This window comes from Marmota monax, unplaced genomic scaffold, assembly GCF_021218885.2.
Source record: "Marmota monax isolate L192 unplaced genomic scaffold, Marmota_monax_Labrador192_F-V1.1 WCK01_AAM20220418_F8-fsc00160, whole genome shotgun sequence".
In the NCBI taxonomy this organism is placed as follows: domain Eukaryota; kingdom Metazoa; phylum Chordata; class Mammalia; order Rodentia; family Sciuridae; genus Marmota; species Marmota monax.
This window is the reverse complement of record NW_026694183.1, coordinates 3,732,637-3,790,968: the sequence shown is the minus strand read 5'-3', so window position 1 is coordinate 3,790,968 and position 58,332 is coordinate 3,732,637. Positions and strand designations below refer to the sequence as shown.

At 52.3% G+C, this 58,332-nt stretch overlaps 2 protein-coding genes and 1 pseudogene across 5 annotated transcripts; 1 reads left to right on the top strand and 2 right to left on the bottom strand.

Annotated features, from left to right (window-relative positions):
* Positions 1 to 7,382: 7,382 nt before the first annotated feature.
* LOC124107817 (epididymal sperm-binding protein 1-like) lies at positions 7,383 to 10,817 on the top strand (annotated as a pseudogene).
* A 6,541-nt stretch (positions 10,818 to 17,358) lies between these two features.
* Cabp5 (calcium binding protein 5) lies at positions 17,359 to 23,775 on the bottom strand. Of its 2 annotated transcripts, none has more exons than XM_046466333.2 (6): positions 23,573 to 23,775; positions 22,242 to 22,272; positions 21,628 to 21,771; positions 19,547 to 19,656; positions 17,924 to 18,071; positions 17,359 to 17,384 (listed from the first exon to the last, which is right to left on the bottom strand). In XM_046466333.2, exons 1-6 carry the CDS (start codon positions 23,633 to 23,635, stop codon positions 17,359 to 17,361), a joined length of 522 nt encoding a protein of 173 aa, XP_046322289.1. In that variant the 5' UTR covers positions 23,636 to 23,775. The 2 variants fall into 2 exon arrangements, with proteins under 2 accessions (XP_046322289.1, XP_058442025.1); XM_058586042.1 differs by having other exon boundaries at positions 22,242 to 22,269.
* A 2,628-nt stretch (positions 23,776 to 26,403) lies between these two features.
* Positions 26,404 to 57,657, bottom strand: Pla2g4c (phospholipase A2 group IVC). 3 transcript variants are annotated; one of them, XM_046465904.2, is made up of 18 exons: positions 57,332 to 57,657; positions 53,705 to 53,896; positions 52,142 to 52,253; positions 51,804 to 51,940; positions 47,826 to 48,018; positions 44,923 to 45,043; positions 43,752 to 43,892; positions 42,144 to 42,197; positions 40,845 to 40,898; positions 39,438 to 39,572; positions 38,240 to 38,389; positions 37,595 to 37,690; positions 36,253 to 36,407; positions 32,849 to 33,020; positions 31,993 to 32,143; positions 28,631 to 28,777; positions 28,286 to 28,417; positions 26,404 to 26,976 (listed from the first exon to the last, which is right to left on the bottom strand). In XM_046465904.2, the coding sequence occupies exons 2-18, from the start codon at positions 53,749 to 53,751 to the stop codon at positions 26,556 to 26,558; spliced, it is 2,418 nt and encodes an 805-aa protein (XP_046321860.1). In that variant the 5' UTR covers positions 53,752 to 53,896; positions 57,332 to 57,657; the 3' UTR covers positions 26,404 to 26,555. The 3 variants fall into 3 exon arrangements, 2 of the variants coding, with proteins under 2 accessions (XP_046321860.1, XP_046321859.1); XM_046465903.2 differs by lacking the exon at positions 57,332 to 57,657 and adding an exon at positions 54,917 to 55,283; XR_006856525.2 differs by lacking the exon at positions 57,332 to 57,657 and adding an exon at positions 54,917 to 55,285 and having other exon boundaries at positions 26,839 to 26,976; positions 28,286 to 28,479.
* Positions 57,658 to 58,332: the final 675 nt, after the last annotated feature.

Sequence of the window (58,332 nt, the reverse complement as noted above, 5' to 3'; positions counted from 1 at the left end):
CTCTGAGGCTTCTTTGCTCTTAACTAGGCAGTAAAGTTCAAGGGAGTCAAGGTTCTTGGAGGAGACGTATTTTTGTTGTTGTCTTTGTTTTCTGGCCAGGCTAGGGAGTGATTGTGGTGAGCCGCTTCTGCCGTTTCTGCAGATTATGGTCGCCATTACAAGATGACGCTGGCTCCGCTGTGGTCTGTGACAAACAACTCCTTATCTGGGAGAGTTGGCACATGATTTTTCACCACCCTGTACATCACCCTGTGAGAAAGCTCCACGCGGCAGCTTTGCATTGGGGCTTGGGATGCTTTATTAAGGCTGGGAGGGGCATCCGAGGAGAGAAGAAGAAATATCAAGGGCCTGAATAAACTGTTGAAAGAAGATTCCCGAGTTGCGTCTTCCTTGCGGGCAAGGGGTCGCGACAAGTGGTGCCGAAACCCGGGAACCAGAACTTTCAGCAGTCAGGGGTGGTGCACCGGTTAGTCCCAGGTAAGTGGGATCCGCGATCAAAGCGGGGTTAGTCCCTGGTAAGTGGGATCCGCGACCAAAGCGGGGCAGCTCCTCTGTAAAGAAAGAGAGAGCCTTACATTTTATTGCAGCTGCACTGTGTACTTTCGCTTTTGTTTTCTGTGTTTCTTTTGTTGTTGTGATGACAGGGACGCTCCCCTGTAAAAGGAAGAGAGCGGGGAATTCATAGAACAGAACGCTCCCCTGTAAAAGGAAGAGAGCGGGGACTTTTGTACTTTCACTTTCTTTATAGCTCTAAAAACATTATGGGCGTTGCTTCTTCAAGCCCAATTTTGTTGGCCCTAGATGGGTTGTTACATTCAAAAGGACTTAAGATAAAGCAGAGTACTTTGCAGATGTTTTTAAGAGAAGCTGATATAGCGGCTCCTTGGTTTGCTTTTTCAGGGAGTCTTACAGTTCCCAGCTGGGACAAATTAGGGAAAGATCTAGATTTCGCTCATGAGCAAGGTACCTTGCAGGGTGGCATTATACCACTTTGGAAGTTAGTTAGAGGATGTATAACAGATGGTAAATGCCAGGAAGCTGTGAGTGAGGGTCAAGCTATTCTTGAGCAACTGCATGAGGAAAAATCTGAAGGATCATGTAGTGAAGTGGCAGAGAGTATTAAAAGTAACAGTAGTGAGAAGGCAAAAGAGCCTGAAGATAAAAACAGGAGAAGGCTCTACCCAGACTTGACCGAATTAAAAACGCCTGAGAACACAAGCGACTCAGAGAGTTCTGAGGACCTTGATATATTGTTACAATAACTACATAAGATAAAAATGAAAAAGAAGAAAAAGGAGACACAGGGCACGCAGGCCTACTGTAAGAAGGGGAAGGGAGTTAACATAGGTCAACAAAACTCTGAGGAGGAGGAGGTAGAATATCTAGAAGAAGATATGGTGCCGATTGCCCCACCTCCGTATGTGGGGGGGGAGCCAAGGTTCCAGGAGATCTTTTCATGCACAAGTTTGGAGGACAGTTAATACAGATATGGGACTTGCATACCCTGTATTTCAGGACAATAACAGGGGAAGATATCATGAGCCTTCAGACTTTAAGATAATTAAAACCTTGGCAGAATCTGTCCGCACTTATGGCATAGATGCCGCTTTCACTCTCACTCAGGTGGAGGGACTTACTAGATTTTGCATGACTCCCTCAGATTGGGCTAGTCTAGTCCGCGCTTGTGTTTCCCCAGGGAAATATTAGGAGTCCAAAGTTGGCTGTTTAATGTTTCTGGCAGTACCCAAGACTCGGAGAGAGGTAGGAGGCTTAAAATTTCTGCAAATAATTCACAATTATCTAATGCTACATTACCCTCCGCAGCAGTCTGTCTCCAATCTCCGTTCCTGTTTCTTTTGGCTAATGTTACATCACAGGGGATGCTTAATTGCTCTAATATTACCTGTTATTTGTCTGAGTGTTGGAATGGATCCTGGCCTATGGCAATGGTTATGAAAATTCCAACTTTTGTCCCAATCCCGGTTACTGCAGATCCAGAGTCTTTTCCTATTGTTGAACTGATTAGAGCCCGTAGAGATTTTGGAATTACGGCAGCTATAGTGACAGCTGTGGCAGTGTCTGCTGCTGCAGCAGTTGCGGCCGGAGTGGCCATGGCCAGTCAAGTACAAACTGCTGCCACCATTAATCAAGTTGTTCAACAAACTTCCACCATACTTGAGTCCCAAAATACAATTAATCAACATATTTTGTCAGGGATTTTAGCTGCCAACCAAAGAATAGATTTACTCCAAGCTCAGGTAGAAGAATTGGCAGACTTGGTGCTTTGGGGTTGTGTTGACCAACATGCACATTTATGTATAACCTCTGTCAGATTTTATGATTCCAGAAATGCCTCCCACATCATCGGGGAGTATCCATCCGGAACCTGGTCCATGGAAGCAGAAAACATGATCCAGTCTCAACTAACCCAGATAGCTGTCTTGAACAGTACCCGTGTCGATCCTGTGACTTTGGGTCAATTCACCGATTGGATATCTTCTGCTTTTTCCTTCTTCAAAGAGTGGGTGGGGGTAGGCATTTTTGGTGCAATGTGTTGCTTCGGTATGTTCCTCTGTTTGTGGTTTCTCTGTTGCCTTAAGGCCCACAGTGCTCACGATAAGGCTTTGATCATACAAGCTCTTGCAGCTTTAGAAAATGGCAACTCACCTCAAGTCTGGCTTGCGCATCTTAAGCAGTAAACCTTTGTCATGGTTGTTACACCCCAAGTTATTATAACATTGCACTGGGATCGACATGACTTTCCTTGTTATTCTCTTAGTGTTGGAAAGCCCTTGCACTCTGCCGGTCTTACTGCCATTGCACGCAGATGGGTTTCCACACTAGTACTTTTCTATCGCCTTGAAGTTCGTGCCTTTCTTTCAGGGTGCTGTCAACTTGTTTGTCCTTATAAACAGCCACAGTTCAGCCTCAGCTATCCCCCTTCGTCCACCATCGTCACGATACAGGATGCGAGGCAAGGCACTGCACTTGAGTGATCCTTGACGTGGACCTCAAGGAGAGCATGTCCTATTGCATGCGGGTTAGACGCGTTCACGCCCCGCCCCACGAAAAAAGGCGTCGGCTGATATGGCTTCAGATCTGGGGAAGGCGCCTCCTTAGGACTGAGTCATACTATGCAGCCACTTCTGCACAGTGGGATAGGACCTCTACTCTCGCCTGTATTGTTTTAAGAAAACAGAAAAGGGGGAACTGTGGTGAGCCGCTTCTGCCGTTTCTGCAGATTATGGTCGCCATTACAAGATGACGCTGGCTCCTCTGTGGTCTGTGACAAACAACTCCTTATCTGGGAGAGTTGGCACATGATTTTTCACCACCCTGTACATCACCCTGTGAGAAAGCTCCACGCGGCAGCTTTGCATTGGGGCTTGGGATGCTTTATTAAGGCTGGGAGGGGCATCCGAGGAGAGAAGAAGAAATATCAAGGGCCTGAATAAACTGTTGAAAGAAGATTCCCGAGTTGCGTCTTCCTTGCGGGCAAGGGGTCGCGACAAGTGATGTCCATTATTTCCTCTCACTTCTGCTGGCCAGAAGCATGTGTTGTTCAGGTCCAAGCAACTCTGGGAAATACACTCTAGTAGGGCATTTGACAAGAAAATGAAATTTATTTTGGTGAACTCAGAGCTTCCCAAGCATAAGAGCATGTGAGTATTTCCTCTGTTCTCAAAAGAATAAAATCCCCAAGAGGTTAAGAACCCACGTTCCTGGGGGGAAGTTCTGCATCCCCTAGTTGCTTCTGCACATATTGACAGACAAGTTTATTCAGTCCACATTTATTAAGTGACCCCTAAGTCCCAGGCACCCTGTCAGAGACCAGGACTCCAACTACAAATCACATGGGGGCATCTGCTCAGAGAGCTCCAGGGAGTGGGGAGGCAGGACACAGAGAGCTGCTTGGAGAGTGAGTGCAAGGACTGAGCTTGGCTCTGAGGGCTGCAGCCTGTGGAGGAGTCTTGGCTCTGAGGGCACCAGGTCCTCAGGGCTGGGGACAGGGAGTGAGGCCAGCAGGAGAGGAAGGGCCTGGGGTGGGGGAGGGCCCTCAGGGTGGGGGAGGGCCCTCAGGGGTGGGGAGGGAACAGTGCATGGGGTGAGGACTCAGAGATGTTAATCAGGGAGTGAGAACAGGCTGGTCCAGAGGCTGGATTATGGAGGATTGAAACCCAGCTAAGAAGGCCAGGCCATCTGCGGGCTTTCTCTGCAGAGGGCTAATAGTATTCATTATGGTGAGTCTTACTCACAGCTCCCAGGGATGACCTTAATTCCCCACCCAGGGGCCTCTGCCCTGCCCCTCGCCACAGTGTCCATGTACCCAGGGGAGCACAGGATTGTGGAAAAGCCCCGGTGATGACAAGGATGATCCTGACCATGACGATGACAGGGTCGTCGGGGGTGACAGCTACCACTTACTAATCCACAGGCACGCGCCAGGTACTCTCTAAGCACTGTCCAGATTTGCACTGGCTCACGCTTCACTAAGATGAGACCCACACCCACGTGTTTGGAGGCAGGAAAGGCAGTGTTGCTGAGGACCTGAAGTCACCCGCCCATCCCCCATCCACCTGGAGGGGCTGCAGGGTGGAAGTCCACCCCCTGACCCTCTGCCAGCCCCAGGCTCATCCCCAGCATGGCCAGCATCAGCTTCTGCAGGGGAAGAATCTGACCAGAACAGGGGATGGGCCCTGGATTGGGGGCCTGGAGGCAGAGACTGTCCTGTCCCTCTGTGTGGCAGAGGCTAACTGCCTAACAACCACGCACCACGTTGGTGGCTTAACAGACAGAGGTTTGTGTCAGCCCTTCTAACCCTCCACGTGAACCATCAGCGGGAAACCTCATTTTGCTGGGAGCAGAGAGCAGGCCCTTCTGCTCTGTGTGTCCCCACACATCCCCCAGGACCTCAGAGCTCCCTGTCACCTTGAGCAACACCTCTGTCCTCTGCCTGGTAGACTCCAGAGATGGGGCCACCAGCCTTGTCCACAGCAGTGCCACCAAAGGCATCTTCAGGCATTTCTGACACCCCCGGGGGGTCGTGATGCCTCCTTCTCTCCTGAGAACCAGGCTTCATATTCAGGGGCAGAAGAAGGATCAAATAGCACAGAGGAGGCCTGGGCTGTAGCTCAGTGGGTAGGGTGCTAGCCTGGCACACACAAGGCCCTGGGTTCAGTCCCAGCACCACACACACACACACACACACACACATAGACACACATACATATACACACAGGTACTCACACACACAGACACACACAGATATACACAGATACTTACACACAGACACACAGAGGGATGCGTTGCTTGGGACTTGTTTTGAGCCAAGAGTGGTCAACACCATTTCCACAGGCACAAATCTCTTATTGGGGATCCTACTCATGAAGAGCCCTGGGTGTCTTTGAGGGAGAGAGAAAGGGGGAGAATAAAGGGGATGAGGGGAGAAGGAAGCTGAGGTCCTGGGCGGGCGGAACAGAAGCTGGGACCTTGCTCCTCTCCAGGAAAGGTCTCCCTTCATCTTATGGGGGTGGGTCTCCTTGGAATGAGGACTTGGGCCAGAAGAGCATTTCTTTTTTCTTTTTTTTCTTTTTTTTTTTTTTTTTTGGTACCAGGGTTTGAACCCAGGCGCTTTACCACTGAGCCACATCCCCAGCCCTTTTTATTTTTTATTTTGACAGAGTCTCACTCAGTTGCTTAGGGACTCACTAAGTTACTGAGGTTGGCCTCAAACTTGCCATCCTCCTGCCTCAGTCTCCCAAGCCTCTGGGAGGTAGGGCTGAGCTCCCAGCTGTGGAACAGCGTTTCTTAATATGTGTTTCTGGATCACTGATCTCAGGTGTGACTGAGTGGTGGGAAAATAGGAGAACTTTATTCCTCATGTCCTTCATTGCTCATTCAGATAGTAGCTGATCCCTGAGTCTGTCATTAAAGAAACCCATTTATCTTCACTTCAGGGGTCATTTATCCAACTTATTTTATTATTTTTATTCCTGTCAGGTTTTTCTCGAGCTTCTACTATGAGCAGGTCCCATTCTAGAATCTGCGGATCCACCAATGAAAACACAGAGCTCTTGCTTCCACACAGAAGGATGAGGAGCTCAAAGGTGATGTCCCAAGCTTTATTCACCCGAGTGTACCATGTCACCAATGCTATTTCTCAACATTTTTCTTTAAATTCACCCCCTTTTTTCATGTTATTAAATTCACTTTAAAAGAACAGTTAACATCAGTTTTGCAATATAAAAAAGCAGTACTATTGTAAGGGTAAAAGAAATTGAAGTTATAGTGTAAAAGTTAAAGGGTAAAAGACCGGGCATTGTAAAGTTTCTAAGCTGCAAAGCCTGAGTTAAAATGTAAAGGACCAGGCATTGTAAACCTGCTTGTAAACTGCAAAGCATGGGTTAAATTCCTGAGGCAGTTAAGACAATGGCCTACTGGCCATTTAGTTGATTTATAGCATTCAAGATCCTGTGCAGCTTGTCATGTAGGCATTCAAGGCCCAAACCAATCAGTTTGAATGTAACCCCCTCCTTAGAAAGGACCTATCACTCCAGCCTGACCTGTTCCCGCCAATGTATGTACTAATCAAGTCTAAGAATTGTTGTTTGACTTTCCCGTGGTGTATGATGATTTGTTAAAGGAGACTGTGATGTATGTAAAGTCCTGCCCTCTCCAAAAAGTGTACTTAAGCATTGCACAACCCCTGCTCTGGGCTCTGGGCTGCTTTCCCTTCTCGAGTGGGCACGGAGCCCCAGCATGCTGGTTCAATAAATCCCCTTCTGCCAATTGTATGAGTGGTCACTTGGTGGTCTCTTTCTCCGACATTCGCCGGACCCTTACACTATCTGCCTTGCATAGGAAATACCCATAAAAGTAAATACTGTAGAAAAAATCCATTATTAAATTCCACTAGATACTACTATCCTAGGGGTTTGAGGCTGAGTCCTGCACTCTTTTTTGACTAAAAAGGGAAATTATTAATATTAGAGATGTGGTAGAGAAATACCAGCATTAAATTGAAGCCTTCTCTTTTGTGAAATCAGAAACATTGGAAAAGGATTTTTTTCTCTCTGTTTTAAAATTCCCTAATGTGTGTTCCTGTGTGACCTAAGTAGACCTTGTGACCCACGGAGACATAGCCTGTATAACATTGGTGGCGCCCATTCCACGGTCAGGGAGGCAATGGCCTGAAGGAATGACACCTCCGGGTCCCCTCCTTGTGTGTGAAAGCCTCCCCTGTCTCCATCCAAATGGAAAGAGGTGTGGCCTTTAGCCCTCCAGGCCAAGGCTCAGTCTGCGTGGGCAGCTATAACACAACGCCACAGGCCGGGTGGCTTATGAAGAATAGAAATGTCTTTCTCAAAGTTCAGGAGTCTGAGATGTCCAAGGCCAAGTCTCTGGCAGGTTCAGTGTCTGAGGAGGACCCTCCTTCCTGTTTCTTAGGGGGCACCTCCTCCCTGTGGTCTGCCATGGTGGAAGGGGTGAGCTAGCCAGCCCTCTGGGGTTCTCTTTTGTAAGGGCTGTAGTCCCTGTCCCCTCACCATCTGGTCACCTCCCAAAGCAGCCACCCCCTGCTGCCATCCCCAAGGGGGTTACAGTGTCAGCCTCTGAATCTGGGAGTCAGAATCCTTCAGATCAAAGCGAGAACCAAACCAAGATGCATCCTGCCTCCTGCATCGTGATCAGGAGCGGATTTTGAGGCAGATGGAAGTACTGCAGCCCGGAAGGTGAGAGGTGGGATTCGACAGCCTGGGGAGGCTGGGACGTAGATTTCTCAGTTATGTCCCTCTGTGACTGGCTTCAGAACAGGGTGGGCAACAGAAATTCATGCATGGGTATGACATGACTTGTGTTTTTGCAGACAAATGATAATATGATCTGTGCATGGAAAATGCCCCCGGGAGGCCAGACATGAGGTGCTAATACCAGGTGAGTGTCCTTCATCCAAAATGCTTGGGATCAGTACTTTGGATTTGGTGTGTTTTGCTTTAAGATTTATTTGCATATACATAATGAGGTATCTTGGGAAGGGGACCCAAGTCCAAGCATGAAACTCATTTGTGTTTTCTATACACCTTATTTGCATCCGTTAAAGGTAATTTTGTACAATGTTTTTGGAGTGCCCATGTTTTGCCTGTGACCCCAGGACATGAGGTCAGGGGTGGACTTCCTACTGGTGGTGCTTTGTTGGCACTAGAAACATTTTGTGGACCTCAGAACATTTCAGATTTTCAAATTTTGGATTTTGGATGAGGGATGCTCAGGCTGAAGTAGGTTATGACATTAATATTGATAGTGTCGGAACTGGTTGTCCTTGGCCTCCTGTTCAGTGAAAGAAGCCAGACTCAGAAAAACCAGGGGCCTGTGGTTTTCTCCCACATGTGGAAGTTAGAGGGGGAAAGGGATGTCAGAAAGGTACGAGGGCGACTTGGGGGAGGAGCCTTGGCGGAGGGGGAGGAGCCAAGGGAGAAGGAGGCCGGGTGTGAACCGGTCACTTGTCTTACGTGTAATTGACGCCCCCTGGAACAGGCAGGCTCCTCTCCTTGTGGTCAGTGTGCACCTGTGAGCCTCAGGTCTGAGCCGCGGACTGTGCACATCTGTGTGGGAATTCGGATTGTTCATGCAAACGGCAAGAAGGCACCAGCCTTCAGATGAGAATTGTATTTTACTTCCCTGACGTTTTATTTTTAATAACCTCAACAGTTTGGGGTAGATCAGGATCTTGACTTCATCTGTTGGTCGTAAACCATCAGGATTCTTGGTCTTATGCTGTCCCGTGGGTCTGGGTGGGCTCCTCTCTGTGCAGACTACCCGTCTTCCCCTCGTCTCTCCCGGAGTCCCTGCGGTAGCTGCCGCACAGATGGAAGCTTTGGAGGCGGGATGTGGGGCTCCGTCACCTCCAACTTTGATGGGATGCAGCAGTGGAAATACTGCAGATGAATGGCAAGCCCTGGAAACCGGGCGGGCTGGGCCATGCAGGGGTGGGGGGATAGCCGCGGTCCTCGAGGGGGGATGCTGGCAACCAAGGGAAGTGCTTCTAGGAATCTAGGTCCTTCAATAGAGGACATTCTGACAACACCAGAGACTGGGATGTGCCAGGGCCAAGTTCCCCAAGCCCCAGTGCCAGCCCAAAGGTATCCCGACTGAAAAGATGGCCCTGATGTGGGTTTTCGAGTTCTTCTGTTTCTAGCATTGGCAATAACCTGATTCACCTGCTGATGGATCCTGCCTGTATTTCAGTGCAGCTCAGCACTGAATCTTGGTTTCACACCTGAGGCTCATGGGCAAGGTTTCTTTGGTGCCATCTGTACCAGTCTCTGGTCTGGGCTTTGTGTACAACATTTACTGAATCTTTCATGGCAGCTCTAGAAGACGCTATCTCCCACCCCAGCGGATGAATCAGTGGTCCTCATAAAATTAAGATCTCCCCAGGGTCCTACTCACAGGCCATGCTGCAGTTAGAACTAGAATCAAGTCCAAATGGTTCCAAAGTCCATGCTTTGTCATTAAGTGTATGCGAGGCACCTGAGGCACCTGCCCATGGGCACACTCATTTTTGCATGAAAATCTTAACCAGGTTCTTCCCTCAGGGCTCGTGCTAATCCCATATAAAACCTTCCTTTCCCCCCCCACCTGGCTATGCATCACTGTGTCCAGGATTCTCCTCCAGCCTTATCCTTAAATCCCACCATAACTCTTCCTAAAGCTGAATCTGACTCCTCGCCCACACTCAATCCTGTTGTTGTGACCACGAGGGTGTACCCAGAGGACAGTAGGCTAAGCTAGGTGAAATAAGCCACATCCAATGTCTGGTAGTTCTTCATGATGTTCTGTAAGTGTCCAGCGAAGCGTCGGAGGAAGAGACCACCAAGAGACTGACTCATGCAATTGCAGAAGGGGATTTATTTATTGAGGATCCAATCCAGCGCGCTGGGGCTCCGTGCTCACTCAAGAAAGGAGAGCAGCCCAGAGCCCAGAGCAGGGGCTGAGCACTGCTTAAGTACACTTCTTGGGGAGGGCGGGGACTTTACATACATCACAGTCTCCTCTAACAAATCATCATACACCGCAGGAAAGTCAAACAACAATTCCTAAACCTGATTAGCACATTCATTGGCGGGAACAGGTCGGGAAGGGGTGATTGGTCAGTTCTAAAGCAGGGTACACATTCAAACTGATTGGTTTAGGCCCTGCGATGCCTATGTGCCAGGCCACACAGGGTCCTGGGTTATTAAACAACCAGGCGGTCAGGGGGAATGTTTACTGGGCAGTTCGAGTATTGTCTTAACAGCTACAGGAATTTCAGGTTTTGCGTGTAGCATAGGAACTTAACAATACCTGGTCCTTTACATTTTAACTCAGGCCTTGCAGCTTAGAAACTTTACAATGCCCGGTCTTTTACACTTTAACTTCAATTTCTTTTACCCTTACATTTCTTGGAATGAACAATCAAGCTATTTGCATCTTTTAGTTTCCCAGCAAGAATTTCCTAGGTTAATAGCATCATGTGGCTGCAGACCAGGGGGAGCAGTCAAGTCCTGTGACCGCGGACAGTGGGTTTGCAGGTGTGGATGGCTGTAGCCCTTGCTTACCCACAGGCTGGTAATGACATCCCAAGAAGGTCCTTGTCCCTGGGGCGCCATATTACTTTCCATGAGATGAACATCTGTGATCACCAGAAGCCCGTTCACCCCCTCTTCTTGACCAGTCGCCTTTCTGTGACGGTTTTCAGGGTATGGGGGCAGTTCCTTCAGCAAGCCCTGCCCCTTCCCTCCGTCTGCAGAAATAACGTGGTCTCGATGCCTGGAGGATGAGAACAGGCGCTCTGGTGCCCAACCACGGGGGACCTGGACAAGGACGGGAGGTGGGGCCTCTGTGTGGACAGCAGTCACCTGGGGAAGGGCCAGGGTGGCCGGGGTGGGTCCTGCATTCACCACCTCAGCAGACCCCTGGGAAAGCCCGGTGCACACCAGGCTCTGAGCTGGGCCTGGGGAAAGGAGATTGGTGAGTGAGAAGGATGGAGTCCTGCCCTCCTGGTGGTGAACACCTGGCCCAGCAGTGCGACTGCAGCAGGCTCTGGGATCTGGGATGTTAAAGGCCTCTCTCCCATCAAACATGGGGGGTGGGGGGGAGAGGGCTGGCTGCGCAGCTGCTCAGTTAGACACAAACCCATGAACATCAAAAGGGCAGTCAAGCTCTCGAGAGCACCTCACACACCAAGTGGAAATTATTCACATCTATTGCATAGAAGTCATTCACGACCTGGGAATCTTCTACCAGTCACACCCAGTTGTCGCTGGGCCTGGGCTTCCAATCAGTAGCACAGAGTCACTTACAGTTGTATTCCCAGGGCAGCGTCCACTACCCCCATCCTATCTGTGAGCAAGCTGGACTAAGGCCTATTTGTGCAGCCCCCAGGCGGAGAGAAATTTTTAACATTTTTGTAAGGTTGGGAAGAAAAATCAAAAGGCAAATATTTGTAACAGGTGGGATGATCTGGAATTCCATTTCCAGGGTCCATGTGCAAAGTTTTCCTGGAACACAGCCCACCCACTCTCTGATGGACTGAGGCTGCTTTCCAGTTCGTACAGAGACGGCATGCTGCAGGAATCCCAGAACTTCTAGAAAAAGCTTGCCCACTATGAGCTAGACTATCAGATGACCCCCAGGGGCTTGTTGGACAATGTCCCAGGCTGCCATTCAAAGACCATGTGGCAATATTTTGGCCTTATTTCAAGTTTTGAATTACTTTTTTTAAAAATTTTTTTAATAATGAAAGAGCCAACCTGAACTTGATGAGGTGATCAGGAAAAAAAACCAAGAATAAGAAACCTGATGACGCGTCTACACCACTCTGTTTTGGTCATGGTCCTCCGGTTCCTCTGGGGTAGCAGGTTGTTTATCAACAACGCTCTCTCCCTTTATACCTCCATGTCTTGATAAGTTATCCAAGTCTCCTAGCCCTGTCCAGGGCCTTGCATGGTGAGTGGACGGTGGCCCTCTGGTGGTGAGTCGCCTAGAAGTGAGAGTGGTTCGCAGGGCTGAGTCTCTTTATTCACTGTGGTCATGTTGTATAGTCACCACGAACACTGAATTAGCAAATACCGAATCACAGCTCCCAGCGGACACCAGAGGGTCAGATTCCTGAAGGCCTCTGGTTACAACACTTTTTAAACCAATTAGTGCATCACCTTGGTTTCTGTGTATGTCTGGTGGAATATACCTTATTTAGTATATGTATCGTTCACATTGAAGTCACAACAAACAGCACTGTAATTCATGCTTGAAAGATGCTTATTTCTTCCTAAGTTTTAAAATCAATGCAATCCCAGCAGCTCAGGAGGCTGAGGCAGGAGGACCTTGAGTTCAAAGCCAGCGTCAGCCACTCAGCAGGGCCCTAAACAATTCAGTGAGACCCTGTCTCAAAATATAAAAAAGTGTTGGGGATATGGCTCAGTGGTTAACCACCCTGGATTCCATCCCTGGTAACCCCACCCCTTAAAAACATCAGTGCAAAGTCATTTTTTATTGATGACCTACTTCTGAAATGCATACTTATCCCTTGAACTTGGTCCTTTGATTCCATTTTTTGGAAATATTTATGTTTAGTTTTAGTGGAGACAGTATCTTTATTTTTATGTAGTGCTGAGAGTCAAACCCAGTGCCTTGGGCATGCCAGGGGAGTACTCTACCACTGAGCCACAACTCCATATAGCTCAGTTGGTAGAGTGCTTGTCTTGCATGCACAAGACCCTGGGTTAAATCCCCAGCATCACCACAAAAATAAATAAATTAATTAATTAATTAATTAAAAGGAAAGCTTTGATTTCATTTTTAAGCAGACGAAAAGCATCTGCAGAAGCAGACTCCACACTGAGCTGGAACCTGCTTCATTTTTTCCCCACTGCATGTTTCAAACCTAGATAATCACCCTTAGCAACAGCCTCTTCATTATCCTGCTAAATCACATGCTCCTCACGAAGAACAGAGGAAAAATGTGGCCTAGCCCACCCACAAGGGGGCCTGAATCTCCCTGGGGACTCCCTTTCCTGATTTCTCAAGGAGAGAATTTGATGGAAGGAAAAGTTGATGGTGAGGTTGGTGGGGGAATCAGATCCTCTGTCCAGGGACCCTTAAAAGTACCTGTGGCCTTCTCCCCCTTTCTGAGAAATCACAGATTTAGGCAGAGCATCTGTAGGCACTTATTAAATAATTAATAAATAAGTTATTAAACAAAGGGAAGGAATTTTTTCTTATTGATTTACATGTATATATATGAATGACAGCGGAATGCATTGCAATTTATATCACACATATAGAGCACATTTTTTCATATCTCTGCTTGTATTAAAGTATATTCACACCAATTTGTGTCTTCATACATGTGCTTTGGATAATGATGTTCACCACATTCCACCATCATTTCTAACCCCTACCCCCTCGTTTCCCCTCCCACCCCTCTGCCCTGTTCCTCTATTCCTCCCGTGCTCCCCCTCCCTACCCGACTATGACTCAGTCTCATAGGGAAGGAATTTCATTGCAGATGCCTCTAATATTCCTTCCCCATGCCCATGGCAGACATCAATAATTGATTGCAGGGCTGGGGTTGTGGATCAGCGGTAGAGCAATGAAAGGGTAAAGTTTCTAAGCTGCAAAGCCTGAGTTAAAATGTAAAGGGCCGGGCATTGTAAACCTGCTTCAAACTGCAAAGCATGGGTTAAATTCCCGAGGCAGTTAAGACAATGCCCTACTGGCCATTTAGTTGATTTATGGCCTAAGATCCTGTGCAGTCCAGCACGTACACACCTCAGGGCCTAAACCAATCAGTTTAAATGTAACCCCCACCTTAAGAATGACCTATCACTCCAGCCAGCCCTGTTCCCACCAATGTATGTACTAATCAAGTCTAAGAATTGTTGTTTAACTTTCCCGCGGTGTATGGTGATTTGTTAAAGGAGACTGTGATGTATGTAAAGTCCCTGCCCTCCCCCAAAAAAGTGTACTTAAGCATTGTTCAACCCCGGCTCTGGGCTCTGGGCTGTTTTCCCTTCCTGAGTGAGCCTAGAGCCTCAGCGCGCTGAATTGGATCCTCAATAAAAATCCCTGTCTGCTTATTGCATGAAGCCAGTCTCTTGTGGTCTCTTCCTCTGACGTTTCGCCGGTCCCTTACAGCGCTTGCCTAGCATGTGTGAGGGCCTGGGTTGGCTCCTTAGCACCACATATAAATAAATAAAATGAACGTATTATGTCCAACTACAACTAAAAAATAAATTAAAAAAAAATAGATTGCAGAATCCAGATGAATCCCTCTAGGCCCAGAAGCAAATGGATATTTTTGTTCTTCTCTTTCTCCTTCCTCTCCTTCTTTCTTCCCGGCCTTCTAAACAGAGTACCCTGAGCAACTGCTGCCACTACCCCCCTCTGTACCTGGGCATCAGAGATAGATTTTTGCTGTTCAGTCCCTTTTCTATGGATTTGATTTCAGATAACAGTGGTTTTGCATGGACACACAAGAAGCCTGCAGATTGAAGGGTAGATCTGTTTCTCTTTAGCTCAAGAGCAAGCAGAGGGCAAGTCTTCACCAACCACACAAGGAATACCTTAGTAAGCGCTCTTCTCCTGTTCCTGGTTCCACACGGCCCTCCCTTAAGTCCTTCCCTCCCTCCTTCCTGCCTCTGTTCCTGGACACACCAAACTCACCCGGCCTCTGGACCTTTGCACGTGCTGGACTGCTCTGCCCTGGTTTTCTGCAGCCCCCGCCCTGCTGCCTCCAGTCCTGGTTTCAACCTCTCTGTGATGGGGAAGGAGGTGGGTGGACCATGTCCCTCTTAAGAGAGGACCTCTGCCCAGCCCCGGGGAGTGCAGACTTGATGTCAGTTCAAATCAGGTGTCCTGAGCTTCTAAGTGACCCCCCGCATCCAGGGACATGCCGTTCCCTGGGCAGTCCATAGCCTGGCTGAGGCCAGGGGTGAAGACGTGGCAGAGCTGTGTCCAGAGCTCCCGTGGCTCCCCCGAGCTGAGGACCTGCAGGAAGCTCAGCTGTCCACCCCGAGCACCTGCCCTTCCCTTCCCAGTACTGATCCCCAGGAGACCCCTAAGGGAGCTTCAGCTGACCCACCCTCAGTCAGAGAGAGAGAGCCCCGGAAACCATCTAGAAACACCTCGTCTCCAAGACGTGACCTTCTGGCCATGCTGAGCCACTCTTTCCCTTCCCCAAACTCTCCTTATATCTGATCCCCCCATCTTCCTGGAAGGGTTCATCCGGGCACGAGCTTCTCTTAAGTGATTTAATTTTTTCTTTTCCCCACAAACTGGAATGTCACTCCCCAAGAAAGCAAAGCTCTTGTCCTTGGGTCTTTCCGGGACCTAAGAATAATGCTGGCTAACTGCGTGAATCTGAGCCGTCCAGTGACTAGCCACTAGCCACGGGGGCTACTTAGATTAAAATTAATAAGGTCAATTATTTATTAATGAAATTGCATTTACTTAATAAAATAAATCTGAAATGAAACTCAGTTCTTCAGTCTCATGCCCCACACTTAATCCTCAGTGTCCACACATGGCTAGTGGCCACCATGACGGACGGGGCAGGTCTGGAGCATGGCCATCATGGCAGAAGCCCCTGTTGCACTGCACACCTCTAGGGTATAAGCCCCTGGGGTCAAAGCCCTGTCATTGTTCCGATCCTATCACCAGGGACAATGTGGCCACAGAGGGACTCAGCAAACCTTTCTAGAACAGGCGAAAGGTGAGTGGATGTATCAATGGAAGTCGGAGGAGCTGAGGAAGGAGGTGAGCAGGGTCCTGTCACTCCAGATCCTTACAGCGGTCTCCAGGGCCACCCTTGCATGACTTAACCCTGACACTCCGACCCCTTCCTGCCCACCCCTGCGGTCACCCTCATCTCCTTGCTGTTCCTCGACACTCCAGTGTGTTCCCACCTCGGGCCTTTGCCTGTGCCACACGCTCTGTCTTCAACACTCTTCCCTCAGACATGTCCCTTATGCTCAGCGAATGCCTCAAGGTCCCCAAAGAAAATGGTGTCCCTCTGGGAAGGGACACAGCTCCTCTGCGTGGCCATTTCCTCCCATCATGAGGCGAGCTCTGGGGGGTGGCAATGTGTCTGGTTTATCGACGGCTCTAGCCACCAGCCTGGCCGGGCAGCCTGCACACAGCAAGCACTGACGACACTGCTGTCCAAGTGAAGGACAGGGGGAAGGAAAGGAGGAGGGTGGGCAGGGGAAGGACGGTGAGAGGTGAAGGCTTCACAGTCACGTGGCCCAGGAGGGTGAGCAGGGCACAGGTAAGGGGCAGGGAGCAGCACCCGCCTCTGCTTTCTCCTTAATGGGGCCAGTGGAGGCCTGTGAACAGCCCATTCTATGCATCTGCTCAACAGACCACAAAGAGAGAAAATCCTGGAGGTGACATTTTATTTTGAGGACCTCTGTGCTGCTGAGGCGTGCTGTCCCCGGGGGAGGTGAAGGAACCACATTCTCAGTGTCACAGACAGATGGATGTTGGGTTTGCAGGACGGAGCACAACACCCACCCACCAGGGAGATTCTCCGGAAGCAGCCTGGGCCAAACGGCGTGGAGGCAGGGGGCTTCCAGGGATGGCTTTGCAGTCACCTGATGAGCTGGGGATTTCTGGGATCCTCTCTCTCTCTCTCTCGATATTTGGTGGGGGATTAATTCCCCAGGGATCAGCTTGCCTAAACCCGATAATCCCGATTTGTGATTTAATTCAGTTCCCCTGAGTATCTTACACCAGGAGAGGGACGCGGGCGATCAGAGGGGAAAACACAGGCTGGGCTTCCAGGAAATCAGGAATTCACCCCCCATGGCTCCTCACGGGTGGCGCCCACGCCCAGCCTCATCTAGGAGCAGTTTCTAGCCCCGTGATGGGGTTGGCGCGTCTCCCTCTCACAGAACCAGGGTGTCTGGGATTGAAATCGGAAGGGTGGGAGGGAGGGGAGGGTGGACGGGGTGGGACTTTGTGACAATCTATCAGGAGAGAAGACTGTTAGCTGGGGAAGAGATTTTGGCAGGTCGCAGGGGTTTAGGACTATGTGTAAGAAAAAGATGTCATTAACCTCTGGAATTTCTGGAATGGCAACTGGATCTTAGTCCCACTCCCATTTCCACACCTCCTGAATCTCATTCCTTAGGCACCCCACTCCATCCCCATCTGGCAAAGCTGCTGCCTTCAGTCTAACCTCAATCCATGCAGCTGCAAAGCCATTGATTACCCTCCTTCCCCCCACTCCATCCTTCAAGGGGTCATGGGGATTGGGTCCTCAGCAAGCAAGGGATCCATGTTGACCAGGTGGGGAGCATCTGGGCCCCCAGGACATCCTCAGCGAGACATCATCTTCACAAACTCTGCAAAAAGAAGCCCCGGTGAGGTGCCTCATTATAAAAACCACGGTAGTTTTTTGAGTACTTCCTATGTTGACCTTGGAGAAATTACCTAACCCTCTATGCTCCGTGTTTTCATCTCTAAGACGGCAGTCGGGAGTCGTAGGCTCACTCTTTCCCCTGTGTTTTTAAGATGGTTAAATGACACAAGGCTTGTGGGACACAGTGTTCCATCAATGGCCATTGTTAGGGTCTGATGTCACCCTCTCCACCGTCTCAGGGGGATTCCTCTTCACAGGTCAGGAGTCTGGGCCGTGAAGGTAGCCCCTGAGCCTGAGTCAGCTGGACAGTGACTGGTGAACCCTGGACAGGACACCCTTTGTACCCGACCTCGCTGTGACTCTACACCAGAACTTGCCAGCCCCGCCCTGCTTTGAGGTCCCCCGTCCTCTGGCCTGGGGTTGGCCTGCAGATCTGCTTCCCACCCTCGCCCTCCACCTGTCCAGGAAGGCCACACGGGGAGTGGGAAACGGATCCCTGCCGAGCCCACCCCTGTACATCACCTTCAAAGTCAACGGTGCCATCTCCATTGACATCGGCCTCGTGGACAACCTCGGAGATCTCCCGGGGAGTGAGCCTCTCTCCCAGAAGCCTCTGCATGGCCTGCTGCAGCTCCGCCAGTGTGATCTCCCCGTCTCCATTGGTGTCGAACTGATGAACAGAAGCAGAGGGGGCTGGCTGAGCAGCACCGACCTTGAGAGCAACGGTGACAGGGTGACAGTGTCCATGGTTCACTAGAGCCAGGCCAAGGGCTTCAGGCACATCTTACTGGAGAATATCAGCACCTGGAGGTCAAGGGTTCCTCCCAGGTTTGCACACATCTCTCCCTCTGTTTAGACAGCATTATTGGGATATAATTGATGTGCAGATAGCTAAGCAGGCTTAACCCGTGCCCTCTGATGAGTTGGACAGAGGCATGCCCTCATGAAACCACATTAATCAGCACAGTATGTGTCACCTTGCCTCCAAGACATTCCCTGTCCCCTTAGGTTTCTGTTTGTTGGATGCGGAACATGAGATCAGCTCTTTTAAGTTTTTGATGCCCAATACAGACTGTTAGTCTGTAGGTGAGTGGAACTCAGTCATCTCCATAACTGAAACTTTGAGACCCATGAAAGGACAGCCCACCTGCCCCTCTGCCCAGGTCCTGGCAGCCAGCTTGCTTCAGTCTGTGCCTATGAGTTTTTTTGGAGGCCTTCTGTACATGGACTCCTGTGCACCTCTCCTGTGTGCTGCAGACCTACGGTGGAATGTGGTTCTGCCTTAAGAAGGAAATCCTGAAATGCAGTATCGTGGATGAACCCAGAGGACGTCATGCTGGTGAAATAGTCCAGGCACACAAGGACAAGCATTTTCACAGGCCAGGCCCTTGATACATGTTTCCCAATTAATCAGAGACCTCCAGAACTTCTCCCTGCTCCTTAACCACCTCCCAGAAAGCCTGCTATGCCCTCTCCTCAGCGCACACAGAGGGGCCAGGGATGGTCCTCAGCTCGGCTGACCTGGCTCCAACCACGGCCCCTCTGGCCTGCACTCCCCAGGCAGCCTGCAGGGGTCCCTGGCTGCCGTCTTGCTCCTGCCAGGGTCTCCCCTCTGCATGTCAGGCTCCGTGTTCACAGTCACATAGGGGACAAGTCAGATCCTGTCACTCCCCCTGGTGGCTTCCTGTCCAGTCCATGACATGTGGATGGGCCCTGCCCTCCACAACTCTGAGGTCTCCACCACATCCGTCCCCTGCTATGTTCTTTCCAGCTCCCTGTCACCCTTTGTCACCCTTCCTCAGACACAGCGTCCTGCCTCCTGGTGTGTGTAGTGTCCTCTCCTGGGATGGGACTTTCCTGGAGCAGTTCTGTCCAGGGGGAAGTGCATCAGGAGCCTCTCAGGGATTCTAAGTTTCCTAGTAGCTACATTAAAGAAAAAGTGAAGGGCTGGGGGGCAGCTCATGGTGGAGGCCTAGCGAGCAGGAGGCCCTGGCCCATGTCAAGTGTCATCCCCTTCCCTATCCATCCCACTAGGGCTGGGCCAAAACGAGGAGGGCAGGGGGTGGCCCTCTGGTGGGCTCTGTCCATGGTGCTGACGTGAACAGTCCCTAGACCACCCCCAGCACCATGGACCCCTTCACTGACCTCCTTGAAGGCGTCTCGCATCTCCTGGACACCAATCATCCCAGCCGTTTCTGCAAGCAACTTGGGGGTCATCAGCTCCACGAAGTCATCAAAGTCCACACGGCCCCCCACTGAGGCAGAAAGGGAGGGGTTAGTGGGACTCCACACCCTGACCTTCCAATCCCTCTCTTCTCCCTTCCAGTCAGTTCCAGAAAGAGAGCGGCTCCCAGGTCCCCGCCATGCACGGGTTTCCTGTTCTGCACTTTTATTAGTGCATGGCAGCCTCACACACTAGCGGGTTAGTTTCGACATGCTCATGCCTGGACTGTAGTTTGCTCCTTTTCGGTCCCCAGTGCTTCCTCTCTACCTCCCCTCCTTCCTCCTCCGGGTCCCTTCCTCTCCTGGATCCTTCTGCTTATTGACTTTTAGGTGGGTGCTCTATGGGTGCACATAAAGGTGGAGCTCAGAGTGGGATGTGCACATACGCATCATCTGGTCATTTCATTCCTCGGTTCTTCCCTGTTCCTGTCCCTCTTCCCTCCCTCAACCCCCTACCCCACTGATGTCCCCTCTGTTTCATGGGATCCCCTCCCCACACATTCCCCTGTGAGAGAACACGTTCTCCCCTGGCCTTCCGAGTCTGGCTTATGTCACTGAGCGCGGTGTTCCCCAGTTCATCCATTTACCAGCAGATGCTTGAGTCTCATTCTTCTTTGTGGCTGGGTGAACCCCCCTTATCTTTCACTCACTCAGCTCAAGCCCTGTGTCCCTCTAACCTGAACCTGGTGGACAAGGCATGTATGGGGACGTGACTGACTGCACAACCTTGAGCATGGTCAGGACCCCTGTTCCCTCGTCTGTGGATCTGTAAAGAGGGAGTGTGAGTTACATGTGCACCTGAGGCTTTTCCAGATACGAATACAGTCATGCCTTGGCATCCACTGGGGGAGTGGTTCCAGGAACCCCCATGGATACCAAAATCTGCAGACGGTCAAGTCCCATCTCCAAAATGTCAAGGTATTTGCATGTAACCTACGCAAACCTCTCATATGCTGTACCTCATCTCTAAGCTCCGAGCTGTTCACTGAGAGCCCCTGATCCTCAGGGTTGGTGGAGAGTCCTCAGAACCCCAGGAGAAGGACCAACAGCTTTGGCTCCTGTCTCACTCCCAGGTTTCTGAGACGTGGGCGGGACATGTCTCAGAGGCCCCGACACAGTGGAAATGCTCTCTGAGTTTATGCTGTGTTGTTCAGGGCACAATGACAAGAAAAAAAAATAGCCTGAACATGTTTAGTACATACACAATTATTTCCCAAATGTTTTCCATCTGCACTTGCTTGAATCTGCAGATACACAGAGGGCTGAGCACACCATTATCACCTTGAATTCCACCTTAACTCAGTTACATGCCCAGAAGCAAACCAGTAGCAATTCAGTTTCAGTCTCAAAGTCACCTCTGGTCTCCATTTAAAAATCGATCCTTTTCAACTCGGGAAGCTGAGGCAGGAGGATGGGTGAGCTCAAAGCCAGCCTCAGCAAAAGCGAGGCACTAAGCAACTCAGTGAGACCCTGTCTCTCAATAAAATACAAAATAGGGCTGGGGATGTGCTCAGTGGTTGAGGGCCCCCGAGTTCACCACCATTAGGTGCAAGTGCAAGCTCATTGCTGACATCCAGCATGGCTCCAACCTCACACTCCTCGGATAGACTTTTAGTGGTGACAGTGATAAACCACACTTAATCAGAATTTGTGGGGACTACAACTTGGCCTGCCTGTCCCTCCACCCTCCTTCCCATGGCACCATGAGGTAAGGAGTGTCCTGCCTTCACTCAGAGACCAGGGACCTGAGACCCAAGATAACTTCACTTTTCAGAGTGACTTTCATTGACAAATAAGAGAACTGGGACTTGCACCCAGACCTGTCTCCCCAAGGCCCCTCCAACTACTTCAAAAGCCGCCTCCCTGGAGCAGTCTGGACTGCGCTTTTCTACACCCCAATCCTCGTAGCCCCCTGTATCCCCACAGACTCCCCCTCCCCCTGCTCCCCAGTCTCTCCCTGAGCACCGCCCAGCCCAGCCCTGCCTTCCTCCCCCGGGTCTCACAGTTCATGCGGACTTGCTGGCCCAGTTCGGTCAATTCCATCTCCGTGGGCATGTAACCCATTGTCCTCATGAGATTCCCCAAATCCTTATGGGAGATAAACCCATCTCGGTCCTTGTCAAACTCAAGGAATGCTTCCCGGAGCTCTGAAAGTGAAGAGAGAAGAACTTTGGAGGAACTTGAAACAGCCGGGAGGAAGAGTGGCATCCTTGAAACTGCTGCTGAGGCAGTGACAGAGACTCGAAGGGGAATACACCATAAAACCCAGCACTGCAGAACAGCAGTGAGTGGGAAAGGCGCCCGCAGGGGGAACGGCTCCGAGCTGCTCACTGAGCCCCCAATCCTCAGGGTCGGTGGAGAGCCCTCAGAACCCCAGGAGAAGGACCCACAGCTTTGGCCTCATTTTAAGGCTCCCGTCTCCTCTCATCCCGGGTTTCTGAGACGTGGGCCGGGCATGTCACTAAGGACTCCCAGGCACTTAGCTGCCCTGAGGAGGTCTCAGTGTGCAGTGGAGGGGACAGGAAGGGGTGTGAGGTTTGCATGGGAGGAGGTGACACAGACACAGCTGACAGCAGGTCCCTGGGGGCGTGGAGGGCATTTGGGGGGCAGATGTTACCTTGGATCTCGTCCTGCCCCAGGGGTCGCTCCTGGAGGGAATGCAGGGAGGGAAGGTGGAGAGACAGTCAGGGTCCCGCGCTCCTCAAGCAGGCCCGTCCTCCACGCCCCTGTTCCCTTCCCCTCTCCTCCTCCCTCCCCAACTCCCATTCCTCAGCTTCTGCTCTACTTCCTCCCCATCCCCTCTCACTCCTCTTTCCTGTACTTGAACCTGGATCTGCTCTTTCCCAGACACACATTCCATTGTACGTGGAGTCCGAGCCTCCCCAGATGGACAGGGTGGGATTTGCTGTCCCAGCCCAGGTGTCAGAGGCTGGCTCTGCTGGGGCTCCTGGCATTTGAACCTCAGGACGACTCTGGGAGGGAGACCAGGTATCATTCCCATCTTACCCATGAAGACTCTCAAGAACAGGGAGGTCAAGGAAGCTGCTGAAGGTCACACAGCTCTGAAACAGCAGGTCCCCGACCAGGGGAGGGGTAGTTACCCTTGAGGTCCTGTGGCAACTAGAGTCGAGCACCAGGACTCGAGTCCAGGGCTCCCGACTCCAGGTCAGAAGTCTTCCCAGGGCACCCCACTGCTGTCCCCACCTGCTTCCCCTTCCTCCCAAGAGGGAGAGTCCCTTGGGGTAGACCAGACCTCAGTGGCGTTCAGGAGGGCCACTGAGTGCCAGCAGGACCGGTGCCTGCACCTCTGTGAGCGTCTGCCCTTCACTGCCCGACCCGCTGCTGGACATGGCCTGGACACCTGCAGAGAGCCTAGAGGCTCCACCAGCCTGGCCTCCACCCTCTAGCTCCCTGGCCGTCCCCCAGTGTCTCTCTTGCTGTCCTCTGTGCAGTCTCATCTCTGTCCGCCCTGTCCTTCCTTCCCTTCCTGACAGTCGCAAGCACAGGAATGGACCCGCCTGCCCTGCCACTTCCTCCCTGGGAGCTTATGGCGAAGGACTCGTGTCTCAGCACCTCGGTTTCTTCACCTGTAACACGGGAGTGAGTCTCGGGGACCTCGGAGTTGTTCTGGGAGTTAAATGACATCAGGAATGTGCAGACCTTTGCACAGAGCTGGCCACACAGCAGGGACTTGGTAAGTGTCCAAAATTGCCATTGTCACCATCACTGGCCTCTTGTGTCCAGAGCAGAGAAAGGGACACCATCCCAGCCCCCGTTTATTCTCCTCACAAAGCCCCCTCCTGAGTTTACTGTCCCCCTTCATCCCGTGGCCCCTGGGAACCCAGAGCCCCCTCCTGTGTTCTGAGCTTCCTGGTTCCTGCCGCTCACCTGCCCCTTCTCCCCCTGCCCCACACCTCCCTGCCCGCCCTGCCAGTCGCCCTGCCTCACCCGCTGCTTCTCAGCGATGCCCTTCCTCAGGAAGATGCAGGCGGGGCCCACGGGGAACTGCATGGGGCAGGCGTGCTCTCAAGTTTGTCCCTCTGGGTGGCCCTGTGCCTGTCCCTGGCAGCCCAGCCTCCTGCTCAGTCCTGTGCCAGCTCTGCTGCCTGTCTGGGCCTCTCCTGCGAGCCTGAGTCTCAGAGCTGTGAAGGCTGGGGGACCTCGCCCAGGCTGGGAGGGATCAGGGCTGCGCCTGCCTCCCCATCTGGCTGCAGGGAGTCAGGGGCAGGGCCACCTCAGGCTGTGACTCAGCCCAGGATGGCACTGGAGAGCATTTGAAAGTAGGGATTAGGGCAGGCGCCTGTCCATTCACTGTATCCACCTGCATCGCCTGTGCCCACTCTCTATGCCTGTCCTTTGGGCCGTGGCACATGCAGAGGACAGGGTCTGGCCCCAGAGCTCTCCTGACCAAGTCAGGCCCGTGTGCAGGGACGGCCTGGTGACAGGGGGAACAGTGGTGGAGAGGGCAGTCTGGGCTCTCCCCTGTTCCTCTGGTCCCCCCTGCTCTTCCTGAGTAATTCAGTGGCAGCAGGGAGGGGGCCAGGGCGTGAGAAGTCATGGTGGGCTCAGGGCCAGGGGTGGTGAGGGGTCCACACAGGGAGGGTAGGGGACATCTGCTGTGGGGGTAGAGTCCCCTGGGGAGTGGAATGAGGGGCGAGCGCCCATAGAAGGTGGGCATGGCCAGAGGCTGCGAGGGTTCAGATGTGACCTGAGTGTTTCTCCAAAAACTCAAGTGTTGGGAGCTCAGACCTCAGTGTGGCAGTGTTAGAAGGTGTTGTGGGGGGAGACTTTAGGAGGAGGGGCCGAGTATTGAACTTGGAGGCTTGGCCAGTACTCATAGGCGCACGCGCGCACGCACACACACACACGCGCGCGCGCACACACAAAGAGGCTGTGTCCATTGGTAAATTTTCTACTTAGATGTGAGGTCTATTTTATATTATAACTATTTAAGTAGATAATAAGAGTGAATGAGTTGGAGGCTGGGTCCCCAAGGCAGCAAGGTTGAGATGAGGGATGAGGGAAGGGATGGGATCCTAAGGGCTTTACCCGCATCAGTGAATTAATCCTCAGATGGGGTAATAAGCTGATGGCATTATGGGAAGTGGGGGGAATTTTAGAAGATGGGGCCTGGTCAGATGAAGGAACTCAGTAGGGATGTGCCCAGCAGGACTGGTCTTGTCCCCAGCCCTTCCGCCATCATGGGCTGCCTCACCTCAGGCCCAAAGCAGTGCCGTCTGCAACCGTGGACTGAGAGCTCCGAAACCAAAAGACAAAATGAACCTGTCCTCCTTTAGGTCGTCACCCTCAGGTATCCGGGTCAGTGGAGGAAAGCCAAGACAGTAGTGACCTGTAGGCAGTTCTCCAGCGCTCCCCAATCAGAGGACATGGGAGCTGGGACACCAACTTTCATGAGGGCCTCAGACCTTGACTTCTCAGTACTGTTCCCCATAAGAGGGACCACGTCTCCCAGGAGACAGGCTGATGCCGTGTCTGGGGCAGGACATGAACAAGGGGAGCTGAGACCCTTGTAGCATAAAGCGGGATTGTTCAGGAATCACGGGGACACGCTAAAAGAACACTAAGGACGGCTGGAGGAAGCTCCTTGGCCACACCGGGCAACTGCAGAATCAAAATCAATGAGGATGGCAACAAATGATGCAGGAAAACCCAGGAAAGCAGAGTCTACAGGAGGTCAGGGAAGGGTGAAGTGGACGGCCTGATTGCCCAGCTCAATGCGCCCACACACAAATCTCAACTCATTCCAAAAGGAAGAGTTCCTTTTCTGGAAGAGTGGAAAAATCTGGCAGATGCCATCTTAATCAAATAACCCAAGAAATGTCATCAATAATGTGACAGAATCATGCCCATCTTGAGGACACAGCCTCACTTTCATGATCTTCCTGAATCTCGTCATGGGAAGGTGTCAGGCAAGCCAAGATGGAGGGGTGACTGACAAAATAACTGCCTGTGACCTTCAGAGAGGTCAAGGTCAGGAGAGTCAAGGGAAGACTGAGGAACCCCCAGCGGGGAGCAGACTGAGGAGACATGAGCAAACCCAGCACAGACACCTCCGCTGGATCCTTTGCTACAGGGATCTCCATGGGGACAGCAGGTGGCTTCCTGTCCAACCCTGCTGTTCTGTGGCACATAGGACTGTCACCCTGCTCCCTGCCTTCATGGGCAGCTGGTCTCCTACCCGTGTGCAGGTCTCCCTTGTGTCCAGATCTCCCTTTTATACAGACACCAATCCTGGAGGAGGTGGGTCCCCTATGACCTCACCTCCATTTGCTCACATCTGTAAAGACCCAATTTCCACAAAAGGTCACAGTCCAAGTACTGGAGGTTGTGACATCAGGACCTTCTGGCAGGACACAGTTCAACTCCTGAGCCCTTTAGGAAAGGCAGGGTGTGACAAACAATCGTAATGTCCCTCAACATTGGGTCCACGCCAGATGCTGCCTGGGGTCTTGAGACTCCTGTCACCCTCTCCAGGATTCAGGTGCCAGGTGTGATAAGGGGCACAGGCATGAAGGGCCCACCAGGGTCCTGGGCTTCATCACTGAGGGAGAGATGAGTAGGGGGAGAGGACAGGAGGGGAGGGAGGAGGGAGGAGGCCAGAGGAGCAGAGGGGACAGCTGGGGACAGAGTCCACCTGAAGAAGAGTGGGGGAAGGGATTTGCGGGTGGTAAGTGGGACGGGGCCCATGGCGGGGGTGAAGGGAGCCCAGGTGGACAGGGAGGCTGTGCTGTGACAGCAGACCAGGAGCCACATGGTCACACAGCGTCACTCAGCAAGCTTTATTAGGCACCTGTGTCCTCATAGCTGACTTGGCCCCGAGGATCTAGCCCATGACAGGGGCCCATTCCTCCTTCCCTGGGGTCACCCGCCCACGGGGGCTGCAGCAGCGAGGTGAAATGACAAGGGAGAGTTAGGTGGCTTTGGTCTCCACCACCACATCCATTTTGGCCACATGAACATTGGACACGGTGGCTCTGATGCTCAGGGAGCCATCCTTCAGCTCCAGGGCCCCCTGAGGGGTCTGCAGGATGCACTTCACCACCTTGGGATCCGGGGCCTCCTTCTCCATGATGCCATCAAAGACCTGCTCCAGGCCGTCCTGGGCCAGTGGCCCCCTGAGCACGGCCAGGGCAAACTGGATGCGATGGAGGGTGTAGCTGAAGGGGACGGAGAACAGCAGGGCCAGGTGCTCATCTGGGCCCTGGTAGGCCAGCAGGCCAGCCGTGCCCTGGAAGCTGGAGGCTCTCTTTGTGAAGGAGCAGTGGACAGTGGAATTCGGGGGAAGCACAGGTGGTGGTCTCACGTGGGCCTGGCCACTCCGACAGCAGAGCCTGGGAGAGAGGAGTTGGGGCCCCATGTGTCTGCAGGCAGTGTTGTGCACTGCACGAGAGGGACTCATGGCTTGGGAGAGACGCTCGTCCACTAGGTACCTGGATTGCCCCAGCCCCATCACCTACCATGAAGCTCCTGTCGGCTACATTGATTTGTCCAACATTATGAACGCTAAGCACACGTGTGCAGAACTCGGCCTACAGCTAACTCTTCCCCTGCGTCACACGCCATGGCACCCGCCAGAGGGCACAGGATGGAGCTCTGTCAATGTCTCCAATCCCATGTCACTCAGGGCTTCTCCCACACCCTCCCTGACGCAGCCTTCATCCTGTTCCTTAAACAGAACAAAGTCACTCCTGCCAGGACCATGGCTACCTGCTCAGCATCCAGGCCCAGGCCACAGGCTCTCCCTCTGGGGCCTTCCCAGAGCACCACCCCCTTTCCTAGGACCCTCGTGTCACTCCCAGCACACACTGAGCCCTGTGTCTTCACAGCTTGGACCTCTCTCCACACCCACCCTGCAGATCCTTGGCTCCCATGTCTGGGTCAAGTGTCCACCCCTGAAATGCTTGCTGCCGTACAGGTATGCAGTAGGCACCCAATAAATGTTTATGGAATGAGTGAATGGACACCGTGATGAGCAGGGCTGTGGGGCCTGACCCCCAGGGCTATAGGCCCAGTTACAAGGACAGAGGATCCACAAGCAAGAACAAGCCCTGAGCAGGACATGAGAGAACTCTGGGGTGGTGGGAAGGCCAGGGACAGCAGAGCGGGTGACAGGGAGACCTCTCAGGTTGGGGTGAGACCAGCTCCTGGCAGGACAGAGACTCGACCTGAGATGAAAGATGGACAGCCAGGAGGGACGGGAGCTGTGGCCTGTAAACAACCTGCCCGAAAGAGGGGAGGGCCACTGGGCGGCTGAGTCCAGCCACCATCCTATGCTCTTCGTGAAGTCTGTGATTGATTGGTTTGTACCCACACACTAGAGCCATTGGGTGGGTCCTGTCGTGAACTGAATTGTGACCACCACCCCCGGCAGCCCCCAGATTCGCATGCTGAAGTCCAACCCCGGTGCCTCTGAACGGGACCTTATCTGTACAGAAGCTTTAAGACGTGACTCATCTAAAGTGAGGTCTGTAGGGTGGGGGTGCCCTGTGTCCTCAGAGGAAGAGATCAGCATGCACACAGAGGGGGACCACCCTGTGAGGACACAGAAGACGGCCACCTGCAAGCCAGCAGAGTCTTCAGGGGACACCAGCCCTGCAGACACCTGAATGACCTTCAGGGAGGAGACAGGAAGGGACTTACATGGGATCCTTGAACGTCACACCTGTCCTGTTGGTGATCTGGATGCCCACAGTACGGGAGCCTCGGACGTCTACCACTGTGTCCTCCAGAGAACACTCCTCTTCATCCCCAGCTGGGAGCTTTGGGTCCTCGCTGAGATCCAAGCAAGAAGCTGTGACTTTCCCCCACAGGGACCTCTGAAGCCTGGGCAGCTACTAGTGAGACACAGCAGGGAGGACCCCGATGCCCCCTGAGGTTCCCACCCAGAGCTGCTGCCTTCAAACACATTTCCCCCAATGACAGATTCAGGAGCTGCTGAGTCTCCCAAGCTCTGCTGCAACCCCACCTCCAGCCCACACAACGTACCTGAACTTGAACTTGACTTCTTGGTAGAGCCCTCCTGGGCTGGAGATAGTGAGCTCCTCCACCTCTCCTGAGCAGAGCTCCTCAGGGTCCCTGGGGCTTGAGCAGGTCTCTGTGCCAAGGGCCGACCCAGGTGCCAAGGGCAGAGAACTGACAAGACAGGGCACAGTCCTGCACCGTGGCAGCTCTGGCCCTGCACCTGCACAGCCTGTCTTGTCCTGTGTGCACACTGTATACCCAGGGTCCAGGGAGCAGTGCACGGCCTTGTCCCGTGTGCTGCCTCCTGAGTGCTGCAGCTTGAGCCCCAGAGAGGCTTCACCCAAATGGTGTCACCTGCCTCCATTTCTATCCCCAACTGAGCAAAGGAACCAGAGGTGGTAACACTCAGTGCTGGCAGAGGGGACCCAAGGGACTCAAGGCATTCCTCAGGGGCCACATCAGGGTTGTCCCATGTCTGGCTGAACTGTCAGACCATCAGGGAGATCTCAGGGAACTGGCTGCCCTCAGGTCCTCTAGCCACACACAGCCTCCTCAGTCCAGGGCTCTGATTCAGTTTCCCCAGACTCCTCCTTCCAGGAGGCCCCGTGACCACAGAGCCAGCACAGAATCCACCAGCAGGACATGGACACCTCACCAGCTCCCATCACGGGGGCTCATCTGCCTCCACCCCACACTCACAGCCACCAGGGCACACGCAGTAGCACTGCCACGTCTTAAGGACCAGAAAGTGGGTTCCCAAGCTCTGCAAGGACCAGAGTCATCAGCAACGCAGCTGAAGTCATTCCATCCAGGAAAAGAGTCCCCACTAACCCCCTGAGGGCATCCACTTGCTTACTTATGCCCAATTCTCCTGGAGTTTTCTGCATGTCCCTGTCCAGTGTCTAAGCCTCTGATCAGGCAGAGCCAGGCTCTCATGGAGTCAGCGCCCACAGCCGTAGGGACACTGTCCTGAAGGAACCTTCTGCACAGCACAACTCCTGAAGTAGCTGTGATTTGACATGTCCTAAATGCCATCCAAAGAGCATACCAGGCCCTCCTTAGAGCTGCAGAAAGCACATTAGGTCACTCAAGCCCCTGATAAGTCCTACAACAAAGAGCACTGTTTAAATGTCATCTGGACAGGGGTGACTTTTGCTCTGTGGCGACATGGGAAGTTCTAGAGACAGTTTGATTGTCATGTCTGGGAGGTGCTCCTGACTTCTGAAGGGCAGAGGCCAGGGACTGAAAATCATCTTCCAGTGCCCTGCGGCCCCACAGTAGGGCATCATCCAGCCCACACGTCAACTGTGCTGACAGGGTGGGGGTGGGGGGGCCTGGGCCACCTGAGAACCAGTGTGTGGGAAGCCCTGCACCTTGTGAATGGGGCTGGGTGTCTGATGATCCCCAGTGGGACAACCAGAGCCTTTCCAGCCAGCTGGAGTAGGGACTCCGTCTTGCAGGAGAGATGGAGAGGTGGAGGCCTGGGAGTGCTGGGCCACTACCTTCCAGTAGGCGCCCACCAGAGAGGCCACAGCTGCAGAAGACAGGAGGTGCCAGTGAGGGGCAGGGACACTGCTGGATATGCTGTGCCATCTGCATTCCCAGATCCCCAGAGCAGGCTTGCATTGCCCTGGGGCCTGGGGCTCCTGATTCTGTGAGATGCACCCACACTTTCCAATCAGCTCCCTTGTCTCTTCAATTGTCTGAGATCAGCTTTTTTGAACCAGGTAAAGATCTCAGCCTTTCTAATGCTCTGAACGTCTCTGAATGACTCAAAGGAGTCACCATCATGGAATTTTGAGGAAAATGCTTGAGAATTAACTGAGAATGATTAAGGACGCCGGCCGTTAACTGATACTTCTGTGTGTCCCTCAGGCTTTACCTACTGACCCTGGAGAGGGGCAGAGCCACTTCCGTACCTTCTCCAGACGGGAGAACTGAGGCCAGAGAGGAACCTGAGGACCTGGAGCTTCCCACCTTGCCTCCCTACGGAGGGACGGAAAGACAGTCTCCTGGGCTCTGTGTGTCCTCTGCTCATCCAGCCTCAGGCCACACAGGAGCCAGGGTGGTCCTCTGAAGACTCCTTGCTCACAACTGGGGCTTCCTGGTACCTTGAGAAGAAAATTCCAACTCCTCCATGGGTTTCCTCCTCTGGGCCCTGCCTACTTCTCTGTGGCTGCATAGAGACTCCCACAGATGTCCACGTCTGAATCTCTGGAGTGTGAGTATGTCACCTTCATGGCAAAGGACCTTTTCAGGTGTGGTCAAGTTAAGACTCCTCAGGTGGGTAGATGGCCCTGGTCCTGGATTATCAGGGTGGGCCTAATGCCACCACACAGGTCCTTCTTAAAAGGGACAAGAGGAGAAGCTGGAAGCAAGAGGTCAAGGCAGAGGCCACAAGCCAAGGAATGCAGACACTGAATGTCCCAGAAACTGAAAAGGCAATGAGGGAACCTCTCCCAGACCCCTCAGAAGGAATCAGCCTGGCCAACACTTTGGATTTAGCCCCCAAGACTCACTTCAGATTTCTGACTTCCAGAACTGTGAGATGACAAAGCTGAGGTTTTAAAGTTACTAAGCTGGTGGTCACTTGTTACAGCAGCAAGAGGACACTGATACTGATGCCTCATCTCCTCCAACTCTCTCTCTCAGACTCTTCTCCCGCCTCCCTCCACCTCAACTCTACATATGCAGCACCCTTGCTCCAGGGATCTCCACCTCCCCCTCCCCAAGGAGAAAGTGTGAAAGTTGATCCTTCACTTCATTCAGAAACCTTCTCTGATATGACCCTTCAAGTAGCTCGACCTGGTTCTCTCAGTGAACCCTGAGTTGTCTGTCAAATTGTGTCCCCCCAAGTTCCTGTGCTGAGGTCCGACCCCAGCACATCACACTGTGCCCTTCTTTGAGATTCATGTTTAGAGCGGCAGAGTGGAGTGACCTTGCGAGTGAGCTCTAACCCACACAACTAGTTTCCTTACGAAAAGGGGAAATTGTCCCAGAAGACCCAGAGAAGGAAGAGCATGTCAAAGGACACAGGGGGAAGACAGCCATCCCTTCCCAGCCCAGGAGGGAGACCTGGACAACCTCCCCACGCCCCCAGGAGGAGCCAGCCCCGCCCACCGCTGGGCTTGGATTTCTGGCCTCTGGACAGACAGACAGTAAATTCCTGTATTTAAGCTCCCCAGGAAGCCAGCCACTCTTCATCCCTCCCCCTAGCCCATTCTCTCCCTGAAGGTGCTCACGGTCTCTCTCCATCACAGAGGCAAGTCCCGAGGGACACGGGCCTCTCTTAACCTCTGCAGTCCTTACGCCAGACACAGAGAAAGTCTCCAGCACGTGTTCACCGAGCAAAAGCCAAGGGGAGGGCAGGGTGGCCTGACCCCTACCTGGCCACGTTCTTCACCTCGCTGAGGATCTTCGTCTTGTTCATGCCAACGTTCTTCTTGGACACCTCCAGGAGCTGCGTCACCATGTCCCTGCTGTAGCTGTCGGCCCCCTGGAACGTGCCGTACCTGTCTCTCCATGACGGGATGTCATCTGAAGGAAATCACCCAGGTAGGAACAATGAACTCTGGAATTGTGTCCCCTGACTCCAGGTTTGGCTAATGTCCATGGTGGCCAAATCCAGCCGGCTCCCTACTTGACTTTACAAACAAAGACGGGTTGGCACTTGATGTTATGAAACTTCTCTATATTTTAGTATCTGGGTCCCCTGCCTGCAGAAGCTCCACATGAGGACAGATTTGTATTCTTTTCTGTTCATCCACGTCACCTGGAAGAGCAGCTGACACCGCCTGGGTGACGAGCCAATATTTGCTAAGTGAAGAAGGCAGGATGCCCCTTACCTGCGAGTGAGCCTCTCACTGGAGGGCAGAGTGGAGAGGCCCAGAGGCCACTAGAGCCCGGCGTGGGAAGTGGCACCCCGGCCCTGCAGGACTCCCACCCTGCATGCCCCCCTGCTCACCTGAGCCTGGATGATGTGTAGGGTGCCCAGGAGGCAGAGGGTGCACAGGCAGCAGGTCAGAAATGCCCCCAAGAGAGGAGGTGGCATGCAAACCACCCAAGGCTGAGACAGCGAGGGCAGTGCCCTCCAGGAGGCCCGGGGGTGGACAGGGCACAGTCCTCCTGCTCACACGCATTGTCCCTCAGTCGTTGAAGGGCAAGCCTGGTGCTCTTTGATGGACCCGGCCCTGCCCAGCGCTGCCAGCCTCGTGCCTCCCTACCCCGCCCACCAGTGCTCACCTCCGCAGTTGTCGGTGTTGAACAGGGGGAAGTGCATCACCACGGGCCCAGCCGCCCCTCTCAGGATGTGGCAGCTCCTGGGCGCTCTAGACCACTCCTGGAGCGCAGCCTCCTCCACTGGGGGGAAGGGGATGCCGTGGTGCTGGCAGTACTTGGCAGTGGCCCTGATGGTCTGACAAAGGGCAATAGGCTCCTGTCTCAGAATGCTCAGAAACCCCCTGGGACCCAGAGACCCAACAGAACCTCAGCCAGGAGCGCAGACTCACGGCCAAGCAGGCGCTGGCTTGGAGGGGGCAATGCCTTCTAACAAGGAGAAAGCGCCCCCTCTTGGCTGCCCACCGGGGGATGGTGTTCCTGCTGTTCACAAGCTTGGGAGTGACCCTAGGGGCTGGTCATACTGACTCAGGGGGTGAGAAAAAGAGAGACCAAATGACGGTTTGGACCTCAGCTCTGCCACAAATGACATGGTCCACGCCCATCTCATCAACACCACAAGAGACACCATGCTATCACCTCATAGTGGGCATGGACAGTGACTTAGACACCCTAGGCCAGTGCTGCTGCTAGTGATGGCAGGTCAGCTACAGGGTGCTTTGACACTGTCTAGTTGCTGCATTGGAAGTAAGTGTGGTGGTCGGCTTTCTGTTACTATCACCAAATACACAAAATAACCATTTTATGAAGGCAAAAGTTTTACTCTGCACCATGGATTTAGAGGTTCCAGCCCCTGATCCACTGGCCTGTGGCTCTGAGCCTGTGGCAAGGCAGTGCTTCATGGTAGGAAGCAGGAGGGAGCAGAACCACTTGCATCTTGAGCCACAGAGCAACAAGAGAGAGGGGAAGGGCCAGCACCCCACATCCCCTGTGAGGACACACTACCAATGACCACTGAGCCACCACCTAAGGGTTCTACCACCTCCAGTGTGCCACTCTGGAGATGAGCTTCACAGGGCTCTTGGGTACAGTCAAGGTCCAAACTGTAACAGTAAGGAAAAAGAAGCAAGCCAATCTATCTTTAATATAAATTTTAGTAGATCCAATATGCCAAAAGCATGGATAATCAATATAAAATGGTGGACAAGGTCTTTTATATTTGTTGTCTTCATCCCCTCATTAAAATCTGGGGGGAGCCTCACACGCAGCACATCTCTCTTCAGAGGGCGCACATCTGAAGTGCTCACTGTCACAGGCTGCTGGTGGCGCCAAGGTGACAAGCAGCTTTGTGCCATGTTCTCTGAAGTTCCACCTTAACAGGCTGCTGTTTTGGTATCAGCACTCCTGCTCCTTTCCGCACCCCCTGGGAGCAGCAACCTTTCTGCTGAAGATCAGCTAAGCACCCGGCACTGTGAGGAGCCTTTGCAGACTTCACTAAAATGGGTCATGCCATCCCCATTTTGCAGATGAGAAAGCCAAGGCCTGGAGGGTGAGCCCACTGCTCAGGGTTACACAATGAAGATTTGAGAGACTGACTCCCAGGACCCTGGTCTTTCCACCTTTGCCACAATGTCTGGAGATCTTTATTTCAGAAGAAATCCTGGAACCTGGAAGCCTGACTAGCCCAGGTGCAAAGGCAGAAGACAGGGGTAGAGTGGCTGGCCCTGGCAACCGTGAGGGCAGGGGTGTCTGTCCACACTGTAGAGATGCCCACTGGTGTCTTTATGGGTGTGCACCGTCATATCATACCACACTGAGTGGCCACCATCGCGTGCAGCATGCTATACTGGAGTGTACTACAGCAGAGGTATGACTGCATATTACAGAAGTGTATACATTTGGTGGGGTACTGGGGATTGAAGTCGAGGACACTCAACCACTGAGCCACATCCCCAGCCCTATTTTGTATTTTATTTAGAGACAGGGTCTCACTGAGTTGCTTAGCACCTCAATTTTGCTGAGGCTGGTTTTGAATTCAAGATCCCCCTGCCTCAGCTTCCCAAGCCTCTGGGATTACAGGTGTGCACTGCTGTGTGCAGCTTGTGTTTGTATTTTTAAAGAAAATATTTGCAAGCCCCATATTAAGTGGCAGGTACCACAATAAGAACCTCACCAGTACCAACAGGTGTTGACAGGTGCAGTTCCTCACCATATAGTGATGCTTGGTTGACAACAGATCACACATCTGATAGTGGCCTCCTGAGAAGATGATGAAGCTGGAAAGTCCCCATCACCTCTGCTGTCACAGCTGCCATGATGCTGTAGCACAAGGCAGCACTCGAGTTGGTGGTGATGCTGGGGTAAACAGACCTACTGTGTTTTCGATTGTATCAAGAACAGCACAGCTAGGCATGGTGGCGCATGCCTGTAACCCCAGCTACACAGAAGGCCGAGGCAGGAGGATTGCAAATTTGAAGGCAGCCTCAGCAGTTTAGTAAGGCCCTGAGCAACTTAGTGAGACCCTGTCTCCAAATGAAAAGGGCTGGGGATGTGACTCAGTGATAAAGTGCCCCTGGGTTAAGTTCTCAATTCCCCAAAAATAAAAAGGCACATACTATGAAGGTGAATGACTCCCTGCTGCATCGGCCTTGTACCATTATTTGGGACCTATAAAAAGGTTACTTCAGGTGTCCACCCCTGTGTGCAGCAGCAGACTCCAAAATCTCATGTACCTGCATCTCTTGCTCACCTGGAGAAGCTACATGGTGGGTCTGAACAAGACTACCCGTCTCAACTGCTGCAAGGACCCTCTGAGACATCGGCAGGAAGCTGAAACTGTCCCACTGCATTTCCCAAAACATGCCCCCTGGGAAGCTGAGGGTTCTCTCCGTGTGTAATTTTAAAGACAGTGTTTCGAAACCCCCCCCCCCCCCCGTGTGCCAGGCACTGTGCTGAACGCTCCAGGTATTAATTTAATCTGTGTAACAGCCCTGAGAGGAGGAATCCATTTTGCGCTTGAGGGAACTGAGGCACACGGAGGTGCAACAGCCGCTGCAGGCGGCCGAGCCCGGCAGGCAGCCGGGACAACCGAGCAGCGCACCAGAGAAAGGAGAAAGGAGAAAGGAGCTGGTTGCCGAGGCCAGTCCGTGAAAACCACGCTTGGGTTTTCTCCCACTCAGCAAGGGCTGCTGAGAGCAGACCCCGGGAAGCCAAGATGAACGGGAAGAAATGGCCTCGGGTTGAGATGTGCGCACGGGGGAAGCAGGCCCCAGTCAAACTAGCACAGGTCCGGGGGGACCCGGAAGGTGCTAGAACCGCCTGCCCAAAGAGGGGTCCAGCAAGGTCTGGGCTGGATCTAGAAGCTCAGAGGCCGGCTGGGGGTCGCCAGACCCTGAATGCATCAGGACCCAAGGGCCAGTGGATTTGCCTGCAGCACCCCACTCCGCCCACTTCCCAGCTGCATCCGGGTTCCTAGCTGCGGAGCTCAGAGCTTGGCCTCCAACCAGGACCACCCAGGGCTCCTCCCTTACCTGGAAAGGATCCCCCGCGCTGAAGTCGAAAGAGAGGATGAGATCAACTTGCCGAATTGGGGGCAGAACGAGCGGGTAGGGGGTGTTGATGGCGAATCCTGCATCGACCAGGTGCAAGAGCTCCCGAGTGTGCATCGCCCGGTCTCTGACGCCACCTGCGGTGCCCAGGAGGAGAACAGTGAGTCCTCACCTGCCAGCCTCTCTCCTAATGTGGCCTTCCTATGGAGACTGTGCAGCTTGGTGCACCCATGCAGCTGCAGCCCCGTCCTCACGAGCACCTGGAGAGGGGGCCAATGCCCAGCCAAGGTTCACCACTGCCAAGGTTTCAGGGTCCCCAAAGGCTCCTGTGCTAGAAGCCTAGTCCCCAGTGTGACTGTGCTAGGGTGGAGGGACTGATAAGAGGTCCCGCCTCGTGGGAGGTTATTAGGACCTGGAGGCACCATCCTCTTGGGGATTCATGTTGCTCTCACAGAGTGAATTATTAGTCCCAGAGAGAGCAAGTTGCAATAAATTGAAGCCACTTCACATACTTGACCTCTCCTGCACATAGCCATTTCCCTTTTTTATTCTATGGCATGTTATGGTACAGCCAAGCAGGCTGTCAACAGAGGCTGAACAGATGGGGTCACCTGAACTTGGGCTTTCCACCTCTCAAACTTTGAGTTGTTAAAATCTCTTTTCCTTCTAAAGTACCCAGCCTCAGGTATTTTGTTAAAGCACCAAAAAAAAAAAAAAAATGAATCAAGACAACTTCGAAGCTACACACAGCAATGACCAAGGAGGGCACAATTTGGACCTTCCTTTCCTGAAGAAGGCACCTTCTTGATTTGCACAAAGGCAACAGTGTCCAGAACACAAAGATTCCCACTGTTGTCTTATCACAAGAGTGGGGACCTTTCCCAGGAGCAGGGGCAGCAATGCCCTGGGAAAGGATGTTCCTCAGTTATAAGAGCAGAAGCTTCTGAAGTCTTACAGAGCCATCTCTGGGCTAGAGTTCTTTCTACCCACATGGTGGGGCTCAGCCTGGGAAAGCACAGTCCATGCCAGCCAGATCCTATGCCTGACCAACAAAGAATAGAGATGTTGCTGTTTGTGTCTTTTCAGAGCCAGAGAAAACCATCAGCTCTCAGGGACGAGGACTTCACAATGTCTCCATGCAGCCACCAGGCCACAGGTCCCTCACCATGGACCACCACCCTGGGGAGGTTCCTCGCTTCAGACCAGCCAGCCCTGCCAGCCTCTCCCCGGCCCCCGGGGAAGGATGAGCTGAGATTTCCTGGTCCCTGTCCCTCCCCATCCCATCCCCATAGGCATCAAGGAGACAGAACAGGGGCCTTCTCACCGTGTTCATGCAGGAAGTTGTAGGTGGTCCCCCATTCCCACTTGGAGCAGCATATAGCAGTTTTAAGCAGAAAAACAAAATAGTCCCAACATGCAACTAGAGGGAGGAACGGAGAGAGCCAGGGTGAGGGCTATGAGATGGATTTTGTCCCCACTGCCCAAAGTCTACACTGAAGCCCTGTATGTGGAGATGGGGCCTTAAGGAGGAAGATTGGGCCAAATGAGGTGGTAAGGGGATCGCTCATCCAGGAGGACATGTGTCCTCATTGACGGGAAGGGACAGCAGGGACATGTGAAAAGCAGGGCCACACGACACAGTGAGCAGGCCTAGGAGAGGGACCTGGGAGAAGCCACCCTGCTGGCGTCTTGATGTAGCACTGACTCCAGCCTCCAGGACCGTAAGAAAATGGGTGTCTGCTGCTGGAGCCACCCAGACCGTGGGCTTTTGCAAAGGCCACCCGAGCTGAGTTGTATCCAGAGACCAGTGGTCCTGGGTGTCCCTCAGGCCTCCGTGGCTGGGCTGCAGATGGTGCTACTGGGCAGCTGCGGTGAGGAAGCGGGAGACAGGGAGACATCTGGCGACCCTGCAGCTGCCCCTGCAGAGGGTGGGTGACAGAGCAGGGAGCATTGGCGGCCTGGCACTCACCTGTCACTGATGTTTGCACTGTCCGCATGGGGTCCTGCTCTTGCCTCTGGAAGCAATAGGCCAGGTATTCCAGGAACTGCTCCTGCTCTTCCAGGGAGATCTCGGTCCACCTCTGGATCACCTCAGTCATCCAGCTGTGGTGGCACTCATCTGCCCCAGGAGACCCAGGAGGTGTCACACAGGAGAGCCATAGTGCTGTCCACTCAGCCCTTTGAGGACGCCTGACAGCGCCTGCAGTTCTTGGTGGCCTCACCCTAGGCGGCCCCCTGCCCCACACCCCCTTCTGGCCCAGCACCCCTCACCACTCCCCCTGCCCCCCAAAGGGCTCCTTCTTCCCATCTCCTTCCCTGTCCCCCTCCTCTGTTCCTCTTTGCAAGCTGGTATCTCTAGTATTGGGGTTTGGTCCCAAGCCTTCACCTCTTCCATCCTCCCCCCACCCACAAGGTAGGTGGAGCCCCCCCTTCAGATGGGAGTGCTGCACACACCGGCCGAGCACCCCAGGAGCCAGGCCGCCTCAGCAGGGCATATGCGTCCCCTCCCCAACCTTCATCACACTCTGTGAGGGGGACCTAGCGCCATCCCTGCTACAGAGGAGGCACTTCTGTCATGCGCTTCCCCATCTATGGATTCCCTACTCCATGGATCTCTTGTGGCAACCGTCAATCCGCGGGCCCAGCCCCATCCCCAACATGATCAACTCATGCCATGTCCTAAAACAAAGGCTAATTAGTTATCAGCACTTAAAAATGGGAAGATTTCCTACAAAGCCCAGTTTTTCTGGCTCTTAACCTGCAGGATGGCTGTTATGCGCATTGGGGTCCGGGTGCTTGGGTCCCAACACCAGCACAAACTGTGTGACCCTGGACATGTCACTCAACCTCTCTGTGCCATTGTTTTCTCATCTGGGAAGTGGGGCTAGCCTGAGCACCCATTTCACAGCCTGGCGTGAAGACCAAACGCAGCGACCTGACAGACATGCAGAATCCAGCCTGGCACAGTGACAGGGAGCATTCCCACTGTCGAGGGTGCCCCTTCTACAAGGGCCACTGGCAGGGGCAGAGCACCCCATTAGGTCCCTCCTCCCCTGCGGCTCCCCATCGCCTCAGCCCCCTGCCGACCCCCCCCCCACCCCGTGAGAGGAGACTGTGAGGGTGAAGGAGGAGAGAGACCCAGCCCTCCCGCATCCCTGTGCACAGACCCTTCCTCTGCGCCTCCAGTTCCTGCTGCAGCCCCCGGAGTTTCTCTTGGATGCTGGGGGATTTAGGATCTTCGACGTAAGCCATCACCAAATCCAGGAGCGCCACTTCCACGCCTGCCCCAGCGATTGCCCTCCCTGTTTAGAGCAAAAAAATACCCTCAGAAGCACATTGACGCCAGGGGGGGGGGGGGCAGTGGCGGGGCGGCTCAGTCCCGCCTCCTCCCACGTATTTGCTTGAAGTCACACCTGCAGTCAGTCCACCCACTGGTTCTCCCAGGTGCCCAGAGCCCTGGCCCACACACCCCTCCTGGGCCCACCCTATGGTGCGAGTGTGTGGGAGAATGAAGCCCAGTCCCTTGCTCCAGGGGGGACAGAGCCTGAGGGTCAGGCTGGGCTCCAGAGCCCCTCAGGACCAGGTGGGACCTCACCCCTGCCCCACCCCAGCCTGGAGCCACGGTGAGGTCTGAGTGGCTTTGTTGAGGTGGTTTCTGCATCTGGCCAGGAGCAGCCAGAGAGGGCCCAGGAGGGACACCCAGGAGGGACACCCAGGAGGGACACCCAGCCATACTGCTTTTCTGTATGAACAAAATAGAAGCTCTTGGCACCTTAGCCCAGAGTGGTGGGGGCTTCTGCTTTGGTGCAGCATGGCCCCCCTGCCCTGCCCACAGTGTGGCCTCTCCCTCCACGGGCCACGTCCTTGTGCTCCTTTGCGCTCTCCCTGGGAGTCAAGCCTCTCTCTTTTGTGACTCTTAGCACATAGGACATATTTTCCCTCTCAGTTTGCCGATCACCTCGGACTGATCCCACTTGCTGCCTTCGACACACCCAGAGCCCACTGGACAGTGCCCATGGTGCTGGCGCTCCAGGGTGTTGGCCTGGACTCTGATTCTGCCCCTCCTGGCTTGTGGCCTTAGCACATCACTTAGACCACATGCCTCTTGATTTTGGTGGTCACCCGTCTTGTACGGCTCTCACAGAATGCCACAGGCTGGGTCATCTACAAAGAGCAGGAACTCATCTCCCGCGTTCTGGAGGCCCAGAAGCCGGCACCCCGTGAGCTGCTCCATCCCATGGTGGGAGGCAGACAGCAGGAGGGAGAGAGGAAGAGCAGGCCCACTGGCGAGGCCACTCCTGGGAGAGTGACATTAAGCAGCCTGTGAAGGCACAGTCCTCGTGACCTAAGGACTTCTTAGGGCCCCACCTCCCAACACCATTGCACTGAGGATCCCGTTCCCAGCCCATGAACTCTAGAGACAGACACACAGCCATCCCCAACTGCACAGCTGGCGGGGAGCTGGTTCCTGGGGGACAGCGAGCACTGAAGGATCAGCACAGGTCAAGCCTGAGGTCAGCGGCTAGGTCCCATGCCCAGCGTCCCCAGGGACTCACAACAAGGGGGGTACTTACCTTCCATGGGATGGTACATCAGTGAGAACTTTTCTCTCAGGCTGGACAGCTGGTCTGCGAGAGAGCAGAGGCAGGAGAGGGTCACCAGCTGTGCTGCGCAGTGCTCCCAAGACGCGTGTAGATGGCCTCCCGGGAAGGCCTTCCTGCCAGCGCCTGCCACCAGCGAGGCCCTGCTGCGGCTCTTCAGAGCTGCCTTCCACTCCGCCCTCAGTGAGCTCAGACGCTGCCTTGACATCCCCAATTTACACCACGGAAATTGGCAAACACCAAACCGGAGGACTCTCCTGTTTCCAGGGAGCAAGCCTAGCACTCCCTCCAGATGCACGGAGCTCAGAGCCATCCCCCAGCCATGGCCAATGCTGGGCCGTTGGAGGGGACAGCAGCTCCGCTCAACTTTAACTAACATGTGGTGAACACAGACGTCAAGGAACATCCAAGCAGGACACCTAGAACAGTGCTTGGCACACAGGAGACACCAAAAGTAGGTGTTTGGGGAAGGGCCAGTGGCTCAGATGTGAGTTCTTAACAACAGGAATGATACTTCCATAGACAACCAACGGGACCACCATGTCCAGCTACATGTCCGGCTCTGGTCTGGGCATCTTAGACACATCAGGCATTTAAACCTCACACCTTCTGTAGGAGACTGGGAATTGCTGTGGTCTCCACTTCAAGGAGGGAGACGTTGGGTCACAGCTTAAGCAGCTTTCCTGGGTCACCAGAGTACACGAGACATAGCAAGGACGTGGATCCAGGCACAGACCTGGATTTGAACCACCATGGACCCTGCATCCATGCTCACTGGCCAATGACTCAAGGAAAGTCACTGGCCTGTGACTCCATGGATATCAGCAAAATGCAGTGACTATAGCATCCACTTCTCAGGAACATCATAAGGACTGTGTGACAGAGCAGGTGTTCCCAGTGCTTTTATCCACCTGGCCCTGTCCCCACTGCTTGAGCAGGGTAAACTCACTGAATCCTCATGACTGCTCCTATTACCACCCCATGTTATGGATGCAGAAACTGAGGCACAGAGAGATTGAGTAACTTTTTAGAGGTCACACAGCACGTGTAAACTGGGAAAACAATTCTTCCAAGGCAGCCTGCACTCTCAGCCACTCTCATCACCCTGGCTGCCCCTGATAAAGGCTGAGGAGATGGCAATAATTTCAAGAAAGACAGTTTCAAGGACAATGACACACAGGTCTTTCATCTTCCATGTGTAGGAAAAGTATGGTGAAAATCCTTGTATAAAATACCTTGAAGCTTTGACCCTTCTGTTCTCCAAATACTCACCCCAAATAAATTTCCTGATTTCTTCAAGGCTGGCTAGAGCACTTCCCCATAAACCTACAGAGACGACAGAAGTCAAGTCACAGTTGCTCAGAGACCCGGGAACTAGAGCACAAACCTTGCATCTGCTAGAAGGAAGCACAGGATCAGCACCCGACCCACCAGTGCAGACACCAACCTCCTCAACCGGACACCTAACGCTCAAGACCTACAACCGAGAATCAAATACCAGGACAGCATCAAATTAAAAATTTGCTGCAAAGCAAAGGAAATGATTGAGAGTGCGAATAGAGCTCACAGAATGGGAAAGATCTTTGCCACCTGCATCAGATAGAGCAGAGATAGCATTAATCTCCAGGAAAAATAAAGAACTCAAAAAAATGGGCTGTGGCTGTTGCTCAGTGGTAGAGCGCTCATCTAACACGTGCAAGGCCCTGGGTTCGATTCTCAGCACCACATAAAAGTAAAATAAAGGTATTGTGTCCAACTACAACTAAAAAATAAAATATTTTTTAAAAACAAGAACTCAAAAAACTCTACACAAAAAGAAAAACCCAAATAACTCAATCCACAGATGGATAAAAGAATTAAACAGACTTTTCTCAAAAGAAGAAATACAAATGATCAACAAATATATGGTTCAACGTCCCTGGCAATCAGGAAATGCAAACAAAACTACATTGAGATTTTTAACTTGCTCTAGTAGGAGTGGCACTTATCGAGAAGACAGGTAATAAATTGGATATGGTGGTGCACACCTGTAATCCCTGTGGCTCCGGACGCTGAGGCAGGAAGATCGCAAGTTCAAAGCCAGCCTCAGTAACTTGGAGAAACCTCTCAAATAAAAAATAAAAAGGGCTGGGATGTGGCTCAGTGGTAAAGTACCTGGGTTTAATCCCCAGGACCAACCAATAAAATACAAATAAGAATAGATGCAGTCAGGATGTGGGGGAAACGGTCCACACATTAATTGCTAGTGAGACTGCAAATTAGTACAACTGCACTAGAAGGAGTGTACAGATTCCTCAAAAGACTAGGAATGAAACCACCCCATGATCAGCCCTCCCACTCCTCAGTATCCATCCAAAAGGGCTAAAACCAGAGTACTCTAGTGATATCGGCACATCAAGTTCATAACAGCATAATCCACAATAATCAAGTCATGGAACCAGCCCAGCCGTCCACTCACAGACAAGTGGATAAAGAAAATGTGACACACACACACACACACACACACACGAGAGTTTTACTCAGCCATAGAGAAAAATAGTAGCATTTGCTGGTAAATAAATGCAAGTGGAGAAGATCGTGCTAAATGAAATAAGCCAGTCTCAGAACGTCAAGGGCCAGGGGTTTCTTGCACACACAGCAGGCTGCTTATGTGAGCCCTGCCATGAAACCACCTCTCCTGGGTCATCTGCTGTCTCATCAAGGAGGCCTCAGAGAGGCACAGATGACCCAGAAGTAAGAATGCACATTCCTGAAGCCCCCGAGTCCTTTCTTTTCCTTCCAGGAACACAGGCGCTGGGCAGAGCTCAACCCTCAGGAGGGACACTCCCATCTCCCCTCCACTTTATAATCTGCTTATCCCTGTCGGACCCTGGTACTGACCTCTCAGGAAGGTCAGGTCTCGCTCCGGCTCTTGTCTGACCATTCTGCCCCCCTTGAATTGGCTTCCAAAGTGGGTGGCGGCCACATAGGCCCTGAGCGCAGGGTAGCCAGCGTGGTGAGGGGTGAACTCAAACCAGGTCTCTGTGGAGGAAGCACAGGGTGAGCAGTCAGCACACAGCCAAACACAGTAGGTGCTCAGGGGAAAAAAATCTCTGAAACACAGACTGTCAACCAGGACACAGTCTCCAGACTGCGTGGCCTCAGAGACTCGGTGGGGATCCCACCCCCAGAGCTTTGAGTCCTTATTCTGCTGGAGGCAGCTTCCTATGCCCACGACATCCTGCTGCCAGTCCTTCCCAAGCTCCCACTCCCATCATCCAGCTGCAAGTCCCAGCTGTCGGAGCTGGAGCGCAGGGACGTCTAGACGCTGGGACACAGAGGGCTCTCTGCGCATGCCAGGGAGTCACTGGGATACTCCATGGAGGGAAACCACACCATCAGATTTTTGTTCTGGAAACTTCCACTAGGCAGCCAGGGAAGGAGGTGATGTGAGACCCTGTCCAAGATGTGGTGAGGAGGGCCGTGGACTCTGGGGAGGAGAGGCAGTTTGGATGTCTTGGGAAGGACTGGGCTGGAGGGCCTTCTGGAAGGACGGGCTCCACCCCTCAGTGGGGAAACAACACAGGCTCCACATTGGGAGGAGAGAGACTGAGCAGCAGCCCTGGGGACCACTGAGCCTGGAGAGGCCAGGAGATGTCCCGCACAGGAACCCCGCCCGGGTGGGAGAAATCAGGCGTGTTTGCTGCGTGGACAGAGGCGTGTTCTGCTCAGGGAGCTGGGTCAGGAGGTCTCCATCTCAGGGTCTAAATTGGAACTTCTGGAAAGCCATAGCACCTGGTCCCAGGAGGAAGACGAGGTGTGAAAGGCAAGAACCACCCCCTGCTCGGGCCCTCCAGTGCCCCTGTTAGGACTGTCTGATCCCCAGCCAGCCAGCGTGTGCCCTCAAGTGGCTTCTAGGAACCCCCTCTCCCTGAGCGCCCGGTCCTGGCTGCCCTCCGAGGAGCCCTTGCTCCCCCGGGGCTCCCCAGAGGGAAGGTCCGAGGCGCTTCCTGGCATTTCACCCTGTGCCTTCGGACCCCCAACCTCCCCCTCCCTCCGATGTTTGGCTTACTCTGGTTTTTTTCCTTCTGCCAGGCAGAGTGGAGGTCATTGTCAATGGCTGCAAATATTGGGTAGGGCATCGTCCCCTCGTCCACAAGCGTCTTCATGCTGGACAAATGAGAGCCCTGCAGCTTGGAGGAAAAGCACCGAGGTTGACTGGAGGGCAGAGGGTGCCTGGCTGGCCTCACGGCTCCTCCCATTATGGGGACCTCCCTGCACAGTCACTCTGGGCTGGAATGTCCGTTCTCCCCTTTCATCTTTGGAAACCCATTTCAACAAACGACTCTCAGTGTACAACAGGTGTTCGTTCGGTGGATGACTCTAAACACAAGCGTCATCTTTTCTGCACCTCTTTCCTGGGTGCCCCCGGGAGGATCAACTGCAGCCTGACCTGTGTGCCTTGGCCCTGCCCCTGAACCTTGTGCAGGTGGCTTGGTGTGGTCACGAGGTCCAATGCTGGGGGTGGACTGCCCTGCGTGGTCTCCACACCCACCGTCTGACCGCAAAGCCTGGGTGTTTAACCATCTTACAAGATGAAGATCAGCGGGGCAAACGCAAGGCTTCCTGTGTCTGTCCTTGTGGGGTTCCAGCAACACGCGTGGCCAGGAATTGAAAGCACACATTTAGTTGGGAAATCCCTTGGGAACAGCAGGAGTGCAACCAGGTGGGAGCAAGGATTTGCCCCATGAGGGATCCCTGAAGGGGCCTCCACACAGTTCCCACATTGCATACACCTGCGAGGGCAACAGCCATGGACAGGGGTGACAGGGCCTGTGTCCACAACTTCTCAAACGCTCACACTGGGGGAGGAACAGTCTGCCTCATAACATATTATTTTGGAGGGGAGTATCTGGGAATTGAACCCAGGGCTGCTTCACCACCGAGCACATCTGCAATCCTTTTTATATTGTTATTTTGAGACACGGTTGTTGAGTTGCTGAGGCTGGCCTTGAACTTGCCATCCTTCTGCCTCAGCCTCCAGAATCACTGTGATTACAGGCTTCTGCCACCACACCAGGCTTGTAACAGAGTTCAGAGGGTACAGTGCCGTTCTGTTAATGGCAGATCCTACGCTGTACAGTGGATCTCCAGGGCTGACTCGCCTCACATAACTGAAACTTTATATCCTTTGAGCAACAGGCTCCCATTTCTGCCTCCCCTCTGCCCCAGGTCCTGCAGCCACTGTTCCAGCCTTGGTTTATGAGAAATAGAAAATCTCCATGGTCCACTTTCAAAATACAGTATTTAACTTTAAATGTAAAATGACTTTGGATGTAGGAGAGGCAGCTGGAGGGGAGAGCAGAGTGGAAAGTTACAAGAAGGTAACAACAGAAGGTCAAAATGCACAGCATCTTGACAGACAGGTGGTGAGAAGGAAGGGGCCACCTGGCCCTCAGAGCTAAAGGTATATGTGCCAAAAGGCTCTCCACCCAGGGGGACTTTCCTACCACAAGGGACAAAAGGAGGTGGGGACAACTAAAGATATATTTGTTTAAATAACCCAATGGTCATTTCAACAGATGCTAATGCCTAGTGGTCAAGTGCCCTCTCTCCTAATAGCTGTTGGAGCCAAAGTTTGCTGTCAGCCCCACCCTAGGGGCAACAAGCCGGTGCCCTTGCCTCAGGGACAAAGCCCAGCAGACAGCCTGCTCTGTGCGCCTGCTTTGGTCTTAATTGCTGTGCGTCCTTCTGCACATGGAAAAAAAATCTTGCCCTGCTGACAGAGCTGATGAGCCCCCGAATGTTCCTTATTGACTTCCGGGGTTGCAGGACCCCTGATATTTCCAACATGCCAATGACAGTTTGACTGTCCCCGAGGCCTCCCGGAAGTGGAGCCATGCTGCCTGGATCCTCCTGTACCTGGCTCAGTTCAGCAGGTGCAATCCCAGGGACCGGCCCATGACGAGCCCTGACCTGCACCTCTGACACCAGCACCTCGGAGCACAGAGGTCTTAGGAGGAGACGGATACGTTTGTACCTTGAATTGTGACAATGGCGTCACAGTACATACAATTGTCCAAACTCATCTAGATGTACACGTTAAACACGCATGCAGGTCCCAATACTGTGTATATCAATTACATCTCAGTGAAGCTTAAAAGCAGCAGATTAAACTATGAGAGAGAGAGACAGAGAGACAGAGAGAGAGAGAGATCCCGACTCCATTCTCACTCTATTACAGGTCCCCTCTGTCATTGCTCAGGCACACCTGTCCCCCAGGTGACACTCTGGCAAGAATCCTATTCCCACAAGTCTTTTCAGCCACCATCCCATAGTGCAGGCTTTCTCTATCCCTTGCTCCAATGTCTAAGAAGGGGACAGTGTTAGCCCAACCCAACAGGTAAAAACAGGAGTCCATTGGAGGACCACCTCATTTTGGGCTCCCACCCCATGGTCACCCTAACACTCCTGCTCTGAGAACTGTACCCCACATGGAGGTCGCCGTGGCACCATGGACATTTGGACCCTAGGTAGCATCTGCCCTGACTCCAGATGACCGGGTGGTGTCTTCAGGCAACAAGGGGCTCAGTCCCGGGGTTGGAGGCTCTGGAGGTGAACACCCGGCTGCTGTGGGGCTGGGAAAACATGTTCTACTAAGTTCATGGAGAAGCTGAAAAATCAATCTGCCCACACTCAGCCAGGGACAAAGGAGAGAAAGTCAACTTGGGTCCCTGCTGCCCTCAGACACCCTGGGATCTTTCCTAGAGAGCAGGTTACTTTATTCTTGGCATAAATGAATCAGAGTCTGATTCTGCTACCTGCAACCAGAGCAATATCTTTCAGCCTTGAGGCAAGAGCTAGGCACCCAGATCTGGAGGCTGAAAGCCTTAAAAGGTGTAAAGGGACATGTTGGCCAAGATCTTCCCTAGTCCTACCCCTGAAGCCCCAGGTCCTCCTCTGGGGGTGACTTACTTCTCGGGTTTGTTTGGAGACGACCAAGTAGGCCCAAAAGTCAGTCAGAGAGTAATTCTTCAACGTCTTCGCTGACCAGACGGCTTCCTGCAGGCTACTGTGCCTGTCCCACTCCCTCTGGTCAAATCGACGTTTCAGTTCGGCCTCGATGTCTTCCAAGTTCCCGTCCTTGGCATAAAATGAAGACATTGCCCTGGGGATAGAGGAAGCAGGCTAGGCTGTGTGGAGGGCCTGACTGTGGACCAAGAGGGCTGGGAGGGCCTTCATCAGCCCCGCAGGCCTCCCTTCCTGGGAGACGTAAGTAAGACTGCAGAACATAAAGCTCAAGGGAGGCTTCAAACAGCCTCTGGGGTGATAGTTCCATTTTATAGACAGGAAAATGAGAGCAAGACAGAAGCGATTGATGAGAGCCAAATAGCGTTTTTCAGACTAACATTTATCAAGAGTTGATAGGCGACTGTCACAGGTGTTATCTGTAGATATTTATAACAAACCAACAAAAAGTAATAAGATTATCTTCAATTCACAGAGGAAGACACGGAGGCACAGAGAGATTAAGCAACTTCTGCAAGATCACACAGGTAATGTGAAGTAGAACTGGATTGTTTCCATATAGTCGACCACCTTCCCATTATCTTCTGTAGCGTGCCTGAGAGCATCATGCTGAGAACCAGCCCAGATAGGTAGACTTTTCCAAGGAGGAACACCTGACCATTCCTAGTAAGGAGACTTGACATCCATTTGTTCAGTCAATAAATAGTTTTGCTGTTCGTATTCTACTTCCTGAGTGCTGCCCAACCTGGCCCTGTCCAACGTGCTCAGCACAGCCACACGCAGCTCTTGAGCCCTTGAAATATGACAACTGTGACTTAAGAATTGGATTCTCAATTGTACTTAATTTTAATTAGCTTTTTAAAAAATTTTTAATATACATATTAGTTATAGATGGACATGATGCCTTTTTTTAATCTATTTTTATGTGATGCTGAGGATTGAGCCCAGTATATCACATGTTCCAGGCAAGCGCTCTGTCACTGAGCCACAACCCCAGCCCCAAGTTGAATTAATTTTTCCAATTTAAATTCCCCTTGGTTCCTGGGAAGCGGAAGCACCTTTGGAAAGAGGTGGGTCTGGAACACTGCTTCTCAGCTGCACATTCACGGTCACTTCCAACAGGGCTCGAGCTTCCACACTGGAAAGTGCTGAGTGTGAACTGTGCACGACTCTCAAAGAGAGTCTGAGAGAGGAAAGAAAAATCTGCTTACTAGCATTTGTACTGACCTCGTGCCAGACCACTAAGGTCTCAGAAGTGTTGGGTTAAAAAGAAGACACACTGTTACAGTTTGTTACAGCTCTTTCAAACAACGCTACTAGAAAATTTTATTGTTATTAATTAATTTATTGTCCTGGGAATTGAATCCAGGAACCCTTTACCACTGAGCCACATCCCAAGTCCTTTTCATATTTATTTTGAGAGAGGGCCTCATGAAGTTGCTGAGGCTGGCCTCGAACTTGCAAACCTCTTGCCTCAGCCTCCAGAGTCGCTGTGTCACAGATGTGTGCTACCATGCCCAGCTTAATACTATTTTTTGAAACAGGGTCTCCCTGGGTTGCCCAATCTGGTCTCCAACTCCTGGACTCTAAGTGATCCTCCTACTTCAGCCTCACTAGTACTGGGACTATAGGCTTGGCACCACTGCACCCGGCTTGAAAATTTAAATAAAAGGTGCAGCTTAGGCTGTGTTTCTATGGGATGCATTGCTTACCATTGTCACCTTGTTTACAACAGCCCTCAAGCCTGTTAACCTCTCTGACATTTGTGGAAACCAAGGCCCAAGGAGGTGACATGGGGCGCATAACAGCTCACAAAGGACAGCTCCAGGAATTTAAGGCTTCCTCCCACCCACAGGCTGCAGCACCTGCACCCTGAAGGAGATGTTGCCTCTCCTGGGGCAGCAGCGCTACCTGGGGGTAGCCACAGGGCAGTTCGGCTAAGCCCTGTGCCCTGTGGCTGGGAACCTGGGGCTCTTAGGTGTGAGAGGCAGGACCAGCCTCGCCCCTGAGCTCTGTGTCCCTGTTCTTCACGCTGGTTCTTGCCATCCGTCATTAACCTCCTCTCTCACTCAGCCCCCAGCCAGTCCAGCTTCACCTCCCGCACAGAAAACGTGCCCAGGTGGACGAAGGTCTGCCCTGGGCATAGGAGCAGGCTCTGAGTCCCCTTCATCCCTGCCATCTGGGGCCTCCAGAGTGAGCAAGTCCCCCAGACCTAATGCAGTGCTCTGTCATAAAGGCAGGGGAGTCTCGAGCAGCTGTATTCGTCTCATCCACCTGAAGCATAAAACCACTCATGGACGTGAAGGTTCATCACAGGCACTTACCACACTGCTTGTCCCAGGCCTTCTGTGGTCCAGGGAAGCAGTTCAGTGTTTGTGGCCTATTGCTGGCACAGAGCCCCTAATGCCCTTGGGAGTTCCTGATGACAAGAACAAAGTTGTCCCTTCTGTTCTAATGAAATGACTCTTGGCCCAGGGCTTCTAACAGCTTCAGGATGGGACTGGTCACCAGGAAGACCAAAGCCTGGAACTTTCAGCCCAGATCCACACCTCCAGGGCTGGGGACAAGAGGGGCTGGATATTGGGTTCAATCCCCAATGGGCAATAATTTCATCAATCATGTCTCTGTGATGAAACCTCCATAAACCCTAAACCACAGGGTTCAGAGACCTCCTGGGCTGCGGAACTCATGGAGATGCAGGGAGAGAGTGTGCTCGGAGGGCATGGTGCTCCCCGGCCCCCAGCCCCTGCCCTGTGCACCTCTTCCTCTGGCTGTTCCTAAGTTCTCTGCTTCACAATAACTTGTAAATGGAAGCAAAGTTGTTCCTGAGCTCTGGGAGCTGTCCTAGGAAATTGTGGAACCCGAGGAGGAGGTCATGGGAATTTATAGCCAGTCCCTCAGAAGTCCTGGTGGCGCAGAACTTGGTGTGTGACATGGAGCCAGTCCTGTGGGGCTCAGCCCCTTTTGCTGATGGGATCCCACGCCACTCTGGGTAGACAGTGTCAGAATGCACGCAATTCGTGGGACACCCAGTGGTGATGGAGGCTTGAGGAAGAGCGCAGGAAACATCAGGACAGTGGTCACCAGAGAGTGGGAGGGTGGGGAGGCAGGGACTGGGCAGAGGCTGGTAACAGGAAAGAGTTACTGCCAGAGAGGAGTGAGTCCTGGTGTTCCATCACACAGGGGGGTCCAGGCAGTGAGACTGTATCGTGTCATTCAAAATAGCCAGGAGAGAGGACTGGAAATGTTCTCAACCACCAGAATTGATGCATATTGGAGACGGGTGGATGATCTAAGCATCCTGAGGGATAATCACACAATGCACCCAGATGCCAAAGCTTCACACTGCACCACATGCAGACATATCATTATTATCTGACACTTAACCCAGTGAGTCCCAGCTTCCCAGATGTCAAACACGCATAAAAACTTAAAGAGAGCTGAGTGCCATGGCACACATCTGTAATCCCAGCCACTCAGGAGGCTGAGGTGAGAGGATCTCAAGTTCAAAGCCAGCCTCAGCAACTTAGTGAGGCCCTAAGGAACTCAGTGAGATCTTGTCTTTAAATAATAAAAAGGGCTGGGGATATGGCTCAGGGTATTTGAGCTCCCCTGGGTTAGATTCGTGGCATTTAAAAAAAAAAAAAAAACCTTAGTATAGCATATAATAGACAACATATCTACTAATTATATAATAAAAATGATTGTGTATAATTATAATAATAATACATACGATCTAAATTTTATTTCCAACCTATTTTAATACACCAGGGCAAAATTTATCGAATTTTTACAAAACTGAAAACTTGTGACTTAATGGGTTAAAAAAAAAAAAACAGAAAAAGAAAAGACAGCACACATTTAGTTATCAGAAGGGAAAACCTTCTTCACCCTCCTGACCAATCAGAAGTGCAGCCAACTCACCAAGTGGACCCTGAGACACCCGCGAGGTAAGTGACGACATCCAGCAGCCCGTGTCGCCTCAGCTCGCTCAGGACCCCGAGGCAGGCGATGTGGGCGCGCAGCCCTCCGCCAGAGCACAGCACAGCAATGACTGGAGCCTGGGCATCAGGAAAGGCCAGTTAGAGGGTCTGCGCCTGGGGACGAAGCTGTCCCTTGGGCAGGGGTAACCTGTGTCTGTTGCCACCACTGTGGAGGTGCAGGTGGGTGTCCTCCTATTTCCGCCCCTGCCCCGCGGGGCTGAGAGGCACCCCAGAACCCTGCACAGGGGCATCGTGGGCCCGGAGCCTCCCTGTCCTCACCTGCTCTGCCTGGATGCACAGTCCGTGTAGAGCCCTCAGCACCTGGTGGCTGCGTTTCTGCACCGCCACCCTCTCTTCTTCCTGGAGCCCGGGGATGATGAAAACCCCAGAGCTGACAGGGAGGAAAAGGAACAAAACACTTGAGAAGCTTCGCCCTGAGAGAAAATGAATAAAACTATCCAGTTTATCCAGCATGACGGCGGCCGGGGGTAGCCACCAGCCACCAGCCACCAGCCGGGAGGTGATGGAGCAAAGGTGCAGAGAGCACATGGAACAGGCAGAACAAAGAACTGCAGCTCTCTCAGGGATGACTCGCTACAATTACAATATTTTGGATCAAATGAGTATAAATTCAATTAGCCCTCAGCATCGGCAGGCTCCACGTCTGCAAATTCCACCAACCTCAGGTCAGACACAGGGGAAACTGAGGATGTATATACGTTTTTCTTGCCATTATTCCCTGAAGATACAAGGTGACAGCATTTACATTGTATCAGGCTTTGGAGTCATTGGGGATGATTTACTGTCCACGCGAAGGTGTGCTCAGGTTATGTACCAACACTACACCGTTTTGTATTATGATTACATTATATTATTATTAATTATATTATATTTCATAAACTATATTGGAGCATCCAGGGATTTGGGGGGGTTGATGGTGGTCCTGGAACCAGTCCCTTGTGGATACCAAAGGAATTCTTCAGTAGATTATTAAGATTAATAGCATGGCTAGGCATGGTGATGCACCCCTGAAATCCCAGGGGCTCTGGAGGCTGAGGCAGGCAGATTGCAAGTTCAAAGCCAGTCAGCAAAAGCAAGGCGCTAAGCAACTCAGTGAGACCCTGTCTCTAAAGAAAATACAAAATAGGACTGGGATGTGGGTCAAGTGCCCCAGAGTTCAATTCCTGGTACCAAAGAAAGAAAGAAAGGGCAAGGTGCAGCCACAGTGGAAACAGCTTAGCAGCCCCCAGTGTCGAACAGAATTGCCACATGGTCCAGCAGCTTCATTCCCAGGTGCACAGTGAAAAGACCTGGAAACAGGCGTTCCTGAAAAAAGTGTGTACCCGCGTTCACAGCAGCACTTCCTGTAACAACTGACAGAGGAACACAACCCAAAAGTCTACCAAGTGACAACAACTGAGCATAGTGAGTTCCAGCCACACGTGGAGACATGGCTCAGCCCTGAAGAACCTGTGGCCCAGGTTGGAAACACCACCGCAGGCAAGGGCCAGATCCTGCTTGATCCACCTGTACAGGCAGATCCAGAGACAGGAAGCCGCCCATAGGTGCCAGGGTTGGGATGGAGAGCAATGAGTGACACTCCATGGTACAGACTCAGCTTCAAAAATGGCCAGAGTGAGGTGGAGGCGGTGGTTGGACCACATTGGTATGTTCTCAGTGTCACCAGATGATTCACTTTAAAATGGCTTCAAGGGGCAATTTTATGGCGCCTGTATTTTTGTGCAATAAAAAACTAAGTAGACAAAACAATTAACACCCGCCACCTATTTCCATCTACTTTTTACAATACAGTTACAAAGCATTAAATTGCATGTGACTCACCTGTTTTCATTGTGTGGGGATGATGTGCAGGGCTGCCCGCAGCTCATCTTGTATAATGGCCTCTATCTATTTTATTTGAAATGTTTTCCTTGATCGCCGCACGCCCACTTCCCGTTTGGCAACAGGTTGAAGAAGACGGTTTGGGTTCCGGAGGGACCTCTAGCTGGGGGGACGATTCCAGATGAGGGTTCCCTAGAACAGATCAGATCCTGGAGCTGTCCTCCCTGCGTGCTTCGTTGCCTAACCAACATCCCAGTACCCAGCAAAGACCTGGGGTGGGTGGCGGGAGGGAGAGAGGGTAACTCAGTCCTCTGGCAAATTTGCTGAAAGCTCTTTGGAGGAACTGTCATCGGGCTCCCTGGCTTTGGGCCGAGTGTGTTCTTGTCAGTTAATGGCCTGTTCCTCAACCCACAGGACAGAGGTCCCCTCAAACCATCTACAGTAACATGGACATTCCCAGGATGAAGCTAAGCCAGGGGCCAAGGTGTGTCTTGAGCACACCTGTCATTTCTGTAGCCATTGCCCACCTGGAGTGTGGCCCACACACATCCCGGGTCTACTGTCATTGTGCTCCCACATCTGTCCACCATCTACCTGGAGGTACAGGAGACTGTCACTCCCTGATGAGCAGGGTGGGCGACTTGGTGAGACCACACACCCCAGCGTTGCAAAGTCAGCTGGCTGACCCCCCCATCAGTCCTGGCCTTGTCCTAATCCTGAAGTCCCTTTTGTGTGAAAGGCCCCTGTGAGGACATCTCATGTCCCTGCATGTCCTGCTAAGATACCAGCTGTGAGAGACCTTGGCAGTGGGTCACCATATGGGTCACTGCCAGCCTCCCTGTGTCCTTTTATCCACTGAACACCCTCCTCCTCCATGGCAGGAACTGGATGAAAAAAAGACAAAATTCTGTGGGTAAAATCAACTGTGTGGAAGGAATTACCAGGGGAGTTGGGGACTAACGGTTGGGGACTAGCAGGGTGACAGGGCTCCCATACGCCATGTAGAATGTTTAAAACTTGGCTTAATATTTTGAAATTCTGTTTAGCAGTTGATCTGTTCCTGTGCTAGTGCCTTTTAAGAATGAAATTCTTCGGAGTTTTCCATCACTTATCTGTAAGCTCCTCCCAGGGGGACCCACCCTTCAGGGTGGGTTTGCTGGCTGGCTTCCATGACATAATCACAAGGGGAAAGTTTAAGTTGTGGCTACTTACAGATTGTGGGGTGCCCAGCAGATCCTGAGCTCAGTAGAGTGGAGAGAACAGCAACCAGCAGTGCGAAGCAAGGACAAGGGAAATGCCTGAACCCCACATTTAAAGGAGCCAAGAGGAAGCCAGAGCCCAGCCAATCAGGCAGGAGAAAGGCCTTTATCTTTGGCCACCTGCCTGGGTCACTTGGGTGTGGTGTACCCTTGGAAACTGCCTCCAGGCTGACTTGAAAAAGCCCAACCTACAATTAAAATAGATCCTGAAACCACTTGGAACTCTAAGCACTCAGGACAGTGTCGTACTGTAAAATAATTGCTATGTATTTTAACTCTCTTACAGGGCAAACTCCATGTCCCCATCCACACCCCCAATTCCTCTTGTTTTTCAGAATTCTCTCAGATATTTGCTCATGTTTTGCTGCCAGTAATCTTTTCTTCTCGCAGATTTACTGAGTATCACTGAAAAATAGATATTATTTTTTATTTGTTTCACTGTCCTAGAGATTAAACCCATGGGCCTCCCCAGCACTTTGATTTATTTATTTGTTTAAGACGGGGTTACTCTGAGTTGCTCAGACTGGCCTGTAATCACAGTGGCTTGGGAGGCTGAGGCAGGAGGATCACGAGTTCAAAGCCAGCCTCAGGAAAAGTGAGGCACTAGCCACTCAGTGAGACTCTGTCTCTAAATAAAATACAAAATAGAGCTGCGGATGTGACTCAGTGGTCTAGTGCCCGAGTTCAATCCCTGGTAACAAAACAAAACAAAAAAAAAATCCACAACCTATAAAAGCACTTCTTTTTTGAGGGCAGGGGGTACTGGAGATTGAACTCAGGGTACTCAACCACTGAGCCACTTCCCCAGCCCTATTTTGTATTTTATTTAGAGACAGGGTCTCACTGAGTTGCTTAGTGCCTCAATTTTGCTGAGGCTGACTTTGAACTCGCAATCCTCTTGTCTCAGCCTCCAGAGACGCTAAGATTACAGGTGTGCACCACTGAATACAGCCAAAAAGTACTTCTTCATAATACATTTTATAAGAACAACAGAGCCTGGTGCGGTGGTGCATGCTGGTTATCCCAGAGGCTCAGGAGGCTGAGGCAGGAGAATCTCGAGGTCAAAGCCAGGTTCAGCAACAGCAAGGCACTAAGCAGCTCAGTGAGACCCTGTCCCTAAATAAAATACAAAATAGGGCTTGGGGTTGTGGCTCAGTGGTCAAAAACATTTTTAGCCGTTATGTGTTGCCAAACAGGGTGTCTTTAGCAAGAACTGGGTCACATAGGCTGGGTTTTCTCATGCGAGAAGCATTTCTTATATGAAATGCAGTCGCACGGTAAGATGGATTTGTCTGGCCAAGGCACATATAGTTTGGCCCATAACAAATGGAACTCCCCTAAAGTAGTAGGTAGACATTCACCCCACAAGATGGCAACATCAGGAATGGGAGCTGTGAACACTGGGTACAGGGTGGGTAGCAGGTGCCCCAGCTGTAGAGTCCAATGACATGGCTCAGACCCCTGAACCTTGACCTTTTCCCTAGTTGTCCCACAATAAAGGGAATTGAAGATCCCTCTGGGGAGCATCTTGGAAAACGATCTAACTCAGCACAGGCCTTGAGATCCTTTTATCTGTAGGAGAAATGAAGAGGGTTGACATCAGGAAATGATTGAGACTGTGCTTCTAGGCCCCTCTCTGGTGATCTAGAAGGGGGTCTCACCAAACCTGCTGACTGGTCATCTGTGGATCTGGAAAACAGCTGATTATTATCTTGAATCATCAGTCTTAAAGGGTGGGAGGGAGATTAGGGGAGTTTGAGGTAAATCAATGTTGTGCTGCTAGTTTTGGAGAAACATTCCTGAAATGATCAATGAGAAAGGCCTGGGGAGGGCTGGGGGGCTGTGTGCTTGGGGAGGCACAGGGACTTTCTATGAGGAAGATGTTGTCTACACAGAGCTCAATGACACTGGGAGACCTATGACACTGCTCAGTCGTGTGACTTCCAAAACTGTCGATTTTCAAAGTCAAATAAAAGCAAGCAAAACCAGAGGGTTTACTTCGACTTCTTCCTGCTTCATTAGGACAGACACTCTGTTTTCTCAAAGACAATACTGCCACCTCCTCAATGTTCCACCATTGAGTGGGACTCACAGTTCACTCAGCAACATGGATGGCCTAGGGCTAACAATTTCCTAATGGCCAATCTGGGAGAGCACCATTCTAGGTGCCTTTTATGTGTGACTCATTGAATTCTCAAATGGTTTTTAAAAAACTACTTTTGTTTGTATTTTGTAGAGAAGAAAATAAAAAGCAGAAATTGAATGACCTCTGAGGGCCACAGGCCATGAACAATGTACCAGCCCCACCCTCTAAGTGCTGGACATGGATATGGGCACCAACCCTCTGGGCCCTTTGGCGAGGGCTTACCTGTCTTAGGAGAGTCAGCCAGGGAAGCAGCACCAGCCCCCTCACTTGCCCCACACTGAGCACCACTGTAGTGACCCGAGCTGTTGCCTTTTCTGTTGCTAAAGAGCAGGGAACTTTCACACTGAAGCAGACTGGCACTGTGCCCAGGACAGCTCTGCCACCCCCAGGCAAGTCATGATAAGGGCCTTGGTGAGGCCACGCTCCAGATAAGAAGATGGCATTGCAAAGTGGGCACTTCCCTGAATGAGCAGCCTCGTCACCCCTTAGCTGTTGAGGGGGCAGAGGGCTCACTGATCTCTACCCAGAGTGAGCTGGGAGGAGGTTGGAGAAAATATGTTGTGCGAAGCAGGGACTGGCTTGTTGATGGCACAGGTAAAGGCAGAGTCTAGGAGGCTGAGAGTCCTGGCCAAATCTCAGTCTACCTCCTACTAGCTGAGCTTTGTAGCTGGCAACCAAATCCTGATAGCGACAAGTGTTTCCTTATCTGAAAAATAAGAGATCATAACTGTACTAACTCGACAGATTTCTGGGGTGAGTTAAGGGAGGTAATGCACCAGACGCTGAGGGCCACCTCTGCCTCATTTTATTCCCTTTGAGGGACCCCTTTAATAAAAAATAAGCAAATAAACTAAAAAAAACAGCAATCTCCATTCATTGATTCATTGTGAATTTGTTGCTGGGAAATGGCCCCCAGCCCACTTTGTTATATGAAGCAAGAATTACTCATAGAATCAGAAAAAAACAACTAGGAAAACAATGGAGGTGAGACAAGCCCAGGCTGAAAGCCTACACCAGAGTTTGCTTTGTTTCTGGCCACCTGACTGGAAGGCCCCACTGTCCCTGATGCCACACAGTAGGCTGGTGCCCCAGGCTTTGGGATGACCCTAGCATTGGTCAACCCCAGAGAGCTGTGCTGAACCCAAGGAATTCTTTTGTGATAAGGAACACGTACAGGAACAGCTCAGGAAAGCAAACACATTGCGCATCCATTACGGGAATAA

Bases quoted from the DNA above. Each gene is read 5' to 3' on its own strand.
- Pla2g4c (XM_046465904.2), bottom strand. From the start codon at position 53,751: ATGAGCTGCGGGCAGCCCTGCACATCATCCCCACACAATGAAAACAG. The intron at 45,044-47,825 runs GTAAGTCACCCC...TTTTCCTCCAAG, and splicing joins TCTCCAAACAAACCCGAGAA to CTGCAGGGCTCTCATTTGTC. The intron at 43,893-44,922 runs GTAAGCCAAACA...CTTCCTCCACAG, and splicing joins GCAGAAGGAAAAAAACCAGA to AGACCTGGTTTGAGTTCACC.
- Cabp5 (XM_046466333.2), bottom strand. From the start codon at position 23,635: ATGCAGTTCCCCGTGGGCCCCGCCTGCATCTTCCTGAGGAAGGGCATC. The intron at 21,772-22,241 runs GTAACATCTGCC...CTTCACTTTCAG, and splicing joins GGGGCAGGACGAGATCCAAG to AGCTCCGGGAAGCATTCCTT. The intron at 17,385-17,923 runs GTGATGTACAGG...TTCTTTTTGCAG, and splicing joins TGGCACCGTTGACTTTGAAG to AGTTTGTGAAGATGATGTCT.